The sequence below is a fragment of the Tiliqua scincoides genome, chromosome 5 (assembly GCF_035046505.1).
Source record: "Tiliqua scincoides isolate rTilSci1 chromosome 5, rTilSci1.hap2, whole genome shotgun sequence".
Lineage (NCBI taxonomy): Eukaryota > Metazoa > Chordata > Lepidosauria > Squamata > Scincidae > Tiliqua > Tiliqua scincoides.
The window spans coordinates 137,670,652-137,730,022 of NC_089825.1; the positions used below are offsets into that span (position 1 = coordinate 137,670,652).

At 46.1% G+C, this 59,371-nt stretch overlaps 5 protein-coding genes and 1 pseudogene across 5 annotated transcripts; 1 reads left to right on the forward strand and 5 right to left on the reverse strand.

Moving 5' to 3' along the window:
• Window positions 1-266: 266 nt before the first annotated feature.
• LOC136653807 (zinc finger protein ZFP2-like) lies at window positions 267-1,598 on the reverse strand. Its single transcript, XM_066630687.1, has 4 exons — window positions 1,585-1,598; window positions 1,313-1,532; window positions 612-1,142; window positions 267-554 (listed from the first exon to the last, which is right to left on the reverse strand). The coding sequence occupies exons 1-4, from the start codon at window positions 1,596-1,598 to the stop codon at window positions 267-269; spliced, it is 1,053 nt and encodes a 350-aa protein (XP_066486784.1).
• Window positions 1,599-3,678: 2,080 nt separating this feature from the next.
• LOC136651851 (olfactory receptor 2D2-like) lies at window positions 3,679-10,187 on the reverse strand (the record flags this gene model as incomplete). Its single annotated transcript, XM_066628573.1, has 2 exons — window positions 9,265-10,187; window positions 3,679-3,703 (listed from the first exon to the last, which is right to left on the reverse strand). Coding segments are annotated over exons 1-2 (948 nt in total), but the record flags the coding sequence as incomplete, so codon positions are not given.
• LOC136654603 (5S ribosomal RNA) lies at window positions 8,319-8,435 on the forward strand (annotated as a pseudogene).
• Window positions 10,188-18,343: 8,156 nt separating the features above from the next.
• On the reverse strand, window positions 18,344-19,294 carry LOC136653808 (olfactory receptor 2D2-like). Its single transcript, XM_066630688.1, has one exon. It carries the CDS (start codon window positions 19,292-19,294, stop codon window positions 18,344-18,346), a length of 951 nt encoding a protein of 316 aa, XP_066486785.1.
• A 7,303-nt stretch (window positions 19,295-26,597) lies between these two features.
• LOC136653809 (olfactory receptor 2D3-like) lies at window positions 26,598-27,548 on the reverse strand. Its single transcript, XM_066630690.1, has one exon. The coding sequence runs from the start codon at window positions 27,546-27,548 to the stop codon at window positions 26,598-26,600; it is 951 nt and encodes a 316-aa protein (XP_066486787.1).
• A 22,116-nt stretch (window positions 27,549-49,664) lies between these two features.
• On the reverse strand, window positions 49,665-51,069 carry LOC136653810 (olfactory receptor 2D2-like). The gene is made up of 2 exons (XM_066630691.1): window positions 51,064-51,069; window positions 49,665-50,678 (listed from the first exon to the last, which is right to left on the reverse strand). Exons 1-2 carry the CDS (start codon window positions 51,067-51,069, stop codon window positions 49,665-49,667), a joined length of 1,020 nt encoding a protein of 339 aa, XP_066486788.1.
• Between the last annotated feature and the right edge of the window lie 8,302 nt (window positions 51,070-59,371).

Below are 59,371 nucleotides of genomic sequence, written 5' to 3' on the forward strand. Positions count from 1 at the left end.
TCCTAGGCCGGCACAGGGGCCTGCGCTGGCTATAAGGGTGTGGTGAATTGTGCTCTAAGAATTCTAGTATTAGCTCTGGCACACGGAAATGAGAGTTGACTCATGCTAACACCTCATTGGTTCCCTGGTGTGCCATAACACCTCTTTGGCTCTTGGAACAATCAGCCACATTGGTCCATTTTGAGTAAAGTGGAAACTCGTTTCTTATCAGGCTTCAAGGCTGTGAGTAGCCTTGAGCTGTGAGGCCTGGAACACGACTCTGGTGCTCAGGGGACTCCACATGCCTCTCCTGCAACAAGAGAGCTGGCTGAGAATAGATTTTCCAGCCCAGGTGGTAGAGGAGTGGTGACTGGAGTAGCCATGTCCATGCATTCCATGCAGCCATGCATTCCACACTCCAAGCATTTATATGGTTTCTCACCTGTGTGTGTTCTCTGATGACTGGTCAGGTTTGCGGACTGGCTGAAGCTCTTTCCACACTCAAAGCATTCATAAGGTTTCTCTCCTGTGTGGGTTCTTTTGTGAACACTCAGACTTGAGCTGGTATCGAAGTTCTTTCCACAGGCCAAGCATTCATATGATTTCTCCCTTGGATGGGTTCTCTGGTTCACAGTCAATTTATTACAGTTAATGAAGCTCTTTCCACACTGCAAACATTTACATGGTTTCTCTGCTGTGTGGGATCTTTGATGGACACTCAGGCTTTTTCTATGACTGAAGCTCTTTCCACAAACCAAGCATTTATATGGTTTCTCTCCTGTGTGGGTTCTGTTGTGTAAAATCAAGCTGTTATTTTCACTGAAACTCTTTCCACACTCCAAACATTTATATGGTTTCTCCCCTGTGTGGGTTCTCTGATGCCTGGTCAGGCTGAAACCTGCGCTCTGGCTGAAACCCTTTTCACACTCCAGACATTTATATGGTTTCTCTCCTGTGTGGGTTCTTTTATGGACACTCAAACGTGAGCTCGTAATAAAGCTCTTTCCACAGTGAAAGCATTGATATGGTTTTTCTCCTGTGTTGGATCTTTGATGAACACTAAGGTGCCAGCTGGTAATGAAGCTCTTTCCACAATCCAAGCATTCATATGGTTTCTCCCCTGTGTGGGTTCTCTGATTCCTGGTTAGGCCTGCGCTCTGGCTGTAGCTCATTCCACAGTCAATGCATTCATGTGGTTTTGCCCCTGTGTGGGTTCTTTGATGGACTCTCAGATTTGAGCAGGTAATGAAACTCTTTCCACAGTGGAAACACATTTATATGGTTTTTCTCCTGTGTGGGATCTTTGATGGACACTCAGGCGTAAGCTGGTAATGAAGCTCTTTCCACACTCCAAGTATTCATATGGTTTCTCCCCAGTGTGGATTCTCTGATGCTCGCTCAGGCCTGCACTCCAACTAAAGCTCTTTCCACACTCCTTGCATTCATAAGATTTTGTCCCTGTGTGGGCTCTTTGATAGACACTCAGGCTTGAGAAGGTAATGAAGTCTTTTCCATAGTCCAAGCATTTGTATGGTTTCTCCCCTGTGTGTGTTCTGTGGTGTAAAGTCAAGTTTACTTTTGTTTACTTTGTTTACTCAAGTTTACGCGAGGCAGGCCATCGCGTGAGGCTCTCTGCAGACGCGTGTGGCCTCTGGGAACCAAGTGCCTCGGGAACTAAGTGCCAGGTAAGGCACGAGAGTTTAGCATCTGGGCGAGTTCAGCAGCAGGGCGAGGAGGCCAGGGCCCCATACACTGCCCTTCCTCTTCCCTAGAGAAAAGGGCTGCTATCCAGTGTACGGTTTTTAAAAGGACCCCTAAATAAAACAACAACAACAACAACAAAAAAAGCTATGCAGTCAGACAGCCAGCAGCAGGGTGGGGGCTATCCAGTGTTCTGCATCGAGTGCCACATGTATGATTATATGCCTCTGGGGCATAAGTCATGGGTGTGTCCTCGATGCAAGGAGCTCCAGGCTCTCAGGGAACGCGTCCGCTCCCTTGAAGCCTTGGTGGCCGACCTGGAGAAGCGCAGGCAGCCAGAGGAGGACCGTGGGGAGACTTCCGGGGACGATCAGGCTTCGTCCCAACCTCAGGCGTGCAGCTCCTCGGCTGCCCGGGTGGGAAGTCTCGGGACTGGAGGACGTCATCCTGGAGAGGAGGGAAACAATCCCCTAGGGGGGACCCCTTCTCCAGGGGATGGGCCCGTATCTGAACGCACTCAGGATACCCCTTGGCGGGAGGGGGGTCGGGGGCTTCTTGTAGTGGGGGATTCGATTATTAGAAACATAGAGAGGGGGGTTTGCGACGGATGTGAGGACCGCATGGTGACTTGCCTGCCTGGTGCGAAGGTTGCGGACATCACTTCTCGTCTAGACAGGCTAGTAGACAGTGCTGGGGGAGAGGTAGCGGCTGTGGTGCATGTCGGCACCAACGATGTGGGCAAGTGTAGCTGGGAGGTCCTGGAGGCCAAATTTAGGCTTTTAGGCAGGAAGCTGAAAGCCAGGACCTCAAAGGTAGCGTTCTCTGAAGTGCTACCTGTTCCACGCGCAGGGCCAGCTAGGCAGGCGGAGATCAGGGGTCTCAATGCATGGATGAGACGGTGGTGTAGGGAGGAGGGGTTTAGATTCGTTAGGCACTGGGGAACGTTTTGGGACAAGCGGGGCCTGTACAAGAGGGACGGGCTCCATTTGAACCAGAATGGAACCAGACTGCTGGCGCATAACATTAAAAAGGTGGCAGAGCAGCTTTTAAACTGATCCCTGGGGGAAGGCCGACAGGAGCCGAGGGGCATCCGGTTCGGGACTCCTCATCCCTATGGGATGAGGATGGGGAGGTTAGAGAACAACAAGACAAAGGCAGGGTAGGAGAAGAAATTGGGAAAGGTAGGGTGATGGGATGTGATAGACGGTTTGGCACAATGAGAGGATGCGGGGACAAAGGAGTGAATAAGCAGCCCATCCTGGGGCATTCCGTGTATAAATGCTTTTATGCGAATGCCCGAAGTCTACGAGCAAAGGTGGGAGAACTGGAATGTCTGGTGACAAGGGAAAATATTGACATAGTGGGCATAACGGAAACCTGGTGGAATGCGGAGAATCAGTGGGATACCGCAATCCCGGGCTATAAACTCTACAGGAGGGACAGGCAGGGGCGTGTTGGAGGTGGGGTGGCCCTTTATGTTAAGGAAGGGATAGAATCCAGCAAAGTAGAGATTGAAGGTGGGTCCGACTCCACCGTAGAATCTCTGTGGGTTAAATTACCAGGCTTGTGCAGCAATGTAATACTGGGGGTGTGCTATCGTCCTCCAGACCAGAAATCAGATGGGGACCTTGAAATGAGGAAACAGATCAGGGAGGTGACAAGGAAGGACAGGGTTGTAATCATGGGGGACTTCAATTATCCTCATATTGACTGGGTCAATTTGTGTTCTGGACACGATAAGGAAACCGGATTTCTTGACGTGCTAAATGACTGTGGCTTAGATCAGCTAGTCACGGAGCCCACCAGAGGACAGGTGACTCTGGATTTAATTTTGTGCGGTACGCAGGACCTGGTTAGAGATGTAAACGTTACTGAGCCATTGGGGAACAGTGATCATGCTGCGATCCGTTTTGACGTGCACGTTGGGGGAAGAATACCAGGCAAATCTCTAACAAAAACCCTTGACTTCCGACGGGCGGACTTCCCTCAAATGAGGAGGCTGGTTAGAAGGAGGTTGAAAGGGAGGGTAAAAAGAGTCCAGTCTCTCCAGAGTGCATGGAGGCTGCTTAAAACAACAGTAATAGAGGCCCAGCAGAGGTGTATACCGCAAAGAAAGAAGGGTTCCACTAAATCCAGGAGAGTGCCCGCATGGCTAACCAGCCAAGTTAGAGAGGCTGTGAAGGGCAAGGAAGCTTCCTTCCGTAAATGGAAGTCTTGCCCTAATGAAGAGAATAAAAAGGAACATAAACTGTGGCAAAAGAAATGTAAGAAGGTGATAGGGGAGGCCAAGCGAGACTATGAGGAACGCATGGCCAGCAACATTAAGGGGAATAATAAAAGCTTCTTCAAATATGTTAGAAGCAGGAAACCCGCCAGAGAAGCGGTTGGCCCTCTGGATGGTGAGGGAGGGAAAGGGGAGATAAAAGGAGACTTAGAGATGGCAGAGAAATTAAATGAGTTCTTTGCATCTGTCTTCACGGCAGAAGACCTCGGGCAGATACCGCTGCCCGAACGGCCCCTCCTAACCGAGGAGTTAAGTCAGATAGAGGTTAAAAGAGAAGATGTTTCAGACCTCATTGATAAATTAAAGATCAATAAGTCACCGGGCCCTGATGGCATACACCCAAGGGTTATTAAGGAATTGAAGAATGAAGTTGCAGATCTCTTGACTAAGGTATGCAACCTGTCCCTCAAAACGGCCACGGTGCCAGAAGATTGGAGGATAGCAAATGTCACGCCTATTTTTAAAAAGGGAAAGAGGGGGGACCCGGGAAACTATAGGCCGGTCAGCCTAACATCCATACCGGGTAAGATGGTGGAATGCCTCATCAAAGATAGGATCTCAAAACACATAGACGAACAGGCCTTGCTGAGGGAGAGTCAGCATGGCTTCTGTAAGGGTAAGTCTTGCCTCACAAACCTTATAGAATTCTTTGAAAAGGTCAACAGGCATGTGGATGCGGGAAAACCCGTGGACATTATATATCTGGACTTTCAGAAGGCGTTTGACACGGTCCCTCACCAAAGGCTACTGAAAAAACTCCACAGTCAGGGAATTAGAGGACAGGTCCTCTCGTGGATTGAGAACTGGTTGGAGGCCAGGAAGCAGAGAGTGGGTGTCAATGGGCAATTTTCACAATGGAGAGAGGTGAAAAGCGGTGTGCCCCAAGGATCTGTCCTGGGACCGGTGCTTTTCAACCTCTTCATAAATGACCTGGAGACAGGGTTGAGCAGTGAAGTGGCTAAGTTTGCAGACGACACCAAACTTTTCCGAGTGGTAAAGACCAGAAGTGATTGTGAGGAGCTCCAGAAGGATCTCTCCAGACTGGCAGAATGGGCAGCAAAATGGCAGATGCGCTTCAATGTCAGTAAGTGTAAAGTCATGCACATTGGGGCAAAAAATCAAAACTTTAGATATAGGCTGATGGGTTCTGAGCTGTCTGTGACAGATCAGGAGAGAGATCTTGGGGTGGTGGTGGACAGGTCGATGAAAGTGTCGACCCAATGTGCGGTGGCAGTGAAGAAGGCCAATTCTATGCTTGGGATCATTAGGAAGGGTATTGAGAACAAAACGGTTAGTATTATAATGCCGTTGTACAAATCGATGGTAAGGCCACACCTGGAGTATTGTGTCCAGTTCTAGTCGCCGCATCTCAAAAAAGACATAGTGGAAATGGAAAAGGTGCAAAAGAGAGCGACTAAGATGATTACGGGGCTGGGGCACCTTCCTTATGAGGAAAGGCTACGGCGTTTGGGCCTCTTCAGCCTAGAAAAGAGACGCTTGAGGGGGGACATGATTGAGACATACAAAATTATGCAGGGGATGGACAGAGTGGATAGGGAGATGCTCTTTACACTCTCACATAATACCAGAACCAGGGGACATCCACTAAAATTGAGTGTTGGGCGGGTTAGGACAGACAAAAGAAAATATTTCTTTACTCAGCGCGTGGTCGATCTGTGGAACTCCTTGCCACAGGATGTGGTGCTGGCGTCTAGCCTAGACGCCTTTAAAAGGGGATTGGATGAGTTTCTGGAGGAAAAATCCATTATGGGGTACAAGCCATGATGTGTATGCGCAACCTCCTGATTTTAAGAATGGGTTAAGTCAGAATGCCAGATGTAGGGGAGAGCACCAGGATGAGGTCTCTTGTTATCTGGTGTGCTCCCTGGGGCATTTGGTGGGCCGCTGTGAGATACAGGAAGCTGGACTAGATGGGCCTATGGCCTGATCCAGTGGGGCTGTCCTTATGTTCTTATGTTTATGTAAGTTATAATTGTAACTGAAGCACTTTCCACACCAAACATTTATATGGTTTGAACCTTGTGTATAACTTTTCAATTTTCCTACTTCTTGGTGCCAACCAGATAACATTTCTCATCTCTAATGTTGCAAGTGCACTCTGCTTCCTGGCAACCCCCTTCTTGCTTCCCTGCATAATGTTGCTAAAAGCTCTTCTGGGAGGCTTACTCCCTTGTTCACATTAAAAGTATCAATGCATTGGCTCCGAGTCCTTCAAGGTCTTACAGAGAAGTCTTATCTGTGAGATGTTGTTTTTCCCACATTCCAGAGTCTCCCTGTGAGTTGTCTCCCTGTCAGACCCTTGATTTGCCTAGAAATAGCTTTTTCACCTTTTTATGTATTTTTATGCTTTTACTAAACTTTCAAACCCATTTTAATGTTATTACGTCCCATGTATGTGTTAGATACACTCTAGAGACTATAATTATTAAAATATTTGGCTTGCATGCTAACTTAGTAATTTATTTGGCACTTCTATGATGCTCTGGTGTAAATAACTCTCTCAGTGTTCATAGCACTGTCCCTCTGAAAATATAATGTTTTAAAATGCAAAAATCCTTTTTTCCCCATGTGTTTTCCTAGCAGGGAAGAAGCTGGGAGCTTGGTTCACTCCCTTTTCATGAAGCGCGCTGTGTTTGGAACTCTTCTCTTTTGCTTGGTGCTAGGCATTCCTTGCTATTTTTAGCAAAGGCTGCTAGTCTTAGCAGTTTCAAAGAAACACAGCAAAATGGATTTTTGTTTGTGAAATGCTAAGCACATAGGCCTTTTAAACATTTGATTTGTTCTAAGCATACGTTTTCCCATTAACTGCTAAACTAATGTGTTTGTGAGCATGCTAAACATATGAACATTTTCCCTATTTCTTAAACATATAAATTAATAATTTGTTTTAAACTAATTTAGCTATAAACACCCATAGCATAGCATAAACATTTGGTTTGTTCTATAACATTAGTGGCTTTCATGGCCTTGCCTCAATACAAGCCCGTCTGGGACTCAACCTGACTTCTGCAGCCTCCACGCAGGTTTGCCTCAGAGTCCCTGGCTTCAACTGCTCTGGTCTCTGGTGGAGGCAACAGGCCTTTTGCTGCATTTCTCAGGACAGCAGCAGCCGCTTTGGCCCAACTAGCCCAACTTGGCCCAACCAGCAGTCTTGGGCCCAACTATCAGACTTATTTAAAACATATATAATCTCACATTTTTGCTATACAGGGACTCCCCCCCACTCCCCCTCCCCACCTGGATAGGCAGGAAAAACTCCTCCCCAGCAGTGCCTGGTACTGAGCAGCCCAACAATTAAAGGGGGAGAAATTCAGTGCAGAGGAAGAAGGATGACAAGCAGTGAGAATCAAGAGCAGACCTGGAAGACCTCCAAGGAGATGTAGTACTTTTCATAATCAAGTTCTATTTTCATGGAATGTACACCTTGCTTTTGTCTTCCAAAAAGGCATCAATTGGAACAAGCTTAGCTTTCCAACACTGAAGCACAGCAAGCGTCTCCTGGGCAAAAGTTCTAGCCCAGAAACCCCATTTCTATAGTGCAGTCCAAATCGTGAAAAACCATCCAAGATGAACCATCCAAGCCTTTGTTTCCTTCCCACCAGTGGGAAAGGGGATCTTTACCCACAGAGGGACTGGGAATGTGAGGTGAGGAACAGGCAAGGACCAAAGAACCCAGAGGATGGGAAATATTGTTTGATTTAAAGAGCAAGATCATAGCCGGCAGGCATACGAACATAAAAAAATTAAAAAATAAATAAAAACATAAGAAAAGCCCTGCAGGATCAAGTCCAGAGCCCATCTATCCAGTTTCCTGTATCTCACAGAGACCCACCAGATGCCTCGGAGCACACACAAGACAAGAGACCTGCATCCTTTTGCCCTCCCTTGCATCTGGCATTTTGAGGTAGTCTGCTTCTAAAATCAGGAGTTTGCACATACTTGTAAACTTTGGTGAACTCCTCCAGATATCTGACCATGCGGAGTAAAGAAAAATTTTATTTTGTCTGTCCCAACTCTCCCAACACTCAATCTTAGTGTATGTCCCCTGGTTCTGAAGTTATTTGAGAGGAAAAAGAGCATCTCTCTATCCACTCTATCCATCCCCTGCATAATTTTGTATGTCTCCATCAAAGGCCTTTCCTCGTAAGGGAGGTGCCACAGCCCAGTAATCATTCCAGTTGCTCTCCTCTGCACTTTTTCTAGTTCCACTATATCCTTTTTAAGTTCTGGGGTCCAGAACTGAACACAATACTCCAGGTGTGGCCTTACCATCGATTTGTACAACGGCATTATAATATCAGCTGTTTTATTCTCAATTCCCTTTTTAATTATCGCTAGCAACTGTTACCCTGCATGTTCCCGATCTCGTCTGATCTCAGAAGCTAAGCAGGGTCAGGCTTGGTTAGTACTTGGATGGGAGACTGCCTCGGAATACCGGGTGCTGTAGGCTTATACCATTGTCTTTCGAGACTGAAGGGTTCCAACCAGCATGGAATTGGCCTTCTTCACTACCACCGCACATTCGGTTGATGCTTTCAACGAGCTGTCTACTAGCACCCCAAGATCTATCTCCTGAGCTGTTGTACACAGCTCTGGACTTCCTGTCAGCACGCCAGCTGCTTGTAATGCCACAAAGCTTTTTACGGCTGCTTTGTAGCAGCCTGTGCCAGCAGAATGCACATTCTGCTGGTGCTCCAGTTAGATAGCTGTTCTGCTGGCTCAGAACCCAGGAGTGTAACAGCAGGGAAAGGGTTAGCATCCAGCTCCACACAAGTGCCTACCATTCCCAACCCTTCTGCCCCACTTCCACCTAGAAGCTCCCCTGTTCCTTCTCCATCCACTCTCATTCCTCCCATCATACAGCCTCACCGCCATCCACCTCACCCCGCCAGCAGATGGAATCTACTCCAACAGTCAGCACCCACACCTGGCCTAATGGCACTTGGTGGTAGATGCAACACTACACTGGCATCCTCCTCCTTTGAGTGGCGGAACATGGCCAGTTCTGCTGGTGGCAGAGGGGGAGTGGATTGGGCTGTATGCAACAGCATATTCCCACTAAAGAGACTGATAATCTCTTTTCAGCTGTTCCTCACAATGATGAGATCAAGAAACTTGATTTTGCTCAATGAACTTTATAGCTGAACAAGGACTTGAACCCCCAGTGTGAGGGGTTAAAACGCACTGCTGTAATATTCATAACAGGTGCCTAATGGCCACCAAGGAATGTCTACATCGGTTTGGCAAGCTGTCAAAGCTCAACTTTCTTTCCCAGTGCTTGTCTTCTCAGCACCTTGGCCACTGCTGCGTGGACATCCTTGTTCCGCAGGGTGTAAATGATTGGGTTGAGCAGGGGAGTGACTATGATGTAAAAGACAGCTGTTTTCTTGTCAAAATCACCTGAGGTGCTAGACTGGGGTTTCATGTACACAAATATGGCAGTCCCAAAGAACAAGGTGACTACCACCAGGTGAGAGGCGCATGTGGAGAAGGCCTTGCTTCTTCCAGCAGCTGACTTCATTTGCAACACGGAGGACAGAATGAGCCCATAGGAGATAAGAATAACAGAAAGGGGAACCAGAAGAATCACCACACCCATCACAAATATGACAAACTCTGTGACCTGTGTGTTCCCACATGCAAGCTTCAGTAGCATTGGCACTTCGCAAAAGAAGTGGTTGATGCGATTGGCTCCACAGATTGGGAATTGAAGCGTGGCGATCACATCCATCATGGCACAGAGGAAGCCACCTGCCCAGGAGACTGTGGCCAGCTGCCACTGGCGCCCCCTGTTCATGATGACGGCATATAATAGGGGACTGCAGATGGCCAAGTAGCGGTCATAGGCCATGACACCCAACAGAGCGCATTCAGTGCTCCCCAGGGACGTAGCAATGTACATCTGAGCTATACATCGGGTGAACGAGATAGTCCTGTTTTCGGATAGGAGATGAGCCAGCGTCTGGGGCACAGTGCTGGTGACATAGCAGATTTCTAGACCTGAAAGGTTTGAGAGGAAGAAGTACATGGGTGTGCGGAGACAAGAGTCAACGTGAACCAGCAGAATGATCACCAGGTTCCCTACTAAGGCAAGCACGTAGATGATGAGGATTAGAATGAAGAGCAGAATCTCTGTGTTTCTGTTATTGGAGAGCCCCTCCAAGAAGAACTCTGAGACAGAAGTGAAGTTCTTAGTCTGCATCTTGGCTTCCTATATGTAGAGAAAGGACAACAGTGAGAGGTAGCGTCTTTCTCAGGGAATAAGTCACACCTAAATCAAATCATTCTTTGACTTACCTGAGATTAGAGTAAAGCACGAACAACCTCATATCATGATCTTTGTCAAAATCATAGAAATATCCTTTTATTTTAAAGGTCCTGTGTTCTTTTATCCAAAGATATCTTTCAGGTTAGCAGGCCTCCTGCTCACCCAGGCCTTCTTGGGAGTTACTGCTTTTGAAGTATTTATTTTTGAACAAGCATTTCTAAATTTCAACATTTTTAATCTTTTGCTTCTGTTGCCTTTGACTCAGCTAAAGGCAGTGTGAGGTTCGTTACCAGGAGTGCTATGTCCCAAATTAACACTTGGAAGGAAGGTATAGCAGAAAACAGCCTGTTTATTGCTGGTACCAAAGCAAGGCAGCAAGGAGGCCAGTGGCCTCAGATCATGTGCAAGCGTAGCTAGACGCAGCTACCATTTTATACTCATTTCAAACATAGACAAGCAAAGACAAAGGGTCCTGTAAAATTCCATCCCTGCCACACTCAAACACCCCCTTTACCCCTCCTCTTAGTTGTTGCCTTGGCAAGATAACACAGACCAGCTCTGTCTGGTCTTCAAGGACTAGGGCACTAGAGAGCCGGGCACTGGGTCAGGGGTGGCTCACAGTTTCTTGCTAATAAGCATTTTAGGCTCTCAAGCATTTTAGGACCAGAGTCAGAACTGATGTTAAAATGGCATTACTTTGGTTAGAGTTTAGTGAGAGCTCTTGGCCCACGGCATCAGCTTCTATAATCTGCTGTGTGGTTTGCTTTAAGCATATAATTAATGAGTGCATAAGTGAATATTCTTCATTACTCTTGTCTTGAAACAAGACTAACATCTACAGTTAAAAGTAGTCATTTTTTTATTTTCTGAACTCTGGTTGAGATCTCATTTGAACTTTGGATACATGGTTTAGTTAAGTCTGCCCCCTGCAGAGATAACCTGGACCCTGGGGTATATGTATAGGGAGAGTCAGATAGACCCTGCTCCCCGTACCTCCTCATCATCGTGGGCTTCAGCCAGCATTTTTAAGCTATTACTACTCCATACATGATGCATCCATCTCTAACACCCCACTCCTGTCGTTGTCAGACATTCCTGCTTCCTTACAGCAGGGGTGCCATTTTCCTGTGCATGGAGCTGTCCTAGAGGTCCCTGGATGGCTTCTTCAGCCTTGGCAGTTTCCTTGGACAGTGGCGAGACCAGAAAGTTGTACTGGGCTGGCCCAAAAGGGCTTCTAGACACTGGTTTCATCATGGTTTACCTGCAACATTTTACACTGTTCAAGTAAAGCAATGATTTCCAAATGGACTTCAGTCCAATGGACTTCAATTACTTCAGGTTCCTGGGTTGTAATCAGTCCATAAACATGCCTTAGCTATGCTATTCTAATTTTCAATTATGGTCAAGAGAAACTAACCTTGGTTAAGCATGATATCTTGTTAGGAGTCAGCAGTCTTGATTTGTATGCATAGAACAGTGAGTTTCAACCAGTGTGCCATGGCATATTGGTGTGCCTTGAAAGGTTCACGGATGTGCTGCAGGAGTTTGGAGCACAGCAGCTTAAAATTGTGAGAAAAACTCTTCAATGGCTCTGTTTCTAGGGCAGCTGTCTGTAGTAACAAATTGTTTGTTCCTCTTCCTTCATCAGAGTTAGCAAAGAAAGAAGGACAGACCATTCAATACTACAGAAAGTTGCCCTAGAAGCAGATCTGCAGAAACAGGAAGAGTCTCCTGGAAATCAGACGTGACATCACAAGAGGCAAAGATCATGGACGTCAGTGTGCCGTGAGTAGAAAAACATTGGAAATCACTGGTTAGAGCAGTGTTTTGCAGCATTTGTCCTCTGCTGTACCACTTCACATAGTCCACCTATTTGAAGTACCACTGAACGTAACTGGCGATGACATCATTGGCAGTAACTTCTGGGTTGGGAGGCCAGATGCATTGTGACAAACACTAGTAAAAGGCTCAGGGTGGACAGGAGGACTTTATCAAGCACAGAAAGCATGCTTTTGTCCCCTTCTCCCTGGGAAAGCCCCAAGCCCCACAATGGGGCTTCTCAAATCTGTGACAGATATTCTGCTGGTGCTCACTGGACAGCCTGCATGTTGGGCTTTGCAGTTGACATGGAGGATAGGATATGGCAGAGCAGAGCTCCACTGATCCCACTTCCCTCTGGGCCAGTTCCTCTCTCTGCCCACTCCCTGCCTCCCCCCACCCCAAAAATATTCACCACCAGCGGTTGCTTCAGGAGCGCCACACAGCCCTCCACACAGCACTGAGGCTCAGTGCAGACTGGCGCTGGCCCAATGCTGGCAGCCCCTCCTCTCCAGGTGCCATGGACATGCCTTACGTTATACAGTACATGCATATTGGAACTGAGGGCCGGCACTGAGGTTAGATAGGATTAGGCCTAAGTATCAATTAAATCCTAAATCCTTAGCTGCTTCCCCTTTCCCCCTAATCTGAATTCGAAATAGCAGAATTAAGTCTTACCTTCATGCTTCTCCCAAGTGTTCCTCAGCATTAAAAAAGGCTCAAGTTAAGAAATACAACAGCTGAGCCATTTTCAGCCAGCTGTCTAATGGAAGGTGATGAATAAAATGGACCGTCAATAGCGTCAGAGGACAGTGTCTTAAGAAAGAGCTAGTGCTGGAAGTTTTCTCTCTGCTGCTTTGCCTCTAGCAGGTTCTCACTGCTTTGACACCTGCTGGCTCATTCTTGCAGAAAACATCTTGCTGGTACTAGCAATAAATGGCAAGTACTGTCTAAAGACCACAGGAAATCATGATGAGATCTGAAGGCCGGATCTCTTGCCTTTAGGACGGGGAGAGAAGCTGCTTTCTGGGGACTCAGACAAGTGTCAACTTGGCCGAGCCCTGTTTATCTTGATAGAAGGCAGTTCAGTGACCCTGCCAGTCGTCCTTCCACACTGTGTGAGATCCTTTAACTCAGGGGTGTTGAACTCATTTCATCCTGGGGGCCACATTGGATTTATGGCACTTGCAGCCTCTCTCTTCTGCCTCAGACCCAAGACCCAATTCTACCCCCAAGCAGTCTCTCTTCTGCATCAGCCCCCCAGACCCAATTCTACCCCAAGCAGCCTCTCTCTTCTGCCCCAGCCCCCCTTGACCCAATTCTACCCCCAAGCAGCCTCTCTTCTGCCTCAGCCCCCCAGACCCAATTCTACCCCATGCAGCCTCTCTTCTGCATCAGCCCCCCAGACCTAATTCTACCCCCATGCAGCCTCTCTTTTCTGCCTCAGCCCCCCTTGACCCAATTCTACCCCCGAGCAGCCTCTCTCTTCTGCCTCAGCCCCCCTTGATCCAATTCTACCCCCAAGCAGCCTCTCTTCTGCCTCAGCCCCCCAGACCCATCCTCTTAACCCACCCCAGAGAAGCTTCTGTGGCTCTCCTGCCTCCTACTCTCAGCTTCCCTCCCTCCTGCCCACTCAGCCGCCAGCCAGCCAGCCAAGTTCCTGGTCGCTCCCCCAGCCCCCACCTACCTGCAACTGGAGGAAAAGTGGTGTGTGGCGTTCCCAGCCCTTAGAATTTACCTCCAGGCATGACTGGAGCAGAGCTCCGGTCGTGGTTGAAGCAAGCGGGGGTGGGGCAGCCCCAGAACTCCCCCAAAGCCTGGGGCCTGCCTGAAATGGCTCTGCGGGCCAGATGCGGCCCGCGGGCCTTATCTTTGACTCCCCTGCTTTAACTGAAGCTGCCAAAAAAACCTATTCATGCAAAACAGGAGCTCTGCCAATGAGCTAACATTCCTAAATCACCTCTGAAATTGCTCCTTCAACCCATTTTTAAATCTACTCTGCTTCTTCCATTGCTGAGCTGTTCTCAGCATTATAAGATAGGTAGCCTGCTGGTTTTCCCTCTCCATCTGCTTCATGGAAGGGTGGGGAATTTGGTTAATCAAGAATCTGTACCTACTACTCGAGGATTCCTCCAATTCCTTTGGTGCTTTCCTCTGGATTGTTAGTGGCCTCTTATCTACTCCCACAACCCTCTTGGGTAGTCAGACTTTAATAAAGCACTCTGGGAAAAAGTTCTTTGCACTTTCAAGAAAAGACATGGAAATGAAAAATCACATATACCATTTTGTGAAAGAAATTATTCCCAATTGGTTGACAGGGGTAAGGCAAGGTGACCTTTGACCCTAGACCTGGATAGCCCAATAGAGTATAAGCAGAGTACTAAGAATTACTTTAAAATTATAGCATATGCACAATAGAAGAGAGAGTTGCTTGATTTTTAAAAACAAATGCTTAAACAGCTTGAAAAACCACATTGCTATAGCATAACTGCCTGAAGCACAGAAAAGTCATTTTAAACATCATAAGTTGGTCTCACAGAGAACAGGACAAGCAGTTTGAGAAGAAAAGAAAAAAGTATTTTCAGAAGTTTGCTAGTTTCAAAGAAGCTACACAGAGTAAAAGCAACCAGAGAGATAATGGGAGTAGTAATAGTACATACTTCTTCTCAAAACTATCTTGACAGCGGAAGTCCCGCCATTTTTTCTGGAAATCCCGCCCCTTGAGGGGTTTCAAGTGACCCCTCAAACAACTCAGTCCGTCGCCGCGGACCAACAGGAAGGGGTTTTGTGGCGCCAGGATATTTGGTGTGGCGGGAAAAGGAGCTCCCCAATGAAGTGCTGGAAAGGGGTTCATGTGAGCCCTCAAACAACTCGCCCCATCGCCACTGACCAATAGGAAGGGGTTTTGTGGCGCCAGGATTTTTGGTGTGGCAGGAAAAGGAGCCCCCCAATGAAGTGCTGGAAAAGGATTCATGTGACCCCTCAAACAACTTTCCCCGTCGCCGCCGACCAATAGGTGTAGTTTTCGTAGTTCGAGGGGTCATATGAACCCCTTTCCAGCACTTGTGTGTGTGTGTGTGTGTGTGTGTGTGTGTGTGTGTGTGTGTGTATATATATATATATATATATATATACATACACACACACAATTAGAGGTAAGTCTCAAAAAACCAAAATTCTTGATTTTAGGAAAGTTTAGTTTAACACTGCAGACAATCCTTATCTTAAAATTGTCAAGGATGTTTTTGGAAAAACACTTGCAGAGGGGAGTTCAGAACAGCTAGACAGATAACAGGACCATCCTTAAGAAAGATTCTTAGTAAGAATAACAACTGAAGATAAGAGAGGGGGGTTAGTGTGGAATTGCCTCAAAGGCAGTTTTTGCTGACATGTAATGTGTTTGAGAAGTTGTTGAGGAGAAATCACATATGCAGAGTACTATTTGGGTTGTTTTGTGTTAGAGTGTAGAAAGGTCACAAGAAACTAGCTGAAGCCTTATGACATTTTAATAAGTGCTAGCCAGTCACAAAAGAAAGGTCATAAAGCCCTCAATACCAATATACTTAAAGTAAATAGTTATATAGAATTATATAGTAAAATTCTTAAAAAGGAGTTTAAAAGATTCTAGTTTACGCAGGTTAGCAGAGGGCCCACAAGAAATATACTGAAACCAGGAGAAGATGCAGATGAGTAGCATAAGTAATTAGGAAGGGTTTAAAAGTATAAAAGTCAATAAATGGGTTAGAAGTTCTGCCAAATTAAGGTCTTCACACCCATGTTTAAGTATTTGTGTGTTCTCTTTAATAGGGATAGTATGAAAACTTATTTTCTCAAAGAGGTCCCTGATTAGACTAATAAATATGAGTAGGGGTCAGTGTTGGATAGAATAATGTTACAGTGAACCCTACTGGTTTTGGAAACTGTTGGAAATAGTGTAATTTTGGCAAAGTGTTGAGATGAAACCCCACCTGTATGTAAATAAGAGCCAATCAATGGTTTTGCTCACTTGTTGCCCACCTATTTTCCATCTTGTATGTAAATGGTATTTATCTATGTCCTATTAAAAATGAGCCCCATTTATGATGTCAAACCTTCAGCGAATGAGAAGTCTGGATTTTCAAACAAAGGATTGTGTGGTATAAAGGTTAAGGACCAGCGTTCAGATCTGGACATGAGTCCCGTTGACCAATTGTTTACAATTCAATAAAAGCCTGTGAACTTTCATCCTTGTGTACCAAGTCATTCTGAGTTGCTTATTTCAGTGGCTGTTTTGTTACCAAAAAGGCTGCTTTGTTTAGGGGAATTAGTATATTAACCTTTTGGAAACTTTTGGGACCATAGGCTGGATACCAAGACAGCGTAGAGCAAAGAGATCCCTAGTCTAGCTTAAAGAGGTGACTGGGAGGAAGGTAACTTTCAATCAAAGGATTATATTTTTATTGCAAAAACACACAAAGGTAAACATAATACACATGGATAATTGATAAGTATAGATTTCTAGTACTTATTTATAGTGTACCTAGCTAGTGGTGGCTGCATGTGCTATGTATTTGGGTGCATCCGAAAAGGAATCAGAAATGGATAGGATGTAGGGAAGTATTTAGGGGTTCCTTAATCTGCTAAACCCAGTTGCTGACTAAAGATGGGGGAGAAGGGAGGAACAGATAGGGAAGAGGGGAGGGAGTTTAGACGCAAGTTATATTTACCTGTCGGGGGGGGCAGTTGGATGGGAGAGAGTATGGCCACTCCGGCAGGAGGGCAGTCAGAGAGAGAGAGCATGTGCTCTGAGTTCTCTCTTATAAGAGTTGTCTTTGACCTGGACGTTGACCTAAACTGACCGGAAGTATCCCAGAGCTTTGCACATGCTCAGTATACGTGGAGTATGTAAAGAAAAGGTGGAAGGGTCCAGAACCAGCTATCAGCAAAGCCTGACTCTGGGGGAGGGGGAGTAGCTTACTTCCTGTTGCTACTGGATTTTGGAGTCTGGAGGTGGTTTAATGGCTGTGATTTAATTAACAATAGGTGATAGACTTTGCTGCCAAAGTCCTCCTCCTTTAAGGTGTTTGCATATTCAGTGATTGACTTAAACAATAAAGACATTTCCAGTGTCTCTAGAGAAAAATGAGTCTTCCCAGACTGACAAACAACATGAGAAATGAGTGAGCTTAAGATCTGACTCCTTTTGTGGCCTGAAAGGGAAGTTTTAGGCCTGCATTTTAGTCCAAAATACATTAGATATAAAAACACAACTTGGAAGGGAAAAGGGGATTTTCACGTAACAGTTTGGCCTTGCAACATCAGAACAGAATGAACACTAATGTTAGCACAGGCATCCCATGGTGTCCACGGATCTGGGTATTCATGGTTCTCTTCTTCCATGGCCCATTGCTTTCATTTACATTGATTAAATTCCCCTGAAGCGATAAGGTGTCTTGCTTGAACAAACACTATAAGCCATTGTTTCTGAACCAGTGGTACTTGTATGGGGGCATGGGTGGTGTGGGGTGTGTATGGAGGTGTGTGGGGGGTGTGGTAGCATGGAGATAGGGTCCCCCTTATCCACAGTTTCCAGTATTGGTGGTGGGAGCAAGAATGTATCCCCTGTAGATACCATGGGACACCCATATTGGTTGAGTTCCTATTTCTCCCACTTTCTCTACAGAACATTGCAATTCTAGGCTGCATTCCTAACCACACTTTCCTGAAAGTAAGCCCCATTGAACAAAATAGGACTTACTTCTGAGTAGACCTGGTCCTCATTGCCATACATGAACCCCCTCTCCCCAAGACGGGCCAGGCAGACATGAAATGACTTACCCAAGACTACAGAGGCAAACTTCATGTTAGGGGAATGGAACCTCCTTACAGAAGGCCCAGGGGAATGGTGCCTCATGCTTAGCACACAAAACCCCCTATTTGCTTCCCCCTTTCCCTCTACTGAATCAGCAGTTGAATGGGTAAAAACCTTGCTGCCACCATCTGCCACCATCCCAAGCTATAGAGACCAGACAGAGGAGGGCCATCAGGGAACAGCTGAAACTTCATCTGGTCCAATAAACTAGGGATGGGGATTTAATACAACCTCATCAGAGGTCCCTAGGACAAACAAGAATAAGAGTATCCAACAACCCCAAGGCCAAGGAATAGAAATGGTGACTGAGATAGGACTAGATTACTAGTGCCCAAATTCCACATTCAAGATTTACTGCTGTATTATTCATGAAAAGTGCCTGATGGCCACTGAGCAAATTCTACAACAATGTGGCAAGATGTCATGGCTCAACTTTCTGTCCCATGCTCTGTCTTCTCAGCACGTTGGCCACTGCCGTGTGGATATCCTTGTTCCGCAGGGTGTAAATGATTGGGTTGAGCAGCGGAGTAACCACAATGTAAAAGAAAGCAATTTGTTTGTCATGATTAGAAGTTGTGCCTGCCCGAGGTTTCAAATACATGCAGATGAGAGTACCATAGAACAAGGTGACCACGGCCAGATGGGAAGCACAAGTGGAGAAGGCCTTGCTCTTTCCAGCAGCCGACTGCATTTGTAACACCGCCCACAGAATAAGCCCATATGAGGTCAAGATGATAGATAGGGGGACCAGAAGGATCAATGCAGACACCACAAAAACAGCAAGCTCTAAGACATGGGTGTTGCCACATGCCAGTTTCAGCAGCACGGGCAGCTCACAGAAGAACTGGCTGATGTGATTTGGGTTACAGAAGGGGAGGCGAAGGGTGCAGATCACATTTATTATAGGGAGGAGGAATCCACCTGCCCAGGAGGCTGAGGCCAGCTGCCGCTGGCGCTCTCTGTTCATGGCCACAGTATATATTAGAGGACTGCAGATGGCCAAGTAGCGGTCATAGGCCATGGCTCCCAACAGAATACACTCAGTGCTTCCGAGGCACAAAGCAATGTACATCTGGACTGCACACCGGATGAAGGAGATAACCCTCTTTCCTGATAACAGATGAGCCAGCATCTGAGGTACGGTGGTGGTGACATAACAGATTTCTAGGCTTGACAGGTTTGTGAGGAAGAAGTACATGGGCGTGTGGAGATGGGCATCAACCTGCACCAGCAGAATGATGACCAGGTTCCCCAGGATGGTAACCAAGTAGATGATGAGGATTATAGTGAAGAGTAGAATCTGTGTGTTTCGGTCATTGGAGAGTCCCTCCAGGATGAATTCTGTGACTGAGGTCAAGTTCTCAGGCCTCATGCTGGCCTCCTGCTTATGGAGAAAGGGCAACAGTGAAAGACCATATCTTCTAGAATGGGGCTACCCTAGCAGCCCAATCCTAACCAGCACCATTCCCACACGTCAGTGGATCATGTGTCCTGTTGACCATAAAGCATGCACTGGTAGTGCACGTTGCAAAAGCACCAGTGGGAGGGCTGTGTATGCCAGCAAATCAGCTCAGCTCTGCCTGAGGAAGTTAGCTTGCTCAGGCCTTTGAACAAGCCAGGGGATGGGCGGAACATGGGATAGGATGGGAGGAATGGGGTAGTGACGGGGCAGGAAGAATGGCAGATCGGGCCTGGGAGGGGGAGGGAGTTGGGCTGCAGCACATGCCAAATCCCGAACCCTCTTCCCAGGCCTGGTCCACCTTCCTGAGTCAACAGGGACTTGTGCCAGCGATTGTGTTGGTACAGGTGATTTCCCCAAATCAAAGCCCCAGCATTTAATGGGCCCAGCATGAGGTTGGCAGTTCATCTGTAAGATAGCATTCGCTTCCAGGCAGCAAGGCTCCAAGCTGCCTGGAGTGAGCAAGCTCTTGCGTGAAGCTGAAGGGTGCACACATGACTTGCCTGCCTCTGGAGCCCACCCCTCTAGCTGCATTCAGCCAGGCAAGCAAGCAGTCGGAGCTCTTGCAGCACATGGTTTGCAAGCCGCGCCCAAGCGTTCCAAAGCACCCTGACGCTGTAGCAGGCCTTCCTCCTTCCTGTGGCACAGTTAAAGCTTGACACAATTTACTGTCTGATCCTGCTCACGGAAAGGGGTTTGCAGCTGCCCCCACCACTTCCAGCTTCACTCCACCTCATCAGAGCCCAGTCATGGCAGCTCCACACTCATGGCGCTCCACATTCATGCGCACTCATGGCACTCAGGCGCACTCAGGCGCACTCAGGCGCACTCCACACTCAGGCGCTTTGGGGAGGGGGACCTGAGCAGCACCCTTCAGTAGAGAAAGTTAAAGAAAAACAGTGGGGGGGGGTGGAGCTGCTCAATTTCACCCCAGTCGCAGAATTGCAGAATGGAGGAGATGAGGGAGACTGCTGTAATGGGATGACCCTTCCTCCATCATCTTGAATCGTCTCCCCTCCCCTTGGCACATTTTTGCCCACTAGCCCTTCACCCCACTGCCTCCTGTGGCTTCTCTCCCTCTCTCTTCTGCTTTGCTGCTTGCCCTATACTTTCCTCTCACTCACTGAGGAGAAGCTGAGCCAGCTGGGAGCCCAAGCCTATGCTTCTCTAATCAGAAGTAAGCCCTATTATAGTCAGTGGGGCTTTCTCCCAGGGAAGTGTGGGTGGGGTTGTAGCCTGAGACCCCAAGCCTATGCTTGCCTACTCAGAAGTAAGTCCCATTATAATCAATGGGGCTTTCTCCCAGGAAAGTGTGGGTAGGGTTGTAGCCTGGAACTGCCTGGTCTGTTACCATGACAAAGTGTTCACTCCACATGGCTTGAGTCACAGCTTCTCCTCCTCCCCCCCCCCCCACTGAAAGGGGAAAAGAATTTAGCTGGTTTCTGGGGGGGGGGGGGTGAGGTTTTCCTACCTCTTCCTGGAAACTAGAGAGTGGTGTGTGAAGATGGTGGTGCTTCTCCCTGTGACTTAGAAGTGTGGGAGCTTCAGCACTTTTCCTTACCCTACAGTGTGCAAAATTCAAGTTTAGGATGCAATTCATTTCCCATTCCAGGCCATGGCAGAACTCTTTCTGTCTGCGGTCAATGGAGCTGAGTTGCAGGATGATGAAGGCAGATCAAACTAAGGAGGAGGACTATTTGCTCACACTCCAGGATGATTAATTTCTCCCCAACTACTGACATCAGGCAAGGGAACCAAAGTGAGCAGCCATTGCATTGTTATGGGGGGGGGGGGGATAGGAAAAAGAGGCTACTTGCTCTGCATAACATGGGGTCCCTGGGAGATCACTTTGGAGACCCACTGCAAATAGCCCTGCAGCAGGAATGAGCCTGATTCCCAGGCTGCTGGTGGCCACTAGGTGTCAATTAGGATGCCTGCCTAGATCAATCTGGGCTTATTTTCAACTCAGCTATGTAATCACCCAGTGACTGAGAGTTCAAGCCTAGGCATGTCTACTCAGAAGTAAGTCCCATTATAGTCAATAGTGCTTACTCCCAGATAAGTGTGGCTAGGGTTGCAGCCTCAGTCTTGGGCAGAATGGGCAAAATCAAAATGCAAGCTGAGCCTCTAGGCATGGGCAGAGTGTCTTTTTGCCCTGCCACTGGTACCTAGGACCCTCCCTGCCTGCATTAGGATGCTTCCACAACAGAGATTAGATATTTCTCTGAGAAAACACGGTGCCTTGTGAACAAGCATCCACCCCCTTTTTCCTTGCCTACTGGTGGGATCGGGGTAAGCTTTCTAAGCCCTATGCAAGTAACCAGAGAGGCAAGCAGGATCCCCTAAAACACAAGTTTTGCCTTCTTAAGCCCTGCAGCCACTCTTTGTGGGAGGGCAGCCTGGGTCTTTTTGACTCTGCCTGGCAAAGCCTTCTCAGAAAAGGGAGTGAGAAGAAAGCAACAGTTACTAATGGTTGTAAAAATAAAAACGTTATTTATAATATTAGTAATTATTAGTTCTTTGTGAACCTGGAGAGGGGCCCCACAAAAGTGTTTCCAGCTAGGCCCGGCAGCTCCTAAGGGCAGCCCTGGCTGCAGGCCCACACTGACCCACTGCACAGACTGGGGCTTACCCCAGGGCAAAGGGATAAATATCCTCTTAACCCCACAGAGACTTCCAGCAGCCATCCTCACTCCCACGTGACGTAGCAGAAACCATGCAGGGAGTTGGATAGGGTTGAACCCACACACACACAACTATTTTGAAATAACTAAAATCTGTAAATGTTTCAGGAGCAATAATGGAGCTTTGGTTTGATGGCTGTTTGAGACCTGAAAGCATCTGCTGGGGAACAAGATGAGCCCTTCCTCTTTTCTCTACACCCAAATAGCAAAATATTGTCTTACTTACGCGTACATACTGCTTCCATGTGTTTGTCAACAACCAATCATGAGTTTTTCATATTACTGACTGGTATGATCACGCAGCAGCTGAGTTGGTTCCAGTCAGCTTTCTAACAGAAGATGATGAAGAATTTCTCAGTGGTCACTAGACTTTCTGTAACACCCAAGAATAATGAGGGAGTGTATGGCGAAAGAACTCGTATTGATGGTTTTCTCTCCACCACTTTGCCAGTGCCTGGATTTCAGTACCTTAAAGGCTAATGTCTTGTATCTCCAACATGAGACAACATCTAGGATGTGCTAGTGATAAATGGCAGAAACTATCTCAAGGGCACAGGAAATCATTATAGGTTCTGACAACACAAACAAACAGACACACTATAGTAGCCTGTGGATACTACCATTATAAGGTAGGGAAAAGATGTTCCTAAGGCTGCCATTGAACCTCCTTTTGGAAGAAGGTGGGAAGTAAGTCACAACATCCAGTTTTTTGAGATCTCTAGCCTCTAGAATGGGATAGAAGCTGGTTTATATTAGACAAGCAATCTGCTTGGCTGAGCCCTGTTTATCCTGCTAGGCACAGCTTCTCCAGTGAACCTGCTGAATGTCTTTCCAGGCCCTGTGAGCTGAGATCCTTTAAGTGGAGGTAATGAAGATCTTCATTCATTCATTCAAAGCATATGCTCAACCCATCAGCTAAGATCCCTCAACTACCTCCACAAGAGCTCTTTCAACCCATTTTTAAAACCTTCTCTGCTTGTTCAACTACCTCACAGCATTAGAAGGTGGAGTGTCTGCTGGCTTTTTTTCTCTGCCTGATTTGTGAAATTGGAGATTAATAAAGATTCTCTCTCTACTACAGGGAGATTCCTCCAATCCCTTTGGTGTTTTCCTCTGGACTTTCTGCAGTTTATTATCTGCCATTGCAACCCCTTGGTAATGAGGTTTTAATAAAGCAACCTGGGAAAAGGTTATTTGAACTTTTCAGGAAATGAAGGGGAAACAAAGAGAATGAGAAATAATTGCCAATTACTTGGCAGGACAAGAATTTTGATATCTATCTATCTATCTATCTATCTATCTATCTATCTATCTATCTATCTATCTATCTATAGATCTAGATCTAGATCTAGATCTAGATCTATAAAATGAATGTCCTGACTGACTCCTCAATGCCCAGCCCAAACCCCTGGACCTAGAAACATGAAATTTGGGGAGTGTATTCCTTCCATGACCTAAGCATCCACTAAGATGGGATGTGCTAGTAAGATTTTGACGAGCCTTTCTCCTGAGAACTTGTGTTATTGCCAGCCCTCGCTCTGCTTATCCCTGTGTTCCAGTGATAGTTAGGGAAGGGTACTGGCTTGAGAGTTGTTGGCACAGTCTAGCTACCCTCATGGGAGGCATTGCTCTGTTTATCCCTGGGTTCCAGTGAGAGGAGAGTTAGGGAAAGCCACTGGCTCAAGAGTTGTGTGGCACAGTCTAGCTTCCCTAACAGAACTTTGTAGTTCTTTGCGGTTCTTTCCTGCAAGAACTTTGAATTTGTCATTAATGCAGATAGAAGGCCCACTTACACTCATGGAGGTCGCTTCAACAGGAGTGGGGCGGAAGTGGGCAGAGACAGCCTGAGCCCCCTCCTGAATGAGAACCACACAGGTTCTGTGACCCAGCTTTTTATATCCCACATTCCCAGAGGAACATGTAAGCTCTTTGTTGGGTAAGCTCATTCAATATTTTCTTTTGTGGTCTGATATTCCTTATTTGGTCATTCCCAGCTCAAGATCCAGGACCTTTCTTTTATGGTCTGAAATCCCTTGGTTGGTCATCCCCAGCTCAAGATTTATTTATTTTTTTTTTTGGGGGGGGGGGGGCACTCCAGTGCTGCAGCAAGTCAGTCTGAATTTGCTGTAGAGGCCATCATCTTAACTAGCACACCTCTTTTCTTTAGATTTAGCCAGGGACCCTTTCTTTGAATTACTAAGATTACTTTGAAGATGAGAAATTTCCAGGATGTGGCTTTTGATCACAGGTTCCAATGTGCTCTGCTGTCTAATGCAAGGTGATGAACAGCCGATGACAATCAGAGGGAAATTCACATTATCTCTTAGAAGGAGGCTGCCTCTGAAGATTTCTGCTTTGATTGTGGCAGGATCTCTCTATCACTTAATTTATATTTTATTTATTTATACAGGTATTTATATACTGCCTTTCTCCTCAGACTTTAATCCAAGGCGGTTTACATAGGCAGGCTGTTCTAAACCCCCGTAGGGATTTTTACAATTGAATAGTTCTAGTCTTTCATAGAACTCCTCATTCCAGCTGGATTCCTTTCCGTTCTGGCCTCTCTATAGCCCTTCGCCTCCCATGCTCCACTTGACGGCAGCTCCTCTCTGCCATCAGTATATCAGCGTGTCGTCAGTTCTCGGGTACTTCCGGTTGTTTCGAACTGGTAATGCCTCAGATCTTCAGGCATACAAGGTGGCAGCTCTACCAACTGAGCTAGACCTTCTGCCCTTACACTTACTCGATTCTTCCTCCAGAATGAGAAGAGAAAGTATCTAGAATGGTTTTGATGCAAATAGTTTAAAGAACCCCTGAGATCATGCTCTGCACAGGACTACATTTTCTAAATGGAATTCATCATCCAAAAAGCACTTTTAAAAAAATCAATTCCCAGCAACTACACTCAGGAGAGAAATGGTCCATTGATATTGGTCCATTGATTAAAAACCTGGGATAATAACATAAGGTTCTACTACTGCTTTCTGACTAGCTGTTCTCTGGTGTTCGTTTCCGCACTGTCCAATGAACACTCAAGAAAACAGATATGGGAGAAAAGGCCGCTTTATTTAGCAGTTACAGCAGAAGAGGAGGCTGAGACCTGCAGCATCCAAGGCAGCGAAAGCCTCCTGTGGTGCGGAGGCGGGACCTCTGGGTGGTACCAGAACACCTCTGCCCCCCAGACAGGCATGCACCCGACTCCAAGTTGCGCCCCGTTGTTGGGCAGCGCATCTCATCCATGTCTGTCCCTTAAGGGGAAGGCAGCCAGACTGTGGTCTGCACCACCTCGAGCCTCTGAGACTCTGAGGTGTGCCCCGCGGTCCCAGCCAGGGCCTCGTCTATGTCCTCATGCCGCTGAGCCCCTGAGGACTGAAATTGGGTTCCGCCCTGCCTATGCCGCCTGAAGGTGCATGCCCAAAGTCCCATTCACGCCTCCTAGCCTGCACCACCTGCCCTCTTAAAGTGACCAATGGTAGCTGGAAAGGGGGGGCAACCCCTGGCCTATGACAGTCTGGGGTAGGTGAAAAAACTGCCTGCCCCTTGGCCAATCTTGGCAGGCAGCAAAAATTTCCTACCCGGCCCCAAATGGTGACCAGTTAGACTGCCTCTAGGGCGGGCGGATGGGTCTTCCCAGGGTGCCCACTTGCAAAGGAGCAAGAGGGCTGGGTCTAGCGCCTTTTAAAAGGCCTGCCGTAGCTGCCAGACCCAGCCCCCTTCCCCTCCCCCTTGGGGAGGGACTCTCATGTCCCAGGCCAGGCCAAACAAACTCTGATCACCCCTTCAATTGTGCGATCGGGATTAGATCAGGTCTCAGTATAATGATGTAGAATTTGGGGAGGAAGATGCAGCCCAGTAACCCAGCACTGGAGGACAAGATGGAGAAGATCTCCACAGTCACCATGCATTTCCCCTTGGATCTCAGGTAGGTTGGGACAAAGGATACCACACACTGCAAAACACCAGCATGCTGAAAGTGATCAGTTTGGCCTCATTAAAACTGTCAGCATCCAGGAGTGTAACAGCAGGGAAAGGGTTAGCATCCAGCCCCACACAAGTGCCTACCATTCCCACCCCTTCTGCCCCATTTCCACCCAGAAGCTCCCCTGTTCCTTCTCCATCCACTCTCATTCCTCCCACCATACAGCCTCACCGCCATTCACCTCACCCCGTCAGCAGATGGAATCTACTCCAACAGTCAGCACCCACACCTGGCCTAATGGCACTTGGTGGTAGATGCAACACTACACTGGCATCCTCCTCCTTTCAGTGGCAGAACATGGCCAGTGCTGCTGGTGGCAGAGGGGGAGTGGATTGGGCTGTACACAACAGCAAATTCCCGCTAAAGAGACTGATAATCTCTTTTCAGCTGTTCCTCACAATGATGAGATCAAGAGACTCGATTTTGCTCAATGAACTTTATAGCTGAACATGGACTTGAACCCCCAGTGTCAGGGGTTAAAACACACTGCTGTAATATTCATAACAGGTGCCTAATGGCCACCAAGGAATGTCTACATTGGTTTGGCAAGCTGTCAAAGCTCAACTTTCTTTCCCAGTGCTTGTCTTCTCAGCACCTTGGCCACTGCTGCGTGGACATCCTTGTTCCGCAGGGTGTAAATGATCGGGTTGAGCAGGGGAGTGACTATGATGTAAAAGACAGCTGTTTTCTTGTCAAAATCACCTGAGGTGCTAGACTGGGGTTTCATGTACACAAATATGGCAGTCCCAAAGAACAAGGTGACTACCACCAGGTGAGAGGCGCATGTGGAGAAGGCCTTGCTTCTTCCAGCAGCTGACTTCATTTGCAACACGGAGGACAGAATGAGCCCATAGGAGATAAGAATAACAGAAAGGGGAACCAGAAGAATCACCACAGCCACCACAAAGATGACAAATTCTGTGATCTGTGTGTTCCCACATGCAAGCTTCAATAGCATTGGCACTTCGCAAAAGAAGTGGTTGATGCGATTGGCTCTACAGATTGGGAATTGAAGCGTTGCGATCACATCCATCGTGGTACAGAGGAAGCCACCTGCCCAGGAGACTGTGGCCAGCTGCCACTGGCGCCCCCTGTTCATGCTGACGGCATATAATAGGGGACTGCAGATGGCCAAGTAGCGGTCATAGGCCATGACACCCAACAGCATGCATTCAGTGCTCCCCAGGGATGTAGCAATGTACATCTGAGCTATACATCGGGTGAAGGAGATAGTTCTGTTTTCGGATAGGAGATGAGCCAGCATCTGGGGCACAGTGCTGGTGACATAGCTGATTTCTAGACCTGAAAGATTTGAGAGGAAGAAGTACATGGGTGTGTGGAGACAAGAGTCAACGTGAACCAGCAGAATGATCACCAGGTTCCCTACTAAGGCAAGCACGTAGATGATGAGGATTAGAATGAAGAGTAGAATCTCTGTGTTTCTGTTCTTGGAGAGCCCCTCCAAGAAGAACTCTGAGACAGAAGTGAAGTTCTTAGTCTGCATCTTGGCTTCCTATATGTAGAGAAAGGACAACAGTGAGAGTTAGCGTCTTTCTCAGGGAATAAGTCACACCTAAATCAAGTGCTACATCCCAAATGAACACTCGGAGGGAAGGTATAGCAGAAAACAGCTTGTTTATTGCTGGTACCAAAGCAAGGCAGCAAGGAGGCCAGTGGCCTCAGATCATGTGCAAGCGTAGCTAGACGCAGCTACCATTTTATACTCATTTCAAAAATAGGCAAGCAAAGACAAAAGGTCCTGTAAAATTGCATCCCTGCCACACTCAAACACCCCCTTTACCCCTCCCCTTAGTTGTTGCCTCGGCAAGATAACACAGACCAGCTCTGTCTGGTCTTCAAGGACTAGGGCACTAGAGAGCCGGGCACTGGGTCAGGGGTGGCTCACAGTTTCTTGCTAATAAGCATTTTAGGCTCTCAAGCATTTTAGGACCAGAGTCAGAACTGATATTAAAATGGCGATACTTTGGTTAGAGTTTAGTGAGAGTTTTTGGCCCAAGGCTTCAGCTTCTATAATCTGCTGTGCGGTTTGCTTTAAGCATATAATTAATGAGTGCATAAGTGAATATTCTTCATTACTCTTGTCTTGAAACAAGACTAACATCTACAGTTAAAAGTAGTCATTTTTTATTTCCTGAACTCTGGTTGAGATCTCATTTGTACTTTGGATCCATGGTTTAGTTAAGTCTGCCCCCCGCAGAGATAACCCAGACCCTGGGGTATATGTATAGGGAGAGTCAGATAGACCCTGCTCCCTGTACCTCCTCATCATCATGGGCTTCAACCAGCGTTTTTAAGCTATTATCACTCCATACATGATGCATCCATCTCTAACACCTCATTCCTGTTGTTTTCAGACATTCCTGCTTCCCTAGCAGCAGGGGTGCCATTTTCCTGTTGTACTGGAAATGCCAATGGGGCATTTCATGCCAATGGGGTTTGCGCTGCACCCTGTGGTGGGAGGGTAGTTATGGAAGCCTCCGCAAGGTGAGGGAACATTTATTACCATACCTAGGGACTGCACTGCAACTGCACCGGGGCTGGAAAGTTGGATAGGATTCAACCTTCAGTCACAACATTCAGATTTTGAGATCTCTTGCCTCTAGAATGGGATAGAAGCTGGAAACAGATACTAATGGTTGTAAAAATAAAAACGTTATTTATAATATTAGTAATTATTAGTTCTTTGTGAACCTGGAGAGGGGCCCTGCAAAAGTGTTTCCAGTTAGGCCTGGCAGCTCCTAAGGGCAGCCCTGGCTGCAGGCCCACACTGACCCACTGCACAGACTGGGGCTTACGCCAGAGTAAAGGGATAAATATCCCCTTAACCCCACAGAGACTTCCAGCAGCCGTCCTCACTCCCACGTGATGTAGCAGAAACCATGCAGGGAGTTGAATAGGGTTGGACCCACACACACACACCTACACAACTTTTTTGAAATAACTAAAATCTGTAAATGTTTCAGGAGCAATAATGGAGCTTTGGTTTGATGGCTGTTTGAGACCTGAAAACATCTGCTGGGGAACAAGATGAGCCCTTCCTCTTTCCCCCACACCCAAATAGCAAAATATAGTCTTACTTACGCATACATACTGCTTCCATGTGTTTGTCAACAACCAATCATGAGTTATGAAAAACTGACTGACTGGTAAGGTCATGCAGCAGCTGAGTTGGTTCCAGTCAGCTTTCTAATAGAAGATGATGAAGAATTTCTCAGTGGTCACTAGACTTTCTGTAACACCCAAGAATGAGGGAGTGTATGGCGAAAGAACTCGTATTGATGGTTTTCTCTCCACCACTTTGCCAGTGCCTGGATTTCAGTACCTTAAAGGCTAATGCCTTGTATCTCCAACATGAGACAAAATCTAGAATGTGCTAGTGATAAATGGCAGAAACTATCTCAAGGGCACAGGAAATCATTATAGGTTTTGACAACACATACAAACAGACACGCTATAGTAGCCTGTGGATTATATATATTAAAGGTAGGGAAAATATGTTCCTAAGGCTGCCACTGAATCTCCTTTTAGAAGAAGGTGGGAAGTAAGTCACAATATCCAGGTTTTTGAGATCTCTTGCCTCTAGAATGGGATCGAAGCTGGTTTATATTCGACAAGCAATCTACTTGGCTGAGCCCTGTTTTTCCTGCTAGGCACAGCTTCTTCAGTGAACCTGCCCGATGTCTTTCCAGGCCCTGTGAGCTGAGAAACTTTAAGTGGAGGTAATGAAGATCTTCATTCATTCATTCAAAGCATATGCTCAACCCATCAGCTAAGATCCCTCAACTGCCTGCACAAGAGCTCTTTCGACCCATTTTTAAAACCTTCTCTGCTTGTTCAAGGACCTCACTGTTCTCAGCATTAGAAGGTGGAGTGTCTGCTGGCTTTTTTTCTCTGCCTGATCTGTGAAATTGGACATTAATAAAGATTCTCTCTCTACTACAGGGAGATTCCTCCAATCCATTTGGTGTTTTCCTCTGGACTTTCTGCAGCTTATTATCTGCTATTGCAACCCCTTGGTAATGAGGTTTTAATAAAGCAACCTGGGAAAAGGTTATTTGAACTTTTCAGGAAATGAAGGGGAAACAAAGAGAATGAGAAATAATTGCCAATTACTTGGCAGGACAAGAATCAGTCAGTCAGTCAGTCAGTCAGTCAGTCAGTCAGTCAGTCAGTCTATCTATCTATCTATCTATCTATCTATCTATCTATCTATCTATCTATCTATGAATGAATGAATGAATGAATGAATGAATGAATGTCCTGACTGACTCCTCAATGCCCAGCCCAAACCCCTGGACCTAGAAACATGAAATGTGGGGAGTGCATTCCTTCCATGACCTAAGCATCCAGTAAGATGGGATGTGCTAGTAAGATTTTGACGAGCCTTTCTCCTGAGAACTTGTGCTATTGCCAGCCCTTGCTCTGCTTATCCCTGGGTTCCAGTGAGAGGAGAGTTAGGGAAAGGCACTGGCTCGAGAGTTGTGTGGCACAGTCTAGCTTCCCTAACAGAACTTTGTAGTTCTTTGCATTTCTTTCCTGCCAGAACCGTGAATTTGTCATTAATGCAGATAGAAGGCCCACTTACACTCATGGAGGTCGCTTCAACAGGAGTGGGGCGGAAGTGGGCAGAGACAGCCTGAGACCCCTCCTGAATGAGAACCACACAGGTTCTGTGACCCAGCTTTTTATAACCCACATTCCCAGAGGAACGTGTAAGCTCTTTGTTGGGTAAGCTCATCCAATATTTTCTTTTGTGGTCTGATATTCCTTATTTGGTCATTCCCCAGCTCAAGATTTTGGGGGGGGGGGCACTCCAGTGCTGTGGCAAGTCAGTCTGAATTTGCTGTAGAGGCCATCATCTTAACTAGCACACCTCTTTTCATTAGATTTAGCCAGGGACCCTTTCTTTGAATTACTAAGATTAATTCGAAGAGGAGAAATTTCCAGGATGTGGCTTTTGATCACAGGTTCCAATGTGCTCTGCTGTCTAATGCAAGGTGATGAACAGCCAATGACAATCAGAGGAAAACTCACATTATCTCTTAGAAGGAGGCTGCCTCTGAAGATTTCTGCTTTGATTGTGGCAGGATCTCTCTGTCACTTAGCACTTACTCGATTCTTCCTCCAGTATGGGAAGAGAAAGTATCTAGAATGGTTTTGATGCAAAGAGTCTAAAGAACCCCTGAGATCATGCCCTGCACAGGACTATACTTCCTAAATGGAATTCTCGTCTAGACAGGTTAGTAGACAGTGCTGGGGGAGAGGTAGCGGCTGTGGTGCATGTCGGCACCAACGACGTGGGCAAGTGTAGCTGGGAGGTCCTGGAGGCCAAATTTAGGCTTTTAGGCAGGAAGCTGAAAGCCAGGACCTCAAAGGTAGCGTTCTCTGAAGTGCTACCTGTTCCACGCGCAGGGCCAGCTAGGCAGGCGGAGATCAGGGGTCTCAATGCGTGGATGAGACGGTGGTGTAGGGAGGAGGGGTTTAGATTCGTTAGGCACTGGGGAACGTTTTGGGACAAGCGGGGCCTGTACAAGAGGGACGGGCTCCATTTGAACCAGAATGGAACCAGACTGCTGGCGCATAACATTAAAAAGGTGGCAGAGCAGCTTTTAAACTGATCCCTGGGGGAAGGCCGACAGGAGCCGAGGGGCATCCGGTTCGGGACTCCTCATCCCTATGGGATGAGGATGGGGAGGTTAGAGAACAACAAGACAAAGGCAGGGTAGGAGAAGAAATTGGGAAAGGTAGGGTGATGGGATGTGATAGACGGTTTGGCACAATGAGAGGATGCGGGGACAAAGGAGCGAATAAGCAGCCCATCCTGGGGCATTCCGTGTATAAATGCTTTTATGCGAATGCCCGAAGTCTACGAGCAAAGGTGGGAGAACTGGAATGTCTGGTGACAAGGGAAAACATTGACATAGTGGGCATAACGGAAACCTGGTGGAATGCGGAGAATCAGTGTGATACCGCAATCCCGGGATATAAACTCTACAGGAGGGACAGGCAGGGGAGTGTTGGAGGTGGGGTGACCGTTTATGTTAAGGAAGGGATAGAATCCAGCAAAGTAGAGATTGAAGGTGGGTCCGACTCCACCGTAGAATCTCTGTGGGTTAAATTACCAGGCTTGTGCAGCGATGTAATACTGGGGGCGTGCTATCGTCCTCCAGACCAGAAATCGGATGGGGACCTTGAAATGAGGAAACAGATCAGGGAGGTGACAAGGAAGGACAGGGTTGTAATCATGGGGGACTTCAATTATCCTCATATTGACTGGGTCAATTTGTGTTCTGGTCACGATAAGGAAACCGGATTTCTTGACGTGCTAAATGACTGTGGCTTAGATCAGCTAGTCACGGAGCCCACCAGAGGACAGGTGACTCTGGATTTAATTTTGTGCGGTACGCAGGACCTGGTTAGAGATGTAAACGTTACTGAGCCATTGGGGAACAGTGATCATGCTGTGATCCGTTTTGACGTGCACGTTGGGGGAAGAATACCAGGCAAATCTCTAACAAAAACCCTTGACTTCCGACGGGCGGACTTCCCTCAAATGAGGAGGCTGGTTAGAAGGAGGTTGAAAGGGAGGGTAAAAAGAGTCCAGTCTCTCCAGAGTGCATGGAGGCTGCTTAAAACAACAGTAATAGAGGCCCAGCAGAGGTGTATACCGCAAAGAAAGAAGGGTTCCACTAAATCCAGGAGAGTGCCCGCATGGCTAACCAGCCAAGTTAGAGAGGCTGTGAAGGGCAAGGAAGCTTCCTTCCGTAAATGGAAGTCTTGCCCTAATGAAGAGAATAAAAAGGAACATAAACTGTGGCAAAAGAAATGTAAGAAGGTGATAGGGGAGGCCAAGCGAGACTATGAGGAACGCATGGCCAGCAACATTAAGGGGAATAATAAAAGCTTCTTCAAATATGTTAGAAGCAGGAAACCCGCCAGAGAAGCGGTTGGCCCTCTGGATGGTGAGGGAGGGAAAGGGGAGATAAAAGGAGACTTAGAGATGGCAGAGAAATTAAATGAGTTCTTTGCATCTGTCTTCACGGCAGAAGACCTCGGGCAGATACCGCTGCCCGAACGGCCCCTCCTAACCGAGGAGTTAAGTCAGATAGAGGTTAAAAGAGAAGATGTTTCAGACCTCATTGATAAATTAAAGATCAATAAGTCACCGGGCCCTGATGGCATACACCCAAGGGTTATTAAGGAATTGAAGAATGAAGTTGCAGATCTCTTGACTAAGGTATGCAACTTGTCCCTCAAAACGGCCACAGTGCCAGAAGATTGGAGGATAGCAAATGTCACGCCTGTTTTTAAAAAGGGAAAGAGGGGGGACCCGGGAAACTATAGGCCGGTCAGCCTAACATCCATACTGGGTAAGATGGTGGAATGCCTCATCAAAGATAGGATCACAAAACACATAGACGAACAGGCCTTGCTGAGGGAGAGTCAGCATGGCTTCTGTAAGGGTAAGTCTTGCCTCACAAACCTTATAGAATTCTTTGAAAAGGTCAACAGGCATGTGGATGCGGGAAAACCCGTGGACATTATATATCTGGACTTTCAGAAGGCGTTTGACACGGTCCCTCACCAAAGGCTACTGAAAAAACTCCACAGTCAGGGAATTAGAGGACAGGTCCTCTCGTGGATTGAGAACTGGTTGGAGGCCAGGAAGCAGAGAGTGGGTGTCAATGGGCAATTTTCACAATGGAGAGAGGTGATAAGCGGTGTGCCTCAAGGATCTGTCCTGGGACCGGTGCTTTTCAACCTCTTCATAAATGACCTGGAGACAGGGTTGAGCAGTGAAGTGGCTAAGTTTGCAGACGACACCAAACTTTTCCGAGTGGTAAAGACCAGAAGTGATTGTGAGGAGCTCCAGAAGGATCTCTCCAGACTGGCAGAATGGGCAGCAAAATGGCAGATGCGCTTCAATGTCAGTAAGTGTAAAGTCATGCACATTGGGGCAAAAAATCAAAACTTCACATATAGGCTGATGGGTTCTGAGCTGTCTGTGACAGATCAGGAGAGAGATCTTGGGGTGGTGGTGGACAGGTCGATGAAAGTGTCGACCCAATGTGCGGTGGCAGTGAAGAAGGCCAATTCTATGCTTGGGATCATTAGGAAGGGTATTGAGAACAAAACGGTTAGTATTATAATGCCGTTGTACAAATCGATGGTAAGGCCACACCTGGAGTATTGTGTCCAGTTCTGGTCGCCGCATCTCAAAAAAGACATAGTGGAAATGGAAAAGGTGCAAAAGAGAGCGACTAAGATGATTATGGGGCTGGGGCACCTTACTTATGAGGAAAGGCTACGGCGTTTGGGCCTCTTCAGCCTAGAAAAGAGACGCTTGAGGGGGGACATGATTGAGACATACAAAATTATGCAGGGGATGGACAGAGTGGATAGGGAGATGCTCTTTACACTCTCACATAATACCAGAAGCAGGGGACATCCACTAAAACTGAGTGTTGGACGGGTTAGGACAGACAAAAGAAAATATTTCTTTACTCAGCGCGTGGTCGGTCTGTGGAACTCCTTGTCACAGGATGTGGTGCTGGCGTCTAGCCTAGACGCCTTTAAAAGGGGATTGGACGAGTTTCTGGAGGAAAAATCCATTATGGGGTACAAGCCATGATGTGTAAGCGCAACTTCCTGATTTTAGGAATGGGTTAAGTCAGAATGCCAGATGTAGGGGAGAGCACCAGGATGAGGTCTCTTGTTATCTGGTGTGCTCCCTGGGGCATTTGGTGGGCTGCTGTGAGATACAGGAAGCTGGACTAGATGGGCCTATGGCCTGATCCAGTGGGGCTGTTCTTATGTTCTTATGAATTCATCATCCGAAAAGCACTTTAAAAAATCAGTTCCCAGCAACTACACTCAGGAGAGAAATGGTCCATTGATATTGGTCCATTGATTAAAAACCTGTGAATAATAACATAAGGTTGTACTACTTCTTTCTGACTAGCTGTTCTCTGGTGTTTAGATCAGGTCTCAGCATAATGATGTAGCATTTGGGGAGGAAGATGCAGCCCAGTAACCCAGCACTGGAAGTCAAGATGGAGAAGATCTCCATGGCTATCATATATTTTCCCTTGGAGCTCAGGTAGGTTGGGACAAAGGATACCCAAACACTGCAAAACACCAGCATGCTGAAAATGATCAGTTTGGCCTCATTAAAATTGTCAGGTAACTTCCGGGCCAAGAAGGCCACTGTGAAGCTGATGGTGGCCAGAAGACCCATGTAGCCCAGGACAATGTAGAACATGAAATTGGAGCCTTCGTTGCATTGCACTAAGATCTGACCTATCAGGGGGTGCATGTCAAACTCTGGGAAAGGGGGAGAAATCGACACCCACACAAGACAGATGCCAATTTGAATGAGAGAACAGAGAACAATGACTGACACTGCCAATCTCTTCCCCACCCATCTCCTCATCCTGTTTCCTGGCTTGGTGGCCATGAAGGCCAGAACCACGGTGATGGTTTTGGCCAAAACACAAGAAACAGCCATGGAGAAGATGCTGCCAAACACAGTTTGCCGTAAGAGGCAGGACACTTTCTGGGGCCGGCCAATGAAGAGCAAGGAGCATAGGAAGCAAAGGAGCAGAGAGGAGAGCAGGGCACAGGTGATGTTCCAGTTGTTGGCTTTGACAATAGGTGTGTTTCGGTTCAGAATGAAGATCATCATCACCACAACCGTCATCACAGAGAAGAGGAGGGCCAAGGAAGTCAGAGCAGCTCCCAAGGGTTCTCCATAGGACAAGTAGGTTATCCTTTTGGGAATGCACTGGTCCTGTTCATCATTAGGATACTGATTATCTGGACACGTCTCACATCTGACACTGGTCAGCATCTGAAATGAATGAACAGTGTATCAATATTCCAGAATACATAAATCTTCTTCAGTTTTAACTAGGGTCTACAAGTCTTCATTACATCAAGCAAAATATGTCTTGCTACCCTTTCTATCGCTCACCATGCAGCTTCACCAATGGAGTGTGCACTGTATGCTATGGTGGGGGTGACCACAAGGACAACCAGAGGTACTTTCCTATAAAAATCTTAGGTACTTCTTATGAGTCTCCTAGGACCTACATCAGCTATGTAGCTGGCATAAATCCAAGGAGACAAAGGGTGTGAGTCCGTTCAGGGAATCAGGGATAATATTCCAGTGCAAATCACTGCTGCCAGGATCCACCCCTCCATCCCACAAACCATCCCTTGCCCTCCCTCTGGTGTCAGCATTTCCAAAATACATAAATATTCTTTTCTTTACTGTGTTTTTACTGTGATCCACTAGGTTTCATTGTGACCATCAAAAGAAACCATGGTTCCGGGGGGGGGGGGGGGTTTCAGGAAAGCTTAAATAAAGATCAATAAGGAATGCTGTGTCTGCATAGAATTGTTGAGTTATAAAATTTTCCATTCTGCAACATTTTTAGGGATTGCAAATCTTCAGTAATGCTGTGCAGTGGGTGATCTTTATCCACGGATTTGGAACCTGTAGATATGAACCACCGCAGATTCTGAATTCACCTCTGGAGGACCAACAGAATACCTTTGGTCATGTCCAGGAAGTCTTCTGAGTCCAGTTTTTGCAAACCAGATGCAGGTTTGGACCTATTCCATGAATTCAGAATGCCTGCCAGAGCTTTTTTTGCAGGACTTCCAGTTTTCGTGAAAATCGGAGGTGCCTGTTAAAAGGCTCTGACAGGCTTTCTAAGTTGTGGAGAGGACGCATGTGGTGACCCTGCAACTCTGAAAGCCTGCCAGAGTCTTCTCTGCATGCATGACCTCCCCACACCTCAGAAAACAGGCTGGACTGCAGATTTAATTATTCTGGGTTTCCAGCATCTGTGGAGGTTCCAGGAACAGAAACCCCATGCTGAATGCTAACCAGTATTATCCATCTTTCTTACTCCATACACAAATTTCCATGGAAATACTCTATGCCTTCTTGGGTTTCACCTGGATTTTTGCCAGGAGAGGTGATGATGTAGTGGCTAGAGGGTGGCTGTCAGATTGTCTTCTATACAAAGCAACCTCATGAGGCTGGGGAGGACTCCCGGAAGTATGAAAACTTTCCTTTTTCTTTCAATAGGTGCTTTTCCCAACTCAGTAATCCTGGGAAGTGGCAAGGGTCACAGACTGTTAAAACTACTATTACAGCAGGATTTAGAGCTGGAAATCTTCATCTCCATTTTGGAAGCTGGCAGTAGTGTAGCTAGAGGGGGGTACATACTGCAGGTGCTGCATCACACTGTGTAAGCGCCCCCCCTCACTGTTGGAGCCATTCCAGGCAGCGATGGCAACATGCCAAACCAAAATAGGCCTCTTGCACATTGCTGTGGCTGACCAGAATTACTCCAACAGAGAGTAGGATGGGCCGCATTGCCCATAATATTTACCATTTTGCCCCCCTCTAGCTACGCTATTGGAGGCAGAAAAACTGCATGAGCATTGAAGCGATAAACAAGTTCCATCTCTATATGGAGCGATGAATTCCAGGCTTCATGAAAAAGTGGGATGGAGGGGTTATTACCTGGCTCAAAGTCTGAAGTATGCATGACTTTCCTGGCCAGGGGATCTGTGACCTCTTGCCAAAGGCCCTTCTAGTAGGCATGTTACTGGTCTGGCTCTTTGTTGTCCAGACAAGTACTCAGTACCAAGTGCATGTCTTTAAAGGCATGTCTCCCGCACACCCTGCATCAATCAGAACTAAGCAGAAATGAAATACTGAGCATGTAACAGTTTATTGTGTCATTGGAATAGGAGTGCTAAAAGTTTCCAATGAAAGGTTAGATTTGGTTTGGTCCACAGCAGGCCCTTGATGGATTCCTCCCATTCAATAAGGGAAGTATTTGTAGATCTGTTGGCATATTTATTGTAAAAACAGTAATGATCAACTGTGGAGCAGGCCCCTTTTAAAGCACCTTTCCACCATGTAGCTGCATTTTCTGTCACCTACCACTCTGGACAGATATACTCCCTGCAGGGCATGGAACACAGTCATAGCAACAAATGTCTTGCTCCGGCAGAGCAACCTTGCTGAATCCCAGGTGGCAGCTCTCAACACACGTGGAACGGGGCAACAACTAAGGACAAGGAGAAGAAAGTTGTTTGTGATGAAAAGAAGCTGAATTATCTTCCCTGTTATAAGTATCAGCTTCCTGCCTTTGGCACAAAATCAGAGGGTCAAGGATGTTCCTTCTCTTTTCCCACCTTCTCCATTTCTCCCTGGGCTAGTTTTCGACCCATTTCAACCCACTGAACTAGATGTCCTTCATCTCATCCTCTGGTCTCTGAATTACCATTCTATTAACCTGATACCTCCATTCCTAGCATTTTGACTGATTTTCATTAATTAAAACCTTCTGGGAGGGGTGATGTTTAAGGTCTTCACATCACTTGCTACAAATGGCTGCACCTGAAGGCCTGTCTGTATATTTCTTGTGAGCATTAGACCTGCATGATTTCTGCAGGAAGAAGGAGCTACTGAAGGAAGGGGGCTTGAGCAGGCAAAAAGACTGAGGGTTGAGCAGCAGAAGAACAAGCAGAAAGGGAGGAAAGCCAAGCTATGTCAGAGAACTTAGAGATGGGATTCCCTGAAGGTGAAGCTCTGAATGTTGAAAGGGTGAAAGCAAGATGAGTGTGGAATGAAAGGACTTGACTAACAGAGAGCTGGAAGAAGGGGGGAAACAATGTAACAATGGCAAGGTTAGACTGAATGAAGAAGGAAGCACCACTGGAGAAGCAAGGAGACCAGTGGACAATCAGCAAGAGAGACCAGGCAGCCAGAATGGAAAGACTGATCAGATTCCAGTTGTTGGTTTTGAGAGAATCAGTTAAATCTTTGACAGTCTGTTTCCGCAGCAGATCTAATAGAGTCAGTGCAGCCTGAACTCTTCTCTGGTTGCTCTCCTTCCAGTTCTCAGGATAATAATACTGGATTCTCATATCTAATGTATACAGCTTTAGTTCTCTAAGGTTTTGGAGAGGAGTCTAGCTCAATCTGGAGAGAGTGGGGATTCAGCCTGGGTCTTGCATTCCACCACTATGACCCTTTTTCCCTTGTGAATGAATCATGCCCACGCATCATCAGCGTATATGTGACGGGAAGGAGCTGGGACATCCTTCCTCAGCTTTGAAACTGTAGCACAAACACTGTAGAAAATACTTACTCTCTTTATTAAAAAATTAGGGATGAAAAGATGAAAAACAGCTTCTGTGAGACAACATAAGCAGCATCAAACAATGAAATATTATGGCCAAGCAGAGCTCACATTAGGAGCAGATTGTTGTCAGTCTTCACCTCTAAAACTAGACTTAAGCAAAAGAGATCCACATACTTGCTTAAACCTGTGATTCCACACAATGGCATTTGCATTAATGATGAACGCTTTGCCTGCAGGAGCCTGGGGGTCTATTCCTCCGACACGAACTCTCTGGAAGCTTTGATTGGGGAACGTGACCAAGTTGAGGATATCATAGCCAGTGGCCAGGCCTCCACTTTCATCAAAAAAGATTTCGTCCCCTGCACTGTTGTTAAAGCAGACAGTTCTCAAAAAAGAATGAAGCTAGATTAGGGAAGGAAAGGGTCATCAACTGGGGCAAATGGTGAGCAATGGTTTTGAGAGAATCAGTTAAATCTTGAACAGTCAGTTTCTAATGTTATTCATTTGGAATTTACTGCATGGTGACCTTGGTGTCTGGCAAATCTATTTGCCATACTATCATCATCATCATCATCATCATCACTGATATTAATTCAAAATATTTGTATACCACCCTGGAACAAGAAGTTTTCAGGTCAGTTTACACAGCAAAGGAATAAAAAGAAAAACACCTGTCCTAAAGGGGCTCACATTCATAAAAAGAAGACTCAAGTAAGACATCAGAGGAAGGGTATGCAAGTGGAGATGGGAAAATAGGGAAGAGTATGCAATTACCTGATTGACTCTTACTTAGTGTTAGTTACAATAACGTAGTTGTGTGTGTCAGGCCAGTGGAGGGGGCCTCTTGCCCTGCCTCTTCCTCCGTTGCCTCATCTTGAAATATGAATTTGTATGGAATTTTGTTTTGCTAAACCTTAAAACTGTTCCCTCCCCACTTGGAGGTGAGAAATGAATATTATGAATGGAACCTCTCAGAGGAATTCCCCAAAAGATTTTTCTCAAAGCTTCCTGTTTAGAATAAGATTCCCAGCATAGGATGCTGCCCTGCAGATGTAATGCCCACATAATTCTCTACAATAGTGGTTCTCACACATTCAGCACCGGGACCCACTTTTTAGAATGAGAATCTGTCAGGACCCACCAGAAGTGATGTCATGACCAGAAGTGACATCATCAAGCAGGAATATTTTTTAACAATCCTAGGCTACAATCCTAGCCACGCTTACCCAAGAGTAAGTTCCATTGACTATCATTGTTAAAAGAACATACATAGTAGCTAGTTAAAAGTACAGGTCTGTAACATTTCCCCAAATGCAGTCACATGCCATGGTAGCATCAAGTCTAATATATTAAAAATAAAATATTGAAATGAATGGGGACCCACCTGAAATTGGCTCACGACCCACCTAGTGGATCCCGACCCACAGTTTGAGAAACACTGCTCTAGAAGTTTCTCGAGTTGCTCTGGAAATTCATCCATATGGGAAGGGAAGGAAGATGACTTGTTTACACCACTGGTTCCCAACCTGGGGTATGTGTATGACCAGGGGTACTTGCCAGGATCTTTAGGAGTACTTGAAAAAGAACTGAATGATTGTGGGAAAAGGAAGGTCTGAATTAGAATGACTTGTGGGGCTGGCAAAGCAGGAAGGCAGGCAGGCAGGCAGCTAACTGGCTGGGAAAGCTCCAGCAAGTGCTAGTTTAGATGAATTTGAAATAGCAGCAACTATATTAATTACAAACATTTTGCTAATATGTTTGGGTAGGAGGTCTGGTCTAGAGGGTAGAGCAGCCATTTTCAACCATGTTCCGTGGCACACTGGTGTGCCGCGAATGATCCCGAGGTGTGCCGCGGGAATTTGGGAGAGGGTCATTTATCAATAGGACCATTGGGGGATGTGAGCCCCCACTGACAGCACAGTGTGCCTTGTCAATTGTCAAAGAGCTGATGGTGTGCCTTGACCATTTTAGTGCCTTGGCAGTGTGCCGCGAGATGAAAAAGGTTGAAAATCACTGGGGTAGTCCAAAGATAACATCTAAAGGTGGCCGGTTCGAGGCCACCGGCAGCTGCTGAGCTAAATTATTCCACCTGCTCTTTGGTGTGAGTGAAGAAGCGTCTTGGCTGCCCTTCAAGTGCGAGATGAAGGAGCTGCTTGTCAGCCAGCAGGGAGGCAACTGGGGGCCAGAAGTGATACCAAACCGTGAAAGATCCATCTGAAATGTTGTGCAGTTCTTGAAAGACAGAACCTTTCTGTGATTGTCAAAATCCCCTTGGGGGTTTAGAGATAGCCTGCCTATGTGAACCGCCTTGAATAAAGTCAGAGGAGTAATCCGATGACCAGAAAGAAGGTGGTATATAAATATCAGTATTATTATTATTATTATTATTATTATTATTATTATTATTATTATTATTATTATTATTGGTACAATTTATGGAAATAGGCTACCAAGAGGTATGCAAGTAAAAACCTTGGGAGCCACTGCTCTACACAAGAGGGTAACTTGAATGTTCTTGATCATCCTAACTTTCTTGCTCTCATAATAATATCTGTCAGGACTGGTATCCACCTTGAAATTTGATGAGCTGCCTATGGCATTCATAGCCAACCTGTTTTCCTCCTCTCCTCTCGGTTGCTAACCCACTAAAAGAGGATGTCTTCACAAAATGTTGTAATGATTAAAAGTGGTTAAAGTACCAGCTTCTCAAACATTAACAGTTAAACAACAAAAAGGTCACTAGAATTTGGACACCAGTGGTTCTGTACATCACTGAATCAATATTCTCTCTGTATCGCCAGTCAAAACTTTAGGGATCCGAGATGAATGATGACTTCAATCATCATCTTTGAGATTAAGGGCACAATCCTAACCCCTTATGTCAGTGTTTTCCAGCACTGACATAAGGGCAATGCAGCTCTGAGGTCAGGGAACAAACTTTCCCTTACTTTGAGGAGGCCTCCGTGAGTGACACCCAACTGCAGGATGCAGCACATGCGCCAATGGCACAGCTATGCCAGTGCTGGAAATCACTGACATAAGGGGTTAGGATTATGTCCAAAGTAGTTTATTATGGCTGAGCTGCATCTAGGAGAGGTTGTTTCTCACCTGCCATGGTTCAATGTTCTGAAGGTTCTTTCTCCCTCCATTCCCCATTGTTTCCTGCTTGGATCTTGATGAATGCATGGCATGGAAAGCATGCGCCACAGCATAAACAGCATTGTAGATATTGTAGCTCCAGCCAGACATTCCCATTTCAAACACGGTTCCAAGGAGGTTCCCCAATTTCTCTTGCCCCGTGCAGATAGGGTCACCTCGTATATAGTGCACATCCCCAAGAAACGAACAGCGGAAGGCAGTGAACCAGAACAAATGGATCAAATCAATCTGAGACCGATATGGATTTAGATTTTCAAGAAAGTCCTGAAATCCTGGCACCACATTTGTGTGAAAGGCGAAGGACAAGGTGCCATTGAGAGATTTTGCTGTAAAACGTTCAGATGAATGAACAACTGTGAAATGCCACTGAGCAGTTCCGATCCAAACCTTCTCCAACGGAAGGTTCTCATGATGTTCAAAATGTTCTATAAGTAGTCTCAGTGCTGCTAAGACCATACAATCCCCATAAACAAGGACCACATTGATTTGGCTGTTTTTCAAGAGAGTTGAAGGAAAATCTCTTATGAATGAATGGTCTATTGCTTGTGGAATCCAGTGTGTGAAAGCAAGGCAAATGTTGTCCTGGAAGAACCTTGGTCTCAGGGCTCGATGAAACCTTTCTCCACTCTCATCATCAGCTATGAAGAGGGCAATCCAATTCCATCTAAAATAATTAAGTAGCTGAATTATCCCATCATACTGAAGGTTTTCATTGGGAACCATCCGGAAGAAAGAAGGGAATTGAACTTCCTCACTCAGCACAGGGTCAAAAGTACCTTGGCTGAGCTGGTAAGGGGAAAAAAGACAACAATTTTTTTAAAAGGCTGAGATACATCTTGTTATTATTGAAAGAAGTGTTATCATTGAATTTATGGAAACCTTCTAAACTTATGAATGGAGCCAAGACTAATGATATAATCATCATTTATACTGCAAGTGAGAAGAAGCCTGATGATTTGTGGGTTAAGCTATTGTGGTGTTGATTTGTGGGTTAAGCTATTGTGGTGTTGTTTTGTGGAGTTCACAGATTATGAAAATGTGGGTTTGGAGGAACTATGCCCTTATCCTTCCAAGAAGCCTATGAATTATGCTTCCAATAATCATCTCTTGACAGCAGTTTCTCAACCAATCAACTATTCTGTTAACCTCACCAATTCTGAGGTGGGCAGGCTGAATCCTAACTAAATTTCCCCGGCTGATGCAGCCGTGAAAATAGAGCCATGCCAATGGAGCTATATCCTGGGAGTGCAGTCCAGTCCTTTTTTTCCTAATCCTGGGGCAAGCCTTTGCTGCCCCAAGGGGGAGACCCAATGGATCATTTCAGATATTGGGCTGGCACAAGTCTGAGGAGAGCAAGAGAGAGGGAAGGGGGAAGGGAATGGAGTTAGGATCTGATGTACGAGGGATGTTCCCCTGTTCTACCTCCTAACTACACCCTCCCTGCCCCAAAATTCCTGCATTCCTCCTCTTCCCTGCCCCATTGTGCCCAACTCTATCTCCACCTCCAGTGAAGGTAGCTGGAAACAGTGGTGGGTGCTGGATGCTGATCTATGGCCATTTACAATTGTGTTCTGCTGCCACAAAGGGCAGCTTAGTCTTAGTTAGGATTGGGTTGGCAGACAAATGAGTCTTGAAAGGGGACCTGAATTTCTCTGTTTCCTAAGATATATTCTGTGCATCTCTACAAAGACATTAACCTGTGGAACCTTGTAGGTATTTAAGATGTTGGCCATTTGTATAGAGTTTGGGGAAGTGAGATCACCAATCACAGCCACAAATGTCTTCCCTCTGAAACAGTTGTAATTGGGGAAGTTCTGTTGCTTGAAGAGAAGACCCATAGTGTTCGCATAGGTTTGTACTGAATGAAAAGCATTGTCCAATATCTTGTATCCCAGAGTGGTGTTAGGGATCAACTTGGCATTCTTGTTAATCTTGTGAATTGCAAAAAGAAATGCGAGGACATTTTGGTAATTTTTAGGCATGAACCTGCAATGAGATTGACACAGTGCATATATATCAAGGCAACAAGTTATTATTATTATTATGTACCTATCGTGGCCTCTGCATTGTAGAAACACTCTCATGCAAGGGAGGGCATCAGGATGCAGGTCTCTTGTTATCTGGTGTGCTCCCTGGGGCATTTGGTGGGCTACTGTGAGATACAGGAATCTGGACTAGATGGGCCTATGGCCTGATCCAGCAGGGGTCTTTTTTATGTTCTTAGGTTGCCAGAGGATGGGAACAGTTATCATAAAACTCTGCACACAATTTTCTGCACAAACAGTGGGCAGTATTGTGTTTCATGATATCAGCACAACCACTGCTCTCAAAACACTGGCAAGTTCAGTACTTGCAAATAAAAGAAATCAACAACTATAACAATATTAGGAAAGTGAATATCCTGTGGGAGTTTAGCATTTAAATGGACTGACACCTCAAACATAACACACCCAATATAACAATAATAGAAAATAGAAATGTCTGAATAATTAATATTGTAATTCCTGGAAATGCCTGAGTCAATGAAAAAGTACTAGAAAAAAAATTATAAAATACTGAGACCGGGTCACTGAAATCACACAACTATGGAGAAAATACACAAAAGTGGTCCCAGTGATCATTAGGGCACTTGGAACAATTTTTTTAAAAAAAGTGGGAATTATTTTGAACAACTCCAACTTGCCAGATCTACAAAAAAGATCAGTGCTTTTAGGAATTCTGTACATACTACACCAATACCTAGTTGATACTTAGGTCTCAGGCTGAAACTTTATCAATTACTCAACACCGGTCAATGATATTTCCAATTTTTTGTTCATTGTTGACTGTGTTTCATATAGCTTTGGACAACAGCAACAACAACAACAACATCTGAAACTGCCCTTAGTCTGAGTTTAAACTATAATGGTATAGATTAGAATGATGTACTCTGGATAAGAATTATCTAAAGGTCCAGGTCAGTGCATCCTTAATTGACAAAGTAATACTCACCACTTGAAGGAATCAGGTGGATATAAGCAAAAGTTAAATAAGGATTGTCCTGAATACGCAATAGACAATAGTCCGCCAATGTTAATATGTCTGGCACTAGAGAAATTAAGGTGAAAGCGTGGCTGCCAGTGGCACATGGACATGAAAGTCTGGCTGCAGGCATGAGGCAACATCAACAGCATCAATAGTAAGAGCATTCTGAATACCCACAAACTGCAGCTCACATACACAACCCCCAGTTAGAGAAAAGCTCCACCATGTAAGTGTGATCAACAGACGAATTGCAACCCAGGATTGAGAGGGAACTTCAGCACCTCACTTGCCAGAGACCTGCATATCGATAGCCTTCCATGTCTCTGTGGCACATGCTGTTTTGAAAGGAGTCTATCTTAGTGCAACCTGGCTTAAGCACTTTTGTTTATCAGTTTTGGAAGTGGCCTGTGGCTAGCTGTGGATCCTCCCACAGAATCAGAGTTCAATCACAGCAATTCTGATAATGATAGGGCTCATAATTACCTTCCCAGAGTCCTCAAGTCCTTGCACAGCCAAAGAAAGCCTGTTGGTGGGGTGTGAACAGAGCTTCAGATAGAAACCATGTCAGCTCTTCATCAAGGCAGTTTTAATGAACTCTCTCAGGGCCTTAGTGCATGCTGTGTTTTGGGCCAAATTCACACCCACCAGATGTTGGTGGCTGAATTTAGACTGTTGAATACTGGGTCCTTTTCCAAGGCCCTTTGGGGTTTTTCCAAGGCCCTTGAATAGTCACAGACATTTATGTACGAAGTGTGCTGTTCTAAATAAGGCTGCTTTTTGTAGTTGGTGTGTAGCAATTTCATTCACACCTAGGAGTTTTTCCAAGTCCTTTGGTTTGTGCCTAGAGCAGCAACAATGATTGGTACGATATTTAGTTTTTCTGCTATAGGTATTCAATTTGCAAATTGTTCTATTGTGTAGTTTTGTCTTCTTTCTCCTCAATTATTGCATCTCCAGGTATTGCCACATCTACCTTCCAGACCTGCTTCTTTTCAACAATTGTCAAAAGCAGGGTGTTGTGGGTTTTTAGCAGAATCAACAGCCACCCTGTGGGTTTTTAGCAGGTGTCCAACAGCCACCCTCATTTTCAACTCTGTTTCCAAGGACTTTGCACTTCTGAACTAATTGTTGAGATTATTTTACATATATGGTGGTGATAAAGTAACGTTAATTGGTTTTTCTAAGCTGCCATTAAATATGGAATGAATGAATGAATGAATGAATGAATGAATGCTCATGATATCCTGTGTGAAGATGATGATGATTAATGAGAATTTTTATATGTCACTTTTCAACAAAAAAATTTGAAAAACGACAATTAATAGAGAGACATAATTATAGAGACAATTAATATAATAAAATAAACAAATGGTTCTCTATCCCAAAAGGGCTCACAATCTAAATAGAAGCAGAAGAAACAGCAACAAGCAGTCCCTAGAAAAGATATTGAAAATATAGCAACTGTTACCCTGCACATGCCTGATCTCAGAAGCTAAGCAGGGCCAGGCCTGTTTAGTACTTGGATGGGAGACCACCTGGGAATACCAGGTGCTATAGGCTTATACCATCGTCTTTCGAGACTGAAGGTTGCCAACCAAAATATTTAGCAGCCCAATCCTGTCTAAACTGCCTATCTAAGTACAGCTGCACCATACAGAGTAACATTTGTTCCCCTGGGGGGTGAGTCTCCACCAGGGTTAAACCTGCCTGCCGTGGCACCTGGGGCCATGTCTGGAAGTGCTGCCTCCCTTCTAACTCCTCCAGAGGACTTTTAAATGTCATTTCCAGTTTTCGGCCAAAAACTGGAAATGACGTTTTAAGGCCCTCAGAAGGCCTTCAAAGGCTTTCTGTGGGCCAGGAGGGCCACACTGTGGAGGTTAGTAGCAGTTTTCTTATCTGCTCGCTCGCAGCGGAATGTGGGTGTTTGCAAAAACAGTCAACACACAGAGTGCATTCAATAGTAGAAAGAAACTTTAGTGCAGCCAGCAATACAAGATAACAGAAAATAAGTTCAGAGTAACATCAAACAGAAAATCCGGCATAACTTTGCCCTATACAAATAATAAATCAGCCTTCCCTGCAGTTACATACTCTCCATCCTTCCATCCATCCTGCCTGACTCCTGCCTGACTGGATATGAGGGCTCTGGCAGCCCTTTTAAAGTGCTAAGCGTGAATTCACTCAGGGTGGTGTCTCTCTCTCGTGATTCTGACTCAGCACCTTTTTAATTAGCAAGTCTGTTCACCTGCTGCTTGTACTCTCACAGAGCAGAGGCTCTGCCTTATCCAAGAACAAATTCCTGTGGTTGTGTTCCTAACCCTGACACACACGCAGCCTCTTCGGCCCTCAGAACGTCTCCATGAGGGGGAGGCACTGGGCATGGGAGGCCTTCACTGTGGCAGGCATCCAGGGTCACTTGCACCTGTGGCCCCCTATACGTATGCCACTGGCATCCACTGTCTACATCAGGGGTGTCGAAGGTTTTTGGCAGGAGAGCCACACCATCTCTCTGACACTGTGTTGGGGGCCAGGGGGGGGAAAAGAATTAATTTACGTTTAAAATTTGAATTAATTTACATAAATGAATATATTAAAGATGAACTTTTATGAATGAATGAAGGTCTTGCAATAGCTTCAGGCCTTTAAAAGGCCTGGCACAAAGCAAGGCCAGCCTTTCCTTTGCTGCCACTGCTGCACCACAGACATGAAACAGCAAGCAGTGGAGGAAGCCCTCTTCCCACGGCTCATGCAAGAGGTCAAACAGTTACCCTCACGCTGAGAGCAGTTGCGTCAGGCCAGTGCAGACTCTAACAGATCTCCAGAGGGTCAGAGGCTCATTGGAGACTGGGAGTCCTTGAGGGCCACAAGTGGCCCCAGGGCTGGGGTTTGGGCACCCCTGGTCTACATGAACCTGCACCAGAAATTGCTGGTGTAAGTCCAAGTGGACTGAGGAAGGTGGACTGTGGCCAGGAAGGGGGATAGGGTATCGGTAGAGCAGCTGCTGCCAATGCCTCCTGTTTCCCAGCCTTGACACATGTCTTCTGCCCCAATCTCTGCCCCATTCCCTCCCTACCTCTCCTGCTCCTCCTCTCTTGTTCCTCCTCCAATTTTTCCTCTGGATTCTTAACAGTCTATTATTGTCTGTGACATCGACCCTTTGGGTATTATGACTTCCATAGAGCATTATAGGGAAATGATTCCTTGTACTTTTCAAAAAAAGGTGACAAATGAATAAAACCACAAAGCAATTTTGGAAGGAAATAATTCAGAATTGCTTGGCAGGGGGCAGCAGATACACCAAAACAAAACCCCACTTGTATGAATCTAATCACAGGAAGGGTTGAATAATTCTGGGTAATACTTTTAAAACATGAGGGGAAAAGGTAGTCAATCATAGCTTCAAATATTGTAGGAAACTATCTTCTCATGAGTCTGCACCAATATTGTAGTAATATATGACTGTAATATACATATATGAGCAGTGGCAGGGGTGATGTATTTAATATCGGCAGGCTTAGGTACAGTGCTATTTGGCCAAATCTGAGTAAAATGTTCAATAATGGTTGACAACAATTGTCCCCATTGAGCACCTTTTAATCTTTCTTGCCTCACAACTACCCTGTGAGACAGGCTAAAGTCAGGGGTGTCAAACATAAGGCCTGTGAGCTATATGCAGCCCCCCAAAACTCTTTATCCATCCCTTGTTATAATTGGGCCCCCCCCAGGGCCACCCTTTTTGCCACTTCTGCCGAGCCTCTGGGAGAGAGAGATGGAAGGAGGCCTCAGGAGGCAAGGAACGTTATGGGGGAAGGAGCAGACCAAGAGGGGTGACAGTGGGAGACACTGCTGAAGCGCTAGGAGAGCCCAATTATCACATGGGCCGCCCTTTCAGCAGCGCTGCTTCTGCTGAGGTGTCAGAGTACCTCTGAACTGCTGTGGAGCAGGAAATTTTGCAGCCCTTCCTTGGGAGACGGAGGGAACCCACTGGAGGTTGTGGTTTGGCCTAAGCAATCCTTCCAAAGTAAAAGTCTTCAGTGAGATTTATTATTTCATCTAAGACCCTCTATGCTGGCAGTTTGCATATGTGCTTAGTTCTGCTCCAGCTTCAGACAATGTCCCCTTCATTCTTTTTGGTTGTATCTTCCTGATAAGTTAGGGAGCGGTGTTCACAAATTGATACAGCCATACCATTCTTGCCAAAGAACATCGGGTGCAGCTGCAAGAGAGTCAGGACATTTGAATTTTCAAGCAGTGACTAAGACCCTCTCAGTCAGATCGCTAGGCTGAGCTAGAGCCTGATCGCCTCTGAACCAGCCAGGGCCAATTCTACGTAACACCAGGGCCCCTGCTGCATGGACATCCTTGTTTCGCAGGGTGTAAATGATTGGGTTGAGCAGGGGGGTGACCACAATATAAAAGACTGCAATCGTTTTGTCTGAATCAGGATCTCTGCCTGACCGGGGTCTCATGTACATAGACATGATGGTACCATAGAACAAGGTGACAACCAGCAGGTGGGAGGCACATGTGGAAAAGGCCTTGGTCCTTCCAGCAGCTGACTTCATTTTCAACACCGAGTACAAAATGAACCCATAAGAAGCTAGGATAACAGAGAGGGGAATTAGAAGGATCAGCGCAGCCTCTACAAAGACAACCAATGCGATAGCTTGAGTGTTCCCACATGCCAGCTTCAACACCACTGGCAGTTCACAGACAAATCGGCTGATGTGGTTTGGGCCACAGAAGGGGAGGCGAAGCATGCAGCTCACGTTTATGATAGGAAAGAGGAATCCGCCTACCCAGGAGACTGAGGCCAGCTGCCACTGACACCCCCTGTTCATGGCAATGGTATATACAAGGGGACTGCATATGGCCAAGTAGCGGTCATAGGCCATGACGCCCAACAGAATACATTCAGTGCTCCCCAGGGACAATGAAAAATATATCTGGGCCGCACAACGGGTGAAGGAGATGACTCCATTCCCAGCCAAGAGGTGGGCCAGCATCTGGGGCACAGTGCTGGTAACATAGCAAATTTCTAGGCCTGAAAGGTTTGAGAGGAAGAAGTACATGGGTGTGTGGAGACGGGAATCAACCTGCACCAGCAGAATGATGACCAGGTTTCCCATGACAGTAACCAAGTAGACGGTGAGGATTACAATGAAGAGCAGAATCTGGGTCTTTCGGTCATTGGAGAGTCCCTCCAAGATGAATTCTGTGATGGCAGAGGTGAGGTTCTCAGGCCTCACGCTGGCTTCCTGCCTGAAGAGAATGGCAACAATGAGAGACAGGAGCTTTCTTTGGAAATGGGGTGGCCCTAAAATAGTCACAGTGATTCCTGTGAGGTTGGAATGAATCACAAAACAAACCCATCGCAAATAGAGCATGCACAAACACATGCAAGCACATGTACATAGACGTGTGTACACACACACTCCAAAACAGGACTAGCTGAATACATCTTCTGCAGACTACTGTCCCTCGCCCCTGTTCTCCACCCTTCCTGCCCCAAAACTCAATGTAAGCAGTTCAAGTAAGTTCTGATTTGATAGTCTATGAAGCCCCAAAATATGAGTTGAAGCAATAAGATCCCTTCCCAACCCACCACCTAACCTGCATTCCATACTGCAGATACCATCTTACCTTCATGCTTCCCTTAGGTATTCCTCAACAATCAGTAAGGAGATTTCCATGCCATTGACTTAACACAGAACCACTTAGTATTGCAAGGAGCTATCTATTGAGAAGTGATGGAAGGCCAAAAACGGTTGCATCAGAGGGAAACTCACATGATCTCTGAGAAGAGGTGGCTTCTGAAGATTTCTGCTTTGACTCTGGCAAGGTCTCCCTGTCACCTACTAGCTTCTTCCTTTGGTATGAGAAGAGAAGGTATCTAGAATAGTTGAGCTGAAGAGGTCAAAAGATCCTCTAAAATTAATTATGAACTGGGAAAATAAACACACTCTTTTGAAGTAGATGTTTTTAGGTGTAATTGATTTGGAATATGCTGCTGTTCTTGTTGGCCTTTAGATCTCCTAGTCTCTAGGAACGGAAAAGAAGCTGGTGTTTGCAGTGGCCAAGGTTCTAGTTAATCTAGCACCCTTTCTCTGGACAGGCAGATGTTCTCCAGGGTCTGAAGTTCTTCCATGCCCTTTTTTTTTGAGATTCTTTAACTGTTAGGCAAAATATGTGCTACTCCAGTGCTAAGGTGGATGGGTGCTCTTCTGAGCAATCTGAAAACTTTCCACCTGGCTTACTCAGTTGCCTCTCTCCCGGCAACATGAGAAGTTGATAGCATACAGGCTGTGTCCCTCTCAAACCTCCTTGTAATCCATGAAAGGCTTAAGAATTTTGTAAACTAATGAAGACTGTGGAGTTTCTCCATGGGAATTCCATGAATCTCTTTGGTTTTGAACTTTGGGCTCTTAAGAGCCTATTATCTGTTGCTTGAACCCCCCCTGGGTTTTAAGCCTTTACTAAGCAACAAGGGAAAAGAGCTTCAAAACTTTTCAAAATGTTGATATAAAGAAAACTGCAGCATGTATTTCTAAAGAAATAATTTATCTTTTCTTGCAAACGGGGAAAAAAAGATGGAGAAAGATGCATTTTCACATTTTATTTGATGGTGGGATTCTCACCAGGACCAGTGGTCTAGTCAACTATAAGACATTCTACTAGAATTGAAAAATGATTTTAAAACAAATACAAGTAGTAGAAAGCGAACCGCAGGAGGTGAAACAATGATGAAAGTGGGAAGACATGATCAGAAAATATCTAGAAAAGCCTTACAGAGAGCAAACTTTTTCGGATATCAGTGGAAGTGGTGTTTTGAGGCTGCCAACCAACAGCCCAATCATATCTCCAGCAGCACCACCAGGTGCAGTGGTACTAAAATGGGTACCATTGTTTCCATGGGGTACTAGTTTTCAATGGGTACCAGTTGCACCATTGGGGCCACCAGGGAGGCCTCCTTGGGGGAAAGGGATTATCGTCCCCTTTCCCCATGGAAAGCCCGAGGCCCCACAATGGGGTTTCTCAAGTCTGTTCCAGTTATTTTGCCAGTGCAGACTTGAGAACCTCCAAATCGGGTTTTGCAGCCCGACACAGAGGATAGGACATGGTGGAGCAGGGCTCTGTCAGTCCCACCCTCACCTACCCTAGTTTCTCCCCCCACCTTACCCTCCCCTCACCCCAGAATGCCTTCTTACCACTGCCCAAAACTTTTTCTTTGCTCTAGGAGGCATCCATCATTTGGGCCGAGCTCCCTGCATGGAGGGTTTTTTAAGGCATATTTTGTAAAGGCATGTTAATGATACCCAGTACTGGCACTGGAGTTCAGTGCCAGCGTTCAGAGCCCTTAGATTGGGCTCCAAATTTCTTGAACTCTGGACAGTGTGAGCACCACAACAGTTCAGTTCAGTAAGACCTTTATTGGCATAAAATACAGAGAAAGAACAAAACAAAAATATACAAAGACAACACAACATAGACACCGGTCTTTTCCTCACACACTGCCCAGAGTCCTAGAGCTCTGCCTGGCAATTACCCCAGAAAAAAAGAAGCAACCTTATCAAGGGTCTCAGACTCAGGTGCGGAAAGGAGAGACTGAAGCATGATTGAGTCCTCCCAGCCCTGCACCACAACAGAGAAGGTCTTCCTTTGATCCATCTCACCAAGCTTGCAGAAGGGATGTGGCACAAGGCCTCAGCATGACCTGAGTATGGAGGATCATTTGGGAGCATGGCAGGTACATAAGGACACTAAAGCAAAGACCCAGACATTTTGCATATTTCCATGAGAGGAAGCAAGCACAAAGAATAAGAAACTCTGTACCACATAAATCATAGTCTACAATTAGGCTTGGCTATGTTCAGGCTTTTGGGTATATTTTAACTAGAATGCCAAGGCCTACCAATCTAAACCAAACTAAACCTGTATGGATGTTGGAGTAGGGTGGGGGGCATTCATTTAAAAAAAGGGAGCCAGTTTTCTCCTACTTCATAGCCGGCGATGACTGTGGTTTCAGTACTATGACCACAAAAACACTCAAAAATGTGCAATTACACTTAGGAGGAAAATGATTGCATGAAAAATGTCAGACAATACTATCTTTTCTTTACTACCTGTTCTCTGGTGTTCAAATCAGGTCTCAGCATAATGATGTAGCATTTGGGGAGGAAGATGCAACCCAGCAACCCAGTGCTGGAAGTCAAGATGGAGAAGATCTCCACGGCCACCATGTATTTCCCTTTGGTGCTCAGGTAGGTTGGGACAAAGGATACCCAAACACTGCAAAACACCAACATGCTGAAAGTGATCAGTTTGGCCTCATTAAAACTGTCAGGTAAGTTCCGGGCCAAGAAGGCCACTGTGAAGCTGATGGTGGCCAGAAGACCCATGTAGCCCAGGACAATGTAGAACATGAAATCAGAGCCTTCACTGCATTGCACTGTGATCTGACCTATCAGGGAGTGCATGTCAAACTCTGGGAAAGGGGGAGAGATCAACACCCACACAAGACAGATGCCAATTTGAATGAGAGAACAGAGAACAATGACTGACACTGCCAATCTCTTCCCCACCCATTTCCTCATCCTGTTTCCTGGCTTGGTGGCCATGAAGGCCAGAACCACGGTGATGGTTTTGGCCAAAACACAAGAAACAGCCATGGAGAAGATGCTGCCAAACACAGTTTGCCGTAAGAGGCAGGACACTTTCTGGGGTCGGCCAATGAAGAGCAAGGAGCATAGGAAGCAAAGGAGCAGAGAGGAGAGCAGGGCACAGGTGATGTTCCAGTTGTTGGCTTTGACAATAGGTGTGTTTCGGTTCAGAATGAAGATCATCATCACCACAACCGTCATCACAGAGAAGAGGAGGGCCAAGGAAGTCAGAGCAGCTCCCAAGGGTTCTCCATAGGACAAGTAGGTCATCCTTTTGGGGATGCACTGGTCTTGTTCATCATTAGGATACTGATTATCTGGGCATGTCTCACACTGGTCAGCATCTGAAATGAATGAACAGTGTATCAATATTTCCAAAATACATAAATCTTCTTCAGTTTTAACTAGGGTCTACCAGGCTTCATTATGTCAAGCAAAATATGTCTTGCTGCCCTTTCTACCACCCGCCATTCAGTTTTACCAATGGAGTGCGCAGTGCATGCTATGATGTGGGGAGTGACCACAAGGCCAACCAGAGGTACTTACTTGTAAAACTCTTATGTACTTCCTATGAGTCTCGTTGGACCTACATCAGCTATGTAGCTGGCATAAATCCAAGGAGACAAAGGGGGTGAGTCCATCTCATACCTCCCACTCCCCTTCAGAGCTGTTCCAGGCAGTAGAAGCAAAATGGAAGCATACACCTGGCATGGGCTGAAGGGGAGAGGGAGGTGCCGCTTGCATGCCGTGGTGAGGCTCCCTGCAAAACATAGTGCTTTGCACCCCCTCTAGATACACCACTGTTCTAGATGAAGATAGACTGAATTGGGGACTATTGGAGAAAGAAGGAGAACATTTCCCAGTGAAAATATTTATCATGTCAAGCTGGTTATGGCCCATGATGAGCTATGGATTGGCTCCTCTATTGAAGAATGCAGATTTTTGTTAATTTCTGCACATATTGGTTTTAAGGTGACTACTGATTGGTATTAGGGAAGTCCAAAGCTTTTGGTTTTTTCACCCTGCAGCTACTCCAATACCAAGGCGGATGCGTTCCCTAAATGCAGAGCGCCGCATGAAATGGTACTATAGGAAATATAATTGAATATGAGGCAGGAAACAGGTGCTGGTTGACCCTGCTTTCATTGGTTACAGTACCTGTCAATCACACCCAGGATGAACAGCGCTATAGAAAAATAGTGCTAAAGGAAGTAGAGTTCTGAGAGGTGTGATGGTATGTTATTTCACCTACCCTTCTGGACTGAAAACCCCCCGACAGGGCATGAAACACAACCATAGCAACAAACTACTTGCTCTGGCCAAACAATTTTGCTGTATCCTGGATGGCAGCTCTTGACACATCTGGAAGGGGGCAGAACCTAATGTTAAAGAGAGGAAAAGGTTGTTTTGAGGGAAAGAAGCTGGATTCGCCCCTAATTCTCAGTGTCACCCTTAGGCAAAGAATGTAGTATGATCTACCCCACAGAGGGTAGATCCATCCTGTAGGCTGCATTAAAAAAAGGTATGGGAAAGGGTTCTCTGATCCAGATATGGCAAGAGAGAGGAGACATAACTCAAGGCCTCGTGGGCAAATATCACTTTGAGCGTCCCAAAGGCCCGGGGAACCCTGTTTATCTCAAACACTTAGAATTCATTTCCAATTCAGATCTGCACACCTGCTTATACTTGTGGTTCCACACAATGGCACTTCCATTAATAGCGAACACTCTGTCTGCAGGAGCCTGGGGGTCCACTCTCCCGACCCGGACTCTCTGGAAGGAGGCATTGGGGAATGTGATCAAGTTGATGATATCATATCCAGCAGCCAGATCCCCATTTTCACTGAAAAATAGTTCTTCTCCAGCGCTGTTGTTAAAGTGGAGGGTTCTCAGGGAAGAGTGAAGCTGGATTAGGGGAAGAGGCAAAACAAAACAGGGATTCGTGTGGCACCCTTAAGGCTAACACATGTGCTGTAAGGTTTGCTTTTGTGCAGGACACACAGTCTACTGCAGGGGTCTCTAAACTTTTCAGCCAGAGGGCCACATCAAATACCTGACAGGGTGTTGAGGGCCAGAAAAATTATATTTAAAATATAAAATTCTAAATATAAAATATAAAACTTCAGGAAAACCAGGAAGTTATGCTTTTAGGCCTTTAGAAGGCATTCTGAGGTGCGTGGCCTCCCTGGCCCTCAGAACACCCTCCAGATGCGACTGGAGCACAGCTCTGGTGACATTTGGATGAGCAGGCCAGAGGCTTGCAGGGGGCCAGAGATTTGCCACGGGCCCGATAAAGGCTCACCGTGGGCCACATCTGTCTCCCAGGCCAGGGTATGGAGACCCCGGGTCTACTGCATCAGATGCATGAAGCAAAATTGTTTATTGGCAGGTCCCCCCCCCCACACACACACACATATGCACACAGGAATAGAGAAAGGGAAAAAAATGAATCAGGAGTGTCAGATGGTAGGAAATGAAGTTTTGGGGCAAACTTAAAAGTCTACGGGGTAAGACTGGTCCAGATTCACAGTTTGCGCCAGCAACCTCATAGCAGTGTTAACAATGCTATCCTAATCATGTTTACTCACTACTGTAGTGGTTCCCAAACTTCTCCTCAAAAGTTTGGGAAACACTAAGTCTTTGCAGAAGCAGGGTGAAGGCAGCGACGTGATCCCCAGGTTTGCACCACTGACGGGTGCACCACTGACGGGTCCCCCCCACCGATGCAACTGCACTAGGATGGTACACCCTGGTTCCTATAGTGGGGGGGGGCAGTTGGAGAGGTCTTTTCAGGGTAAGTGAACTTCTGTTCACTTGCTTCTGTACACTTACTTACCTTGGAGAAAGCTTCCACTGTCCCTACAGGACTCCTTGGTCCAGTGCCAGGGCAGCAACAGGGCATCATTTGACTGGCAGGGAGATTTGTGGAGTGGCCTGAGGACAGTGGCCAGATCCTGCCTGACCCTTCATTCAGAGCAGGTGGCAATGCCCCTGCATGAGTCAGTGGCATACCAAAGTCATTTGGCACCTGAGACCCATAAATTTTTGTACTTCCTCCTCATGACAAAATGATTTTCAGTAATAAAATGAATAAAGAATAATGAAATGAATAATGATGATGGCCTGAAACATAGATAGTGAGCATTTTCTTTTATTGAACATAATATATAATAAGTTTCAGCCAGCGTCACCTCCACTGCCACTGCCATCTTGGGGCAGACTCTTGGACATCCTCCCCCTGCAGCCCTGGGCTGGGGGGGAGGCTGTGGCCATGCTCTTTGTACACCTCTGGTATCAGTCAACACTGGGGGAGATCTTGGAGGGAATGATCTATGAGGCAGAAGGGGAGGGAAGTGGAAGGGTCAGAGGGTCTGAGAATGAGAAGCTGAGCTGATGAGGAGGAGAACTTAATCCATGAGAAAGTGAGGCAAAATCCAGAGCCTGTGGAAGGAAGGTGGGAGAGGAAGTCTCTCTGTCCTAGTCGTTGCTTGCTCCTTGCTCTTGGCTAGCCCCACCAAAGCCTCAGAGCAGAATGGGGATGGAATTCCACCAGTCTCCTCTCCCAGCCCCTTGAACCTTCCTTCCACAGGCTCTGGATTTTCCCTGTTCCTGCACACCATACATTTACAACTTGTCAAACAACAACAATTAAAAACCAAAAGCTAACTCAAGTGTGGGGACCAGTGTTAATGTATGCTATCGATCAGCATTCCTACTGTAGCTCCTTTCAAGCCTCTGGGTACGATGCATGCAGAATCCAGTAAGGGGGTAGTCAATGAGTCTACACACTCAGCAGTTCATTTTGGACACACTGCGCCTTACCTGCCATGACTCAGTGTTCAGCAGATTCTTTCTACCAACGTGCCCCAGAATTTTCTGATGAAATCGTGATGAGCACGCGGCATGGAGAGCATGTGCTACAGAGTGGACAGCATTGTAGATACTGTAGCTCCAACCAGACATTCCCATTTCAAACACGGTTCCAGGGAGGTCCCCCAATTTCTCATGCCCTGTGCAGATAGGGTCACCTGGTTCATAGAGGTGAGGCATATGGAATGAACAGAAGAATACAGTGAACCAGAACAAATGGATCAAATCAACATGAGACTGATAGGGATTTATGCTCTCAAGGAAGTCCTGAAACCCAGGGACCACATTTGTGTGGAGTGCAAAGGACAAGGAGCCATTGAAGGTTTTCGCGGTGAAACTGTCAGAAGGATGAATACTTGTGAAATCCCACTGAGCAGTTATGATCCAAACTTTTTCCAAAGGGAGGTGTTTACGATGTTCATAATGTTCTAGAACTATCCGTAAAGCCTCTACCGACATTCCGTCACCATAGACAAGGATCACATTGGTTTTGTTGTCGTTGAAGAGCTCAAAAGGAAAACCTTTGATTGTAGCCTGAAAGAGCTTTGTGTCTTCATAACTTATTACCCGTGGAATCCAATATGTCAAAGCGATGCAAATGTGGTTCTGAAACAGCCTCGGTCTCAGGGTTCGAAGAAATCTTTCTCCGCTCTCATCACTTGATACAAAAAGGGCAATCCAGGTCCATTCGTGATGCTTAAGTAACTGAATGATCCCATCATACTGAGGGTTTTCATTTGGAATCATCCGAAAGAACGAAGGGTATTGAATTTTATCACTCAGGACAGGGTCCAACGCACCATAACTGAGCTAACAGGGGGAAAGAAAAACTACAGACTTTTTAAATAGAATAAAAATACAGCTCTTTTTTACTGAATAGAGAATTACTTTTGATATTCTACAACAAATACTGTATTACAGTGGTGTAACTAGGCTTTACTAGTGGTGTAACTGGTGTAGGAGACTAGCGTGTCACCCCTATGATGAACTTCATCCCATGCAATGGGCTGGGCAACGCCCCAGGTGGTCTGTGTGGTGATATACCACCACCCCACTCTTGCTGCAAGAGTGCACCCCACTCTTGCTGCACCCCACTTTTGGCTGCAACTTTTGATAAAATGGAGAACTCAACGCAGTTTATTTCATTGCATTCTTCATGAAATTATGCAATAACATGATCGTATTATACAAAGGTAGCAAGATTTAAAAATTTTGGCCCTTATTGGTGTCACCCTCCCCCCATGTGCATCACCCGGTGTGGCCCACACCCCATGCACCTCCCTAGTGATGCCACTGCTTCAGTATGAGCTCAGACCGACAGTCGGATTCCAATGAGAATTTTGTGTTTGTATCTGTTCTATTGTCTAATGCGTTATAATACATGTTATATTATACAACTGCCTAGCAAACACTTAGTTAAAC

What these genes read in the sequence shown, in the direction of transcription:
- LOC136653807 (XM_066630687.1), bottom strand. An exon ending in TGGAGTGTGGAAAGAGCTTC is followed by an intron (nt 1,143 to 1,312) that starts ATTACCAGCTTA and finishes GGAATGAGCTAC; the next exon opens with AGCCAGAGCGCAGGCCTAAC. An exon ending in TTAACTGTAATAAATTGACT is followed by an intron (nt 555 to 611) that starts GTGAACCAGAGA and finishes GCCTGTGGAAAG; the next exon opens with AACTTCGATACCAGCTCAAG.
- LOC136653808 (XM_066630688.1), bottom strand. Translation starts at nt 19,294, where the DNA reads ATGAGGCCTGAGAACTTGACCTCAGTCACAGAATTCATCCTGGAGGGA.
- LOC136653809 (XM_066630690.1), bottom strand. Translation starts at nt 27,548, where the DNA reads ATGCAGACTAAGAACTTCACTTCTGTCTCAGAGTTCTTCTTGGAGGGG.